The 67,574-nt window shown below is 46.8% G+C and overlaps 18 protein-coding genes across 18 annotated transcripts; 13 read left to right on the forward strand and 5 right to left on the reverse strand.

The window, feature by feature from the left end:
• Positions 1-20: 20 nt before the first annotated feature.
• On the forward strand, positions 21-601 carry BT62DRAFT_1014023 (uncharacterized protein; the record flags this gene model as incomplete). The annotated part of the gene is made up of 4 exons (XM_043178143.1): positions 21-31; positions 101-110; positions 167-467; positions 519-601. The coding sequence occupies 4 exons, from the start codon at positions 21-23 to the stop codon at positions 599-601; spliced, it is 405 nt and encodes a 134-aa protein (XP_043032850.1).
• Positions 602-1,019: 418 nt separating this feature from the next.
• Positions 1,020-2,141, forward strand: BT62DRAFT_1081624 (uncharacterized protein; the record flags this gene model as incomplete). Its single annotated transcript, XM_043179684.1, has 5 exons — positions 1,020-1,165; positions 1,217-1,342; positions 1,391-1,444; positions 1,488-1,569; positions 1,611-2,141. 5 exons carry the CDS (start codon positions 1,020-1,022, stop codon positions 2,043-2,045), a joined length of 843 nt encoding a protein of 280 aa, XP_043032851.1. The 3' UTR covers positions 2,046-2,141.
• Positions 2,142-4,344: 2,203 nt separating this feature from the next.
• On the forward strand, positions 4,345-5,131 carry BT62DRAFT_1014025 (uncharacterized protein; the record flags this gene model as incomplete). The annotated part of the gene is made up of 4 exons (XM_043178144.1): positions 4,345-4,436; positions 4,494-4,595; positions 4,655-4,996; positions 5,053-5,131. 4 exons carry the CDS (start codon positions 4,345-4,347, stop codon positions 5,129-5,131), a joined length of 615 nt encoding a protein of 204 aa, XP_043032852.1.
• A 291-nt stretch (positions 5,132-5,422) lies between these two features.
• BT62DRAFT_1014026 (uncharacterized protein) lies at positions 5,423-5,749 on the reverse strand (the record flags this gene model as incomplete). The annotated part of the gene is made up of 1 exon (XM_043178145.1): positions 5,423-5,749. The coding sequence occupies one exon, from the start codon at positions 5,747-5,749 to the stop codon at positions 5,423-5,425; it is 327 nt and encodes a 108-aa protein (XP_043032853.1).
• Positions 5,750-6,964: 1,215 nt separating this feature from the next.
• On the forward strand, positions 6,965-7,449 carry BT62DRAFT_1058082 (uncharacterized protein; the record flags this gene model as incomplete). Its single annotated transcript, XM_043178588.1, has 2 exons — positions 6,965-7,147; positions 7,201-7,449. Coding segments are annotated over 2 exons (432 nt in total), but the record flags the coding sequence as incomplete, so codon positions are not given.
• Positions 7,450-10,188: 2,739 nt separating this feature from the next.
• Positions 10,189-11,042, forward strand: BT62DRAFT_939049 (uncharacterized protein). The gene has a single exon (XM_043187645.1). It carries the CDS (start codon positions 10,229-10,231, stop codon positions 11,036-11,038), a length of 810 nt encoding a protein of 269 aa, XP_043032855.1. The 5' UTR covers positions 10,189-10,228; the 3' UTR covers positions 11,039-11,042.
• Positions 11,043-18,690: 7,648 nt separating this feature from the next.
• BT62DRAFT_739404 (uncharacterized protein) lies at positions 18,691-19,283 on the forward strand. Its single transcript, XM_043182103.1, has 2 exons — positions 18,691-19,033; positions 19,089-19,283. The coding sequence occupies exons 1-2, from the start codon at positions 18,758-18,760 to the stop codon at positions 19,224-19,226; spliced, it is 414 nt and encodes a 137-aa protein (XP_043032856.1). The 5' UTR covers positions 18,691-18,757; the 3' UTR covers positions 19,227-19,283.
• An 891-nt stretch (positions 19,284-20,174) lies between these two features.
• Positions 20,175-21,674, reverse strand: BT62DRAFT_976911 (enoyl-CoA hydratase; the record flags this gene model as incomplete). The annotated part of the gene is made up of 7 exons (XM_043189251.1): positions 20,175-20,565; positions 20,617-20,640; positions 20,689-20,890; positions 20,948-21,015; positions 21,077-21,111; positions 21,167-21,462; positions 21,508-21,674. The coding sequence occupies 7 exons, from the start codon at positions 21,672-21,674 to the stop codon at positions 20,518-20,520; spliced, it is 840 nt and encodes a 279-aa protein (XP_043032857.1). The 3' UTR covers positions 20,175-20,517.
• A 3,100-nt stretch (positions 21,675-24,774) lies between these two features.
• Positions 24,775-25,602, reverse strand: BT62DRAFT_1014033 (uncharacterized protein; the record flags this gene model as incomplete). Its single annotated transcript, XM_043178146.1, has 4 exons — positions 24,775-24,848; positions 24,900-25,034; positions 25,237-25,370; positions 25,469-25,602. 4 exons carry the CDS (start codon positions 25,600-25,602, stop codon positions 24,775-24,777), a joined length of 477 nt encoding a protein of 158 aa, XP_043032858.1.
• An 86-nt stretch (positions 25,603-25,688) lies between these two features.
• BT62DRAFT_1014034 (uncharacterized protein) lies at positions 25,689-26,512 on the forward strand (the record flags this gene model as incomplete). Its single annotated transcript, XM_043178147.1, has 4 exons — positions 25,689-25,823; positions 25,879-26,111; positions 26,161-26,250; positions 26,308-26,512. The coding sequence occupies 4 exons, from the start codon at positions 25,689-25,691 to the stop codon at positions 26,510-26,512; spliced, it is 663 nt and encodes a 220-aa protein (XP_043032859.1).
• A 107-nt stretch (positions 26,513-26,619) lies between these two features.
• BT62DRAFT_983444 (uncharacterized protein) lies at positions 26,620-28,239 on the reverse strand (the record flags this gene model as incomplete). The annotated part of the gene is made up of 11 exons (XM_043189784.1): positions 26,620-26,892; positions 26,943-27,101; positions 27,156-27,250; positions 27,308-27,377; positions 27,429-27,496; positions 27,541-27,621; positions 27,680-27,764; positions 27,817-27,843; positions 27,892-27,946; positions 28,000-28,018; positions 28,068-28,239. 11 exons carry the CDS (start codon positions 28,237-28,239, stop codon positions 26,620-26,622), a joined length of 1,104 nt encoding a protein of 367 aa, XP_043032860.1.
• A 4,539-nt stretch (positions 28,240-32,778) lies between these two features.
• On the forward strand, positions 32,779-33,149 carry BT62DRAFT_739775 (uncharacterized protein). The gene has a single exon (XM_043182104.1). The coding sequence runs from the start codon at positions 32,874-32,876 to the stop codon at positions 33,069-33,071; it is 198 nt and encodes a 65-aa protein (XP_043032861.1). The 5' UTR covers positions 32,779-32,873; the 3' UTR covers positions 33,072-33,149.
• BT62DRAFT_1014037 (uncharacterized protein) lies at positions 33,116-34,711 on the forward strand (the record flags this gene model as incomplete). The annotated part of the gene is made up of 6 exons (XM_043178148.1): positions 33,116-33,211; positions 33,509-33,617; positions 33,853-34,033; positions 34,081-34,222; positions 34,294-34,370; positions 34,429-34,711. 6 exons carry the CDS (start codon positions 33,116-33,118, stop codon positions 34,709-34,711), a joined length of 888 nt encoding a protein of 295 aa, XP_043032862.1.
• Positions 34,712-34,775: 64 nt separating this feature from the next.
• BT62DRAFT_1014038 (uncharacterized protein) lies at positions 34,776-35,439 on the forward strand (the record flags this gene model as incomplete). The annotated part of the gene is made up of 2 exons (XM_043178149.1): positions 34,776-35,177; positions 35,236-35,439. The coding sequence occupies 2 exons, from the start codon at positions 34,776-34,778 to the stop codon at positions 35,437-35,439; spliced, it is 606 nt and encodes a 201-aa protein (XP_043032863.1).
• A 2,272-nt stretch (positions 35,440-37,711) lies between these two features.
• Positions 37,712-38,245, forward strand: BT62DRAFT_1014040 (uncharacterized protein; the record flags this gene model as incomplete). Its single annotated transcript, XM_043178150.1, has 2 exons — positions 37,712-37,824; positions 37,876-38,245. 2 exons carry the CDS (start codon positions 37,712-37,714, stop codon positions 38,243-38,245), a joined length of 483 nt encoding a protein of 160 aa, XP_043032864.1.
• A 2,897-nt stretch (positions 38,246-41,142) lies between these two features.
• Positions 41,143-42,760, forward strand: BT62DRAFT_1081636 (uncharacterized protein). Its single transcript, XM_043179685.1, has 4 exons — positions 41,143-41,706; positions 41,759-42,010; positions 42,064-42,332; positions 42,393-42,760. Exons 1-4 carry the CDS (start codon positions 41,215-41,217, stop codon positions 42,553-42,555), a joined length of 1,176 nt encoding a protein of 391 aa, XP_043032865.1. The 5' UTR covers positions 41,143-41,214; the 3' UTR covers positions 42,556-42,760.
• A 146-nt stretch (positions 42,761-42,906) lies between these two features.
• BT62DRAFT_1081637 (uncharacterized protein) lies at positions 42,907-44,439 on the reverse strand (the record flags this gene model as incomplete). The annotated part of the gene is made up of 6 exons (XM_043179686.1): positions 42,907-43,041; positions 43,104-43,113; positions 43,164-43,588; positions 43,642-43,669; positions 43,721-43,773; positions 43,825-44,439. 6 exons carry the CDS (start codon positions 44,437-44,439, stop codon positions 42,907-42,909), a joined length of 1,266 nt encoding a protein of 421 aa, XP_043032866.1.
• An 882-nt stretch (positions 44,440-45,321) lies between these two features.
• BT62DRAFT_998327 (uncharacterized protein) lies at positions 45,322-47,182 on the forward strand (the record flags this gene model as incomplete). The annotated part of the gene is made up of 18 exons (XM_043190717.1): positions 45,322-45,329; positions 45,432-45,536; positions 45,594-45,634; positions 45,664-45,731; positions 45,785-45,839; positions 45,890-45,947; positions 45,996-46,005; positions 46,058-46,075; positions 46,132-46,157; positions 46,222-46,247; positions 46,297-46,331; positions 46,382-46,406; positions 46,464-46,475; positions 46,528-46,543; positions 46,597-46,636; positions 46,837-46,861; positions 47,031-47,084; positions 47,140-47,182. Coding segments are annotated over 18 exons (663 nt in total), but the record flags the coding sequence as incomplete, so codon positions are not given.
• Between the last annotated feature and the right edge of the window lie 20,392 nt (positions 47,183-67,574).

The raw sequence follows: 67,574 nt of genomic DNA on the forward strand, positions 1-67,574 counted from the left end.
CGCGTATAAGGGGGTCGTACATGGGGAGAAGGTACGTGACACTGCTCTTCATTATCTTCCGTTTCCTGATGTGTTCCATGCGTGGCTTGTGCTCTTCTAGGTCAATAATGGTTTGGCAATCGATCCGTGGTCATTACAGACACCAGAGTCAGCGTATCCGCAATAGAGCACTCGCAGTAAATACGATCAGATGCAGCAATGGGACGATAGGAACAATATGCTGGCCTATAGAATGGGGCTGAGAAGCGCCAGCCATCGGTCACATTCCGTGCTCGCTGCATGGATTGTAATCCTTGTATTTGACGTCGTGGCGACAAGATGCATTCTCTCGTGGCTGCCCAAAATGGTTGCGCTGATGTATTGTCCGTGTGACGCCATCTATCCTTCGAGTTCGTCGTGGAATTTCGGGCCTGCAGCTCTGACGTGGTCCCTTGATGGCGATTTGAAGGACAGCGTTTGTAGCAAAGGTATGACAGCCGCTTGATGGACTTTTTCGTCATTCTGAGATTCTTTGTCAGGCGCGTTGCTCGAATCGACGATAATACAAGGACTCACTCTACATACGAGGACACAAACACCGATTGGGATGCAGTTCGGATAACCCGATATTGGATCTAAGTTTCGACCCGTTCACGTTCTGTGTGCAATTTTCCGTTCGGTACACAGAAAACTGGAAGGAAGAAAACTGATATCGATTATAGATCATTTTGATGTCATTCCCAGCCCCACAGCCATGACACCATGAAACAAGATCCCGGCGGAGAGCACCTGGACGCTGATGGTGAACATCGTGGCACACTGATCGCGCAGAGGCCTCTGAAAATGATCCCTTCCCTTGGAATCTGAATCGGGACAATTTGCAATAAACACTATTTGGTCACGAGATAGAGATCGGCCCACAGCAGCATGAACTTTATCCTGCTCGTCGACGATGTGCTGATTTGCACCATCGCGTTTCTCTCTGTTCCAGATATTCTGCGACTTCATTAGGTAAGGCTTTCTTTGGCCTTAATTCCTGGATGCTGAATTTTCAGAAGTGTAAACGGTTCGACGCACTGACAAGGCTACTAATCATATGGACCAACGCCCACAAGCTCGACATTCTGTCCAATGACTATCCTTTCCCCCTCGATGTTATCGATCTTGAACAGCGCACGCGACACGCGTACCGACTCGCGTCATGATGGCTCCTTGACTGTTCTCTGTCACCCACAAGCAAGGTGATGTTGGTGGACTCACCTGTATCAGAGATCAAATTCATCTCAGGGCGGCAGCACAAATGGCTGCTGACCGCATCCAAGGGGACACGGTCAGTCCTGATGATCTGGGACATCGTGGAGGCGTACAAGTGCTCGAAATGATCCCCACACCGGAACGACGTTGGATTCAGGGATGTGACAGTTAACGATAACCCAGATTCTGAAGCCAGTGTCATGGTGTCATTGTGAGCACCTGTTAATATGCTAAACGACCACTAATTTCTATAGATCGCAGATAATTGTGCTCCTGCACTTGGACGATGATGGAACATTTCATGAAATCTACTTCATCAACATCAACCTCCGCCTTGTCACCCTCACTGGTGACATCTTAGCGCTAACTGATCCCAGCTCCACTACGCTCATCTACAACTGGAAGACCGGCGAGCGCACACACCTCGACACGCCGCGCACCCGTTGCCTCCAAATCATTTAACCCCGCCCACGGACCTCGTCCTGCATGCCCAGTCCATCGCTCTCTACGTCCTTCCATCACCCACGCTTGTCTCCAAATATTCCTTTGGCTGGGTCGACGGTGCCAGTGCAACCCCCACCTCCATCCCTATCCGCAATAACATAACCCTCTGGGATAACAGCATGAATCCTTCCAGCACTACTCCCTATCATCCTTCCCGCCAATGCTCACCAGTAAAACATCCTCCTTCCATCGATCTACTCGATGTTCGGACATCATCCTCGGCAAGCGGGCCACTCCCATCACCGCAATCGGGAGGAGCAGAACAGTTACGAGACCCTCGTGGCTGCTGTCTTCCCCAGTCCGCTTAACCACACCGAGAATGCCCGTGTTCGCACGATCTGCTAGAATAATTTTGATAATTGGATGGCGTTGGATTATGACGAGGACCTTGGAAGGATCGCGCTTGTAACGTGGTCTGGGAAGATTACCATTGTTGACATGTAGCCGAAATATATCTCCATGAGTACTATCATGTCTGCTACACGATTGTCTTTTTCTACTGTGCATCCCTTGTCAGTCTTTATTCAGAGTACTCTATATGTTGATTCTATTCGCTCTATGACAGCCCATTGTACAATGGCTAGATCGTATTCCTCTACATCTGGATTTAGAAGAACTGATGAGGCACTTGCGGATTAGCTTCGGAACCTATGTTTCTTCGTCATTCATCTTGTAAGGCAGGTATCGGTCAGTTCCTGTTTGCAAAGGTATTATTTTGGGATGGTAACTGTTGGAAATCCTCGGTGTTGCGCAGGGTAGACTCCAGGCTGGTAAGGCCAGAAGGTATGAATTTGTTATTCTACAGCTCCTACAGAGCTTGTATTTGTACTCTCCAGGCTTGTATCTAGAATTTACTACAACTTTCTCTTTCTCTCGAGCTTACTCATCAGCTCTCGGCATGATGCCGGATTGCCCTTTCTAGAACTTTCCAGCAAAATCCAACAGTAACTATATGAGGAGCGTTATGATTTGGGTATGAATATGGAAATCGGAGATGTACACATTCACCGGGACCGATTCAGCGAACCATGATTAAGATTCAGTGTGAGCCAAGTCGATCCCAGTCGATTGTTCATCGTTGAGAGTGGAGGCCGCGAGCAAGCACAGTGCAAAAGAATAAACCAAGAAATAGTCTGGGAAGGAATGCGACCGCATCGTCGAATTCATTTTTCAGGGCCTTTAATTTCAGTGGTTTGCCTTGCGCGACATAGAATATGCAACAATGGACTGTTTTATTCTCGCTATAAGAATACAACTAACCTCTTTCTTTTTGTGGTAGGACTTTGTTGGCATGTCTTAACATTCATCCATACCCTCAGCATCGTCGCTCAGACCGGCCTTAGATGCTGGCACTTCTCAAATGGTACAAATTTATTACCTTTAATCTCATGATTTCGTCCGGCGGATAATCACTCATCCATTGAATCTGGGCGGGTTTTGCCCTGGTTTCCCTACTGTCCTTCTTGTTAGGCTTTCGCTGATGTGTTTCCCAAGACTTGGGGTCAGAGCACTTTATTTCTTTTAATAAAAAAAAAGGTATGATCCCAAGCATCTTCTCCGACGTTGTTCCTCAACGCCAGCTGCCAAAGCAATGGTTTACATACCCATACTATATCGACTTACAGGCCCATGCCTTTTCTACATATAGGACTTCTTTTACCAAAGTCTTCAATCAATCCATCAGACACTAGTAATTCATTTCAGTGCGACGGAAGGCAGGTCTTTCTATCGACGAAGGAAATTTACCGGTCGCGTGACAAAAACATCATCAGGGACTGGAGAACCCCCCGGTGGTGTTGTAACCTTCTGTTGTGTCACCAATGTTCGTGAACGAGATCGGTTTGTACACAACGGCGGTACCTTCGAATCAATCAGGTAACAGGATACAATTTAGAGGTGAAATATCGACGTGCTTACCCTTTCCGTCGACAATCTCAGGACTACCACGCTTACATCCCCTGCTCATACAACTACAGCAACGTGGCTGCTCTCACTACAATTCAGTCCTTCGCTCAAGACACGCACACACCAAATATAGCCCGAGATATTGCAACCCGCTTTAATTATGACCAAAGAACACAGGTTTTGGATCGCCATGCGAAACCAAACCAACTCATCATTGACAGATGCATCTATAGGAAATTGAACCCTCAAACTGGCGTGGCCCCGACAGCCACTAGACGTCATCCGATTATGGTTAGAGCTCCACCCAGCTATTCCTTCACATGGTAATTTTTTGCCTGACATAAATGGATCTCTTAATATTTGAAGGATTTTTTACAAGATGGACCCAATTACAATCACATATAGGTATCGTGCGGGAGCAGGAAGATTGACTATAAAACATTTCATTTTTGGCCTATAAAACGATGTCTCCTGTAGGAAAGACCTCTCCCTCCTGATTTTTTTTTCCTTCTAGAGTGAATGAGGGATTCAAAGACCAAAACTCTCCTGAAATTCTTGTGTTTCTTCCTTGCTGACTTTTGGATCATTATCTTCAGCGGAAAGCGGACCGAATTCCTTTGCTGGGAAGTATTGTTACCGAATGAGTATCACACCTTATTATTTAACGCATGGATCTCCTACCTTTCCACTTCCGTAACGAAAATGACAGGTATATCACAGATCTACAATGAATTTCTGTGGGGAATCGAACCGCCGACCGGACCACCTCGACCATTCGGACGTTATCCTTCCACGTTTCAACCTTCTTTCACATGAAACATCTAGTTCATCTGAATGACGACGTTTCCTAGGAGCAGAAGCCTCTCCCCTGCCCTACGTTGCGTCTTGGAATTTCAGACCATCGAAAACCTTATTTTCGACATCTGCCCCAAAATGGAAACATCGTTTCCCCAGTCAGCCTCACAATACATTCCACCACACATACAGCCGCACTGACCCGTCCGGCTTCCAGCAGCACCTCTTCGTCGCCGAACTGTCCCACCGTTCACCACTCTCCCGAAAAGTCCACTATAACCATCGATGCTGAAAAACAAGTCAACCCATGGGATAGCTACGAAGAGGATGAAATGCCCGAAGAGACTCAGCCGCACCTCGTACGCAACCTACGGTTACAGGCCTTCTCTATTTACCGCCGCCTATTCTCAGTCGCGTTCTTAACGGACATGGGTATCTTCATTTCGTACGCAATCCGCAGCTATCAGACTGCACTGGTCGCGGTGGCGAATATCTTTTTCGCTATTCTCATGAGGCATGAACGCGTTATAAACTCAATTGCATGCTCTGTTCCTCAGTCGTGAGTTCTCTTTGCCTGGTGATCTTTGTAGTTCACTGATGCGTTTTCTTACCGAGGTGGCCGTTCTTCATTCGTCCGACTGCTGCGAGAGTGTGTCATAATGGAGGCAACCATTCGGGAGCTGCTGCTGTTTGAGGGACATTTTTGCTGATATTTTTGGCCACCCAAGCGACTAGGGAACTTGTTCACAGCAAGCGGGTACATTTCCCCTCAAAGTGTATGTCTGCGTGATTCTAAACCATCGATACACTTCCAGACTTCAGTGGCTTGTCAACTTTTTGACTCCGGGAAAGGCCTGTGGAGAACAATGTCCAACATTGTCTTCTTCTCCAGATGCTCCTGTGTGAGCACTGTGCTATATGTATACATGATATCCAACTCGGTTATTTGTTCCGGTAACTGCAGCCACGCGAGTTCAGCGTCGTTTTACCACCAGTTGTTGTTCACCGATGTCTGCGAGACGTTGGGGAATAAATTTTGAAGTACTGGCATAAGATCGTGGATATCTGACCATGCTGGGTGCGCTTTGGGATGGAGGTGGATATCGACTTCGAGGACGAAGGAGATGGACCGGCAGAACTTCGACGGCGAAAATGAAGCGTCGACGGACCGGAAGGCTATGGTGTCTCGTTGTAGGGTACGGCCGATGATGTGGTTAAGGTGGAAATGAGTGAAGATGTGTATGTCAGTGCAGTACACATGAGTAAATTCCCAAGCAAACGATTTGCTGACGAGAAGGGATGATGTTGCCATCCGGAGACGTTCGACGGGTGTAAGAGGAAAGGCCCATGCTTCCTCGATCGTCTGGGCAGGTATTTTTGCAGGCAGTACATTTGCCACTGTTCAACAGCAGTTGTAGAGATGATTTATGTGATTACAGGCATCGTTGTCCCTGCATTTTATATCTGATGATGCTCCACATTTTCATGATCCACCCTGGCCTTGGTGGTGAGAGTTCTGTCTCATCGATCATCCTGGGTAGAGTGTCCCCACTGGATGAAATTCTGCAAGCTTAGAATATCACACATCTTCTGTGACATCCTTAGAAATGGTTAGTTCAATAACAGTAGGATATATATTAATCTCCTTTTCACCAAGAAGTCACAGCTCCAAAATTTGCTGACTGACTGGAAATGCACTGTATGAAACTTGATGTCTAGGAAAATGGTTTCAGATGGCTCCCGGAACATTAGAAAGGGGGATGGAGGTAAAGGCCGAAGTTAGACTGTAATTGGTGGCTGTGTCTTACGAGGGATTTCATTGAATCTGCCTTCATTTAGTGTCTTTACACCCATTTAAATTATTTATGAGCTCTCAGCTTCCTTGGTGTCACCAAATGATTCACTAGGACTAATTTCCCTTTGCAGAGCATCCATTTAATTATAAGTGGCTAGGTCAAAATAGAATTTATTTATCTGCAAATTATCACTCTATGTACTTAAAATAAATAATATTTTGGAGGAAACGGCGGAAGATTCGGGGATCGCGAGATGGTTTCCATTTTGAGGAGTTTACACCACACAGTTTTAGCTTACATCATCATCACGGAGGGCGAATTTGAGACAAGTCTCAGACGGCAATGGATATATAATGGAGCTCTTTGGCCTCTCTTCAGTCCCTCACTGAACATCTCTCTACACTACACAGTGAAGTCACTCAGCTCATTTTTGATCTTTTGAATCATTTATCAGTCTGTCCCTTAGTTTCTTTATGATTGTCTCATACTAACCATCTTATTTTCCCTCTCTTCATTCAATGCTTTCTGCTGAAGTTGTTGAGGATTACATTCACTTTGCTAGGAGCTACATGGAGGAGGCTCAGAGCTCTGTTGACCAGGACCCTACTATCTCCCCAACCACTGCTACATCAACCTTCTCCTCTCTGGACCTTGGCAGTGATACCATGTGCAGCACTACTTCCTACACTTCTGATGTGCATGCTGTCTCCAAGGAAGAGGCTGAATTCTACTATGCAGGCCTTCATTCTGGGCCCACATTGCTTTACCGCACAGGCAAAAAGTGGTTCCCACCCAGAGGACCTGAAGCCTATCACTGTTTGAAAGAGCTGCGCCCAGTCTACAACCATCTGATTATAACAGTCTGGAACAATGACTTGGGCTGGAAGGTTGTTAAAGTTTTAGATGCTCATACAGTCAGTTAATAGATATTTATCATATTATAGAATTTGCTAATTAGGATTTTTAGATCCACTTTACAACAATAGATGTTGTTCGTTTCAAGATGGCCCAGTTCAATGAACTATCTGAGGATGAAAAAGATGCTGATGAAGAAACAGTACAGGCTAAGAAACCAGTTATTGGTCCTGTCACTATTTGGATTGGTGTCATCTCTGAGTCTACCTCTGCCACAGCTGCCCATGATGCAGCTCAGGACATTCTAGCCCTTCTCAAGGACTATCAGATCACTGATGTTGATGTTGACTTCTGTGAGTCCTTCTATACATGTGAGGCTAGTCCTCAGCTTCTTGAACCTGTCAGTGATCTGGACTCACTTGTCAATGGATGTTACAATTTTTTCAATTTATTTTATCTTTTATCTTATCTTATCAGAGCATCTATCTAATCACAGGCACTTACAGATAGGCATGGGATGATTATACAATCACAATAAGCCACACTATTATTCTGTAAACAGTGATAGTGTCTCAATGGTAGACAATACCTCATTGTTCCACCCCCAACAACCAGAGGTGACAAGGACTATAGCACAGAGATGCACAATTAATAGGACTATATTTATCAAAAGGCAAAATGTATATAAGTAGCTTAGCTCTTGCTGTAGATACCCAGCTTCAAGCTAAAGTTTATTCTATATCATCTTCTCTTGACCCTAACTTGTCTAAATGTCTTGGAATACATTGGCTATATAACACATATAGTGAACTGATGTGACTGTATGAAGACAATACAGCATCAGTTTATCACATGTTTAAGTCATGTGCACTTTGGGTCTAACAATGTCATTAGTCCTCTCACTTCCACTCTTGGCCTGTTAGACCTGCTCAACACATGACTAGAACACATGATAAACTAATGCTGCATTGAGTTTGTATAGTCACATTAGAGTCCACTATTATGTGTTCAACTTGGTGCAAACCAGGCATTCACAGAACAAGCTTGAGAGAGATAAGTGGTATGAATAAACTTTAGCTTGAAGCTGGAGTATTACAGCAAGAGCTATCATACTTATATACTTGTCTGTAATAATAAATACAGTTCCTGTACTATTATGGCTCTCTGCATTGTGACACTATGGTGTCTGATTGTCAGATATGAAACAAATGGATGTTGTCTGTTGTTAAGGCATCTTTGATATTATTGTCATGGTTTACCTATTGTGTCCATCTCCATCATATGGCAATTATCCCACAATCCTAAGTGCTTAATGATAAGCTAGGTGCCAGATAAGATAAATAAACATAAAAAATCATAACAATTGTCTAAGCATCTTGATATCAATAATGACATCAAAGACCATTTTTTTCTGTGACTTCTTTTCTTTCTTCTATGCTCCTTTATCTATTGCTTGTTTGTTAGTGCAGATGAATGCTTTGACTGCTGGTGGATTGCTGTTTAGGTTTATCTTTATTTTTCATCTTGTCTTTTCATACTTGATGTCTAAGGCTTGGACTAGTGGACTTGTCATTTCAGTTTGTCTCATTTCTTTACTCTCTCTCCTCATGCAATTGATGGCCTTCATGTTCAGATTCCATATGACTTGACATAGTTTACTGGACTATCAGACATGCTTGCCAATTTTGAGTGGTATTTAGTAGGCATTGACACATCTTTACTGTAGCTTCTTATTCTTCAGACCCTTACAACTTCACCACATACTATTTATTCTCCTCTCCACTCATCTATACCCATTGTTCATCTATCCTTCTCTGTCTATCCCCAGTTGTGTTGTGTACCCCCCCCCCCCTATATACCCCATTCCCACTCATCTTATATCTCCTCTTACATGTTGAATGAACATTGTTGACTTTGTTGTTTAAATCACACATGATAAAACAAAGTTCAATATGTGGGTAAGGTTGACTTAGGCACTTATTAGTGCTCTAGTGCTGAGTGGGGCTTAGCTTTATTCTTGTTGATGACTTTGCCATTGTGACTTGCTTATTTTCTTTTTTATATACTAGATGAATTTTCCATTTTACATTTTCATGCATGCATTTGCTTGTGTTGATTTGTGTTTTATTGATGATCATTTGTGTTCTTACCAATGCATTCATGACATCAAAAGTACATGTTAGTATATATGATTGCAGAGGAAATATTCACATCAGAAAGTTTTCAATCTCTAAAAACTCTTACAACTGTTATGAACAGACTAAAGTGCTGATTTAACTGTTTGAGACCTAATAATGATAAATTTCCTGCCCAACAGGTCTCCCTAGCCACTCCAATAGCATAGTTCCACAATAATTGTGTTAGAATATTAATGGAACCCCCAATGCAAGGCCAGAAATGTGAATGCATGTTAATGATGCTAAAGTCTTTGCTGAAGTTGACTGAAAAGGTACCATCTATTCTGACAGACCCAGGCTAGAAACAGCTGGTGAGCTTGTTGGATATGTGAAGACAGTTGTCCTCCTCTGGTATAACATGTGCTTTCACAATTGCCTGTTCAGTAGCAGGCAAATAAGAATTGCCATCAGATGGAAAAGTCAGTATGCAAAAAAGCCTTTGCATGTCTCTTAGGAGTATGTGGTTCATATTTCCCATTTCTTTTGAATTTCACACGTTTCAGGCCCCTTGACGGCCATGTGAAGGATCGGATGCATAGCAAAGGTATGACAGCCTCTCGATGCTCTCATTCTGAGATTCTTTGTCAGGCGCGTTGCTCGAATCGACGATAATACAGGGACTCACTCTGCTTACGAGCACACAGAAACACCGATTGGATTGCAATTCGGATATTCCGACATTGGATCCAAGTTTCGGCCCTCTTGCAACGGGTTCACGCTGTGTGTTCGATATTCCGTTCACTTATAATGCTTGACTTCTAACGCGTATAATTCTGTGTAGTTATGTCTACAGGGTCTCTGTGTAACGAATGTCTCTTCTTTTATCTCCCTGAAGCCAACGCGTATGATCATGTTGATGCGACTCGGATTACCGAAGCGATCATGCGGCAACGGGGCCATCAACACATGCTCACCCTGCGTAAGCGCCAGGCAGTCTTCTCTTCTTCCTTCACTGCGTCCACGATGGTTTCTCAAGACTTCGCAGCCAGATGTCATCCGACCTTCAATACTCCAGGCGCCGACGCCGTTCTATCTTCGCTAGACGATACTTTATACCGACTGCCATCATTCGTCTTGCGAAGGTCGACCGCGTTCTTCGCTTCGAGCTCCTTCACTTTCGGACGAGACAGCGAGCCGATCCCCATCCATGAACACGATGTTGTCTTGGAGCGACTGCTACGTATTATCAGCGGGCTCGAGATCCCGCCTTGGCGCAAATTTGATGACCTCGAGGGTGTGCTCAGCCTAGCTGATGCCTGGGGAGCCAGAAGTGCGGTGGACATTATACGCGCATCTATCACTGCCCCCGTGTTCCTGAGAGAACCACTCCGGGTGTATGCGATAGCAACTAGATTTGGGTGGGAGGAGGAAGCGGAGCTCGCGTCGAAACATACTCTATCCTTGTCTCTCCACGAGGAGCAGTACCAGGAGGCGCTGCAGCGGATCCCGACGCGGTCGTTGGTCAAGTTGTTCAAGCTGCACCGGAAGCGGAGGGATGAGTTTCAGATGGGTATGGCATGGGACGCGAGTTGTAAGGGGTGTGGTGAGTCTGTCGACGGGTCGGCGTGGACGGCGCTTGTGTGGAAGATGTTCTGGGAAATGGATGCGAAGTCGTCGGGGGATAGGCTTTGTTCGTTGGAGGTTGAGGAGTGGCCGGAAATGCTGGCATGTTCGGAGGTGAAATGTGCTGGATGTGGAATGGCGGTATATGATAGATTGGAGGTGATGGAGAGGGTGAGGAAGTGTTTGGCTGATTTGCCGGATACGATATAGACGGGTTCGGTTCGAGAGATTCATTCATCATTTTTAGTTTTCCCTGAGGTATTCTTGCACAGCATACTCGTGAGGGAGTACCGCAGAAACTCCTAATGTTACCATGGATATACTCGGTGCGCATCATTTTTCGTTGCAGTCTCCAAGACTGAGAATCATGCATAGCCATCCATCAACATATCATTGTATACATTTAGCAAAGGTGAGTATATTATGATGTCTCTGTACGCCCCGCTGATGGACAGCATCTAGTATAACCTAATATTACATATAACCTACCAAACGTCCAGTCCTATATGGCATTGGCTCGATATCCTGCATGATGCATAAGGCCGTGCTCGCCGCAAGAATACCAGATACAATGCTGGTTCTAAGAAATATCCGAAGAACCGCAAGATGTCGTACAGGCCAATTAGAAATGACGTTTGACTGGACAATATCTTTGACCTTGGTATTCTTCATAGCTCCTGGCGCGTTCCAAGGCGACAGCTGCTCTTTATTTCATGTACCCTTCTCTCTCTTTCAAATAAATGTGTAATGACCGACTTGTCCCCTTGTCTTTCCACATGCAAGATGGTTCGATGCGCCTGTCACCCTAGTTGGCGTTGTCTTCTTAGGATAGCTGTTCCTCATGTTGAAAAATGATCAAACTTTTCCGCTACATGCTTGAACTCTGCTTCTGTGATACTGGTTAGTCAGCATTTCCGAGGCGCTCTGCCTTCCCTCTATCCACCATGGGTATTGGCCTCGGCAGAGGGCTTGGAAGCAACGCTGAATGAGGTTTGTTCCGCCTAATGTAGCGATTAGTTCCCCCAGTGAAGGTTTTATCATAGCGAGCGCCGTAACTTGTATCTACCACGGACACCGGTGTTGAGCGATCCATGAACAATGCATGCCAGGAGAGCATAGATCACCTGTAACGCCCCAATATAGCAGCGTTAACACGCGTTTTCCTTTTTCTTGAACACCGTTCAGATGAGGCAATGTCAGGTGACTAGGACACTTTTTCATATTGTCGACTCGACACGAATTCTTTGTGTTGTGACATCTAGGTCTTCACCCTAGTGCTTGTCGAGAAACTCGAAGCTTCATCCACCTGTGAATTATGCAGCTGTTCGGCTGTGGTAACGTCTTGGTAGAATGACCCCAGCAAAAGGCTGCAAGCAAATATTCATTTCCTTGACCTTTAAGGTACATCTAGTTATATTAGATGCATTCACGATGTAATTGTTAACATATGGTTTTCCAGTTTGCAATCCACGTATCACGATCGCGTTCGAGGTCCGATTACCCGCCGATGGCATGTGGAGGAGTTTCAAATGTAAAGCCTTTCTCTCAGAGTGTGGATTATCCAGCGTCTAGTACCTACTAAATCGTAATCGCAGAAGTCTGAGTGCACCAGCGGCAGGTTATTCCGCAAAGGGCATGTCAAATCGTTGCTGTAGCCGTTCTGGGTTATTTCTTGAACTTCATGTACTGAATCAGTTCGGGCAGGTTGGCTTCCTACACGCAGAACGCCCGCCGTAGTTCTTGATACGTGGAAGCAACGGCGGCTCGGATTGGAAGCGGAATGAAGGTTGGTATGGCATGGCATGAAATGCCGTGCGGATTCAGCCGCGATCGTAGAAACACGTGATCTCCCCCTCCCCCTCTGCTTTTGCTCCGCCAGCAGCAGCGAGCGTAGATACGGAACGCCTCGTTCGTGGATCTCCCGCCTTTGTACAAATAAAGCTGTTTCTTTCTCTACCCACCCACCCCCACCAATAAGAGCAAACCGAAATGGACACACAGACAGCAAAGTAGTCCAAAGAACTCTCGCAGCCGAGACGAAAGGAGACAGATACGGTAAAAGGTTGTCGTTTCAGCACAGGTTCGCCTCACCACTGGGATTCCGTACGATCTTCAGGAATTCTCTCCTCACACAGTTCGTGTTGTTAGAGTCTCCATTGTGCTAGCCCGTTATCAGATTACCACACCGCACGTACACGCTACAATCCTCCTCTCGCTAATGTAACAAGATCACTGTCAACTTATACCGCTATGAATTCTTCATTTCAATTTATCTATAAGTTTCTTCATGGTCTTCACAGGATAAAGAGCCACCATACTGATGCCTTGTACGGTATGGACGAGACGACGATGCGTCGTCCCAAAATTAATGTACTCCTACGACCCAAGGGCAGGAACTAGTTCGCCTTGGTTCATTTAAATAGTCTCGTTCATCGCTTCAATGTCTGACTGCAGATGCATACAATGTCGCGGCGCGTTTCCAAATTGCTAAATACCAAGAATGGAATTTGCATTGAAAAGCAAGTAAAGAGAACAGACAAACAAAGCCACTGTGAATTGGACTTGAAATGGTTCTTTTCGCTATGGTTGTGAGACATATGTGCATCAGATCTTCTTTCGTGGCCTATAATAGAGGACAGATCGTCCATGCTTCCTATCGATAAAGTCCAAGAATACGCGCAGCGACTTTACTGGCAAGATATATTGAATATATGACTGCCTGGAGATAGTCTCTCAGCGTGTACAATCCACAAGCGACTGGCTGTATTAAGTGTAGTTACGAGTAAGCGCATACAGTTCAACCGTCGCGGATGATATCCAGGATCCTTTTCCTCAGTCGGTTTCTACATACAGCGTGCAAAGTCGAAGTGCTAGTAATACGAAACTCCTCGGACTTGCGGTGATAACCAGGTACGGTAAGATCGTCATCGAGAAAATCAAACCGTACTCGTCTCGCAGAAATCCCTCACACTTACGCGGGAGAAGCTGCGCTTTTCTTGGAGTGCATGTGGCCAATAATCATCAGAGAAGCAGAATACAAATAACCCGTTTGCGGCATGAACGCCCGCGACGTAAGTCCGTAGATTAGACCGCTTCAATAGTAGAGCCTCTGGCCATATGGTTGGGACCGGGTCCACAGGATAAGCATTCGTTCCGAATCATGATAGAAGGTCCACATTCGAGCACTTTTCCTAACCATTGAATAGAGCGGGGAAAGACATCTGATGAGTCAATAAATACAGGAGAAATGCATGGTGCCATCTGGCTTAAGGATTATAACGCCACCGATGTACTTCATTATGAATCTTTGGGAAAAGGTGCGACTTAGCTATCCTTCATTTGCAAAAGAGTGCATCATACTGATTCTCTTTGCCTGGTTGCCAGCCTTATGCCGTTGAGCTAAAAATAACAATCAGCAGTCATGCAGTTTGACTACGCAGATATTCTATAATACTTATCCTTCAATGCGCGGCGGCAGCGCGCCCTTTAATGCGTCAAATATCGTCTTTCTAGTTAGATATAAGATGTCCGTGTCCACAGAAATAACATACACCGTTCCTGATCAGGACCTTGCGCCGATTGCCAGTGCCAGTGCCGAAAAGCCTCTCCTGTAAGGACCGAAAATCACAGGTTACACAGATAGGAGAGTCTGGCACTCCTGGTAAGAAAATATTTCGGTTCAATCAGAAACTGACGAAATGGGTGGATAACAAAAGAAAATTTGTCGAGGCATCTTGAACAGCGTCCACTGTCGAGAAACAAATCTGTTTCAATCCGTAAGCTTCCAGGAAAACTTGAACCTCAAAGGTAATCACGACGCATTTTTTTGTGGAGAATGCCTGATAAAAATTCTATCTATATTCCAATCTTTCTCCCTTGCATTCCGACTCGGCAGAGTGGTCAGTGCCACCAACAGTGTCCGTCGAAAGTGTCAGTGACTCTGGACTCTCTTAGCGGCTGTGCATGTCACATTATGGCCAACCTGTCCGGACTCCGCAAATCGCAGCACGTCATGTCTTCTTCCACTGATTCGATTCTACTCACTGATTCTTGGTGACTATTTTCTGCTACCAAGATACTACCTGTCACTCACTGAAAATGGTCTAGAGAGATCTGGGCATGGCACGGCTTTCCTAGGCTGACACTTAACTGACACCAATGGAAAGAGTCCGAGCCTGAGGAACAATTTCGCCGTCTGCCGACCCCCATTCGCTTCTATGTATTACAATCGAGTTGAGCTGCAGGATATTTCTTTATGCAAGCCTTTATCCAAGAAATATCATCTCGTAAAACTATCTGACGGATAAATCAGAATTTATTGTAGTGTCTGTATCCTCACTCTACTCACCCTCATCCCCTCCCATGTACAAGGGGTATATGGATATATTTTCGTCTGGCTAACCATTTTAGCCTATTAGAATGCTAAATTTGTGCGGCCGGATGTTTCTTTTTAAAATTACACATCACGAACCTGTTCTCTAGACTCTGTCAGTCCTGAATTCTCTCCGTTGGGAGCGTTCGCACGGTCCGGTTCCTCCGAGATCACGTGTTACATTGCCGTAGATTCCCGCTTGTCCGTAGTTATAACCGAGACTATCACTATCCATTGCCGATTCCCTCTCTTGGACCTAGCGATACGGTTCCACCGTCTTTACGTTTTATTAGTATATCGAATGGACTATATCAACATTTATTACGTGTTAATCCGGATTCCTCATTCGATTGCGGAAGGCCGAAGATGACTATCAATGTCACATCGTCAAGTATCATTGATGTCTCACCCACGATGCCGAAATGTAGGTGGCAGTAGGCGTATACTTCTCCCACAAAACGGCTTGATATCCCTGAGACTGTCACTGCCACCGTAAATCCCTATCCTCTCCGCATCTTTCGCACTTGTCAAACCACAGCGCCCAAAGCGTTATCCCTGCAGGCCCGACCCCTTCTGATGCAAAGCACTAGTCTCTCTCGGATGTTCGCTAATTCCCTCCCAGAATACAGTACTCATATATTTTACTAATGCATTTACGGCCTCTATTGCTCGTTCCACATGACTGGGCTCTCATATAAAACATTTTTATATACGGAATGTCTTCGGAACTTCCGACACTTCGGTGACTTCCTGAGGGAAGTGAAAGGCGAATGTGCCCTCCCCTTGGGCACTCAATTACAGAATTGTATCCTTCAAGCGGTTCCGAGAAGATCTAGCTGACTCTATGATCCACGGTCCACATTATGCCCGCGGAAAGATCACATACTAGATCTCGTTCGAATTTAAAAATTTCACGGATTGTAAATTCTGGTCTACGAGTAAGGAACATTCATCCAACGGTAGATTCGGCTCCTGCCCCGATGATCTTGATTTCTGATATTCATCCTTCTCCCAGCCTCTGGCGAAGTTCACATCAAACTTTTTTTTGCACGGCCCATTTTCTTGGATCTTGTTGATATCAATATGGTCACCCGTGGGTGGGTCATTGGACCTCGGGTTGGACAGCCAAAATAAACGCACACCGAAGGCAGGATCGGAGACCTGGAGGAGGATAGAAGGAACAGGGAGCCAGGGGTTCAGTTTAGTGTCACGTCGATGTTCGTTGTTTGAAAAGGGCCTATCTCGAGAGAGCCCAGACAGGAAGTCGTATTCAGTATTTGTAAATAAAATTTGGCTGACTTTCTGCGAACAATGAATAGAAAGGTATGTGTATTTGTGAGGGCTATATGCCACATCTTGCTAAAGTCAATCATTCACCCGGGATGCTACAGGCACCGGACCCATGCTATAAAAGATAGAAGTCAAGGTCTGGATCATCAGAATACGTTATGTCTCAGACTTGGCTGGGGGGAGAAGGATTGGCCGAGAGAAACTCCACTCCATACTAGTTTTCCATGCTCTATTCAGGAACGATAAATTTGTTGAAAAACAATTGTAGGTTAATACTACAGCTCGTGGTCCTCGAATTGTCTAGAAGACCTCCGGGATAAGCATATCTGTGTGAAGTTAGCTGTTTGTGGAATGTGACGGCGTTGGAAAGCGTAAACCTATCCCACTTGCCTTGGGACCTTGGTTCGCTTCCAGTGAATGTGCGATTATGTATGACGGACGCATATGTCGGGGGAAATTCGTGAGGTCAACAACGTCATTCCAGGCACAGTAGAGACAGTTAAACCTAAAATCCTTCACAGAATTTTCTCGACGTTGGAGCCTCCGCACCAAACTGCCTCAGCACGGAACAGTAGTCAGTGAAGTTAGGCAAATTGGACGTTGAAGAATAATAATAGAATTTATCTCTAACACCCGGTCCAGATTTAACCGCGGATATAATTACAAAAGGAAAGCACAAATCCCGGACCAATTTTCCAGCTTAAGAATGGGAATAAGTATCAGGGCATACCTTGGAGAAAAAAGGATGAGCTGCATAGCTCACAACCAGAGTGCAACGTATTTGAATATTATGATCCATCCTCTCGAAGCAAGAACAGCCTTGGCTGTGTTCCGTATCGTGTTCACCTGATTCGCCTTGTGTTCTCATCAATGTTATGGCCGGAAAACAGCATGTCTTGAAGGTTTCTATGCTGAACCGGGCGGAGGCATTTGTTCCGATTACTGATCTCACCATATTGACCTTGACCTTGTCATCTTGGCGGCAACTTGGTCGTAAACTGTCCAAACATATGAAAGGTTTCTAGTGAACACGAGTTTCAATTTTGTGCTCGATTGCTGCGCGGTTACCTTGGAACGTGTTTCAGAGCGACCAAGATCGACCAGTACGGAAAAACAAGAACTATCAGCACAAGTTAAATAAGACCTATATTTGATAGAAGAAAGCTAAGAAAAGGCTCTTAAGACCTTGCTAAAGTAAAGGCTGGGACTTACGGAGATAAGAGCAAGTTACCTGAGCCAAATATTCTTCGAAGTATTGTGTCCGAGAAGTTGCAAGGGAAGTTCTTCGACGAGCCAGACTGCTCGATAATCTTGCCATGTTTGATAAAATCCTCAGCGGCTCGGAGAAGAAATTCCGAGTTACGTAAGGATTCCCTCCAAAGAGCAGAGTTTGGCAACATAAATCAAATAGCTGGTCGTCCAACGGTGCCCTCTGATTATCTCGGAAAGGTCGCGCAGGCGACGTTAAGTTGAAAAATAGAGTAGCGGTGTGGCAGTCCAGCAGAACTTTATGTGAGATATAGCACAAAAAATTCTTCATGGTCGGAATCATCACTGACACCGTTACTCAACGTTCAATACATATCTTCACATCCTGCTGCGCCGCTGTCATGACTATGCTCCTTTCTGTGGAGATCCTCAGCTGACCTCCCAAGCCCGACGCCACCAGCCCCCCGTAGACGAGGCCTTTCAGATTTCTTTACTAGGCGCCGGAATGTCCTTTTGAATTTCTAAGCAAACCAGGCAACTAGACGCGATGCTGGATGGGAAATATAGACAAGTGCTCTGCAGGTCCCTCAGACGGCGCTTTTTACCAAGTATTCAAAAATCACAACCGCTACTTCGCCCACTTTCCAGCCCCTTCCTTCTGCTGACAATACCGTGATTTGTCCAAGCTGCGCACTTGAAAACATTCTTCGATAATACATGATTGGTAGATATTCTTGTTCTGAAGGCGCACAAGAATCCATTTGTTTATCTATTCTTGTCATTATTACATCAAGGACCGCTTCCCCAATCTCGTGCTTCGTCCAATTCGAATTTCATAGGCTACCCGAAGGCGGTTCGACTCAGACCTCCGAGTCTAATCAAACTGCGCAAACTGTTCACCGGCCTCATCTGAGGGAAGTCGTCCGGGAACGGTCTAGTAACAAATCCGGCTTTCCCCTTCAATTCATCTTACTTCTTAACCCGTTTTAGGCATCAGCATAGAGATCCCGAAACTTTTCTTCCCGGTATATGGCCCGTCAGCTGAGTATGTCCTAAAAATGTGCGTCACTGGAAATGATAAAAGGGCAAGGGACGTTTCCTCAGTCAAGTTCCCAACTCGTACTTACGCCCTCTCGCCCTCTACTACTAATCTATGTGCACATCATCATCATCCTCTATCCCAGTCCCGGGACACGAATCTTCGTATACGAGACTGTCCTCGAGTACATTGGAGCCGACCGGTAGAACCAACGAGCCCCAGTGCTGTCATTGTGGGTGGAGGGGCTCTCACGCTCCAGGATGCCCTTTCAAGTCATGAGTTGAATCCCAATTCCGTGCGCTCTTCTATCTTCTTCTTTAACCTCGCTTATCGCCACCCCTCGTCATCAGACACCTCACTACGTTTTGACAAGAATCGCTATATTTCTTTTCTGTTATCACTATCTTCTTTTATCCTGTTGTACACTTGTTTTCGCACGCTATTTCCGTCCCTGCCCTTCTTCTGTCGTTATTTATTCCATATCTTAGAGTTGTAATAACGTCAATTTTGTCCTGCTGCGAACTAATAGTACAACTGTATTGAGCCCGAGATCGTACCTGTTTATTTCATTTTGAGTTCTTCTATTCGTCAAACACTACTTGGAACACACGAAGAAAACTCCCTGTGAGCATTTTCCCACAGGCCGCTATTCAGTTCAAGTTCGATTTATCTCCGAAGAAGAAATGTCCTTGATCTGTGGTTCGCCTCCCAACTCGGCACTCGGAGCAAGAACCTAACCAGAGAATACCGGCGAGTTGCCCTCAGCTCCGCAATCGCCATGGCCATAATCGAGCCAGCCTTCACCTACCCTTCGACGCACTCTGGGCGTTACCTACTGGGCTACTAATTACCGCGACAATCCGTTCTACCAGTACATCCACATGACAGATTCTCGAGGTTATTGAGCCCTTTTGAATTCAAACGCTACTCTAACTAAAACATTCGCAGTCGGACTCCCTACACGATAACCGATTCCCACACTACTCATTATGCTACTAATTACTGGCCCAATCACGCCACCAGATTACGAGGTGTTTGGGTCCTTTCGGATTTGGATTCTACTCTAACAAACGAAAAGCCAATTCCCACACTTACTGTCCCTCAACCCTTTTGTCGTCAGTGTTTTTTTTCGGGCCGGGAGCAGAAATATAGGAGCCAGATACTCCAGTCTCGTTCTAAAAATGAAATGCCGTGCACAGTTGATTCCAGGTGGAATGGGTTTCAGGGTCGTCCTCAAACCTGGCGTACAGCAACTTCTATAATTATTATTCCACCAGACTGACCGAATTTGTATTCGCGGAGACAGCCCGCATCTAAATATACGTTCGTGATGAGAATAGGAAACGCAGCAGAAATAGTTTTTCAGAACAACGACATCCCTCGAGATCAATTATTCTCAAGGGCAATATATACTCAAGATTAAAGTGACACTGTCAGTCGTATCTACGCCATGAAGGAAATACCATATTGTGCTTTGCACCACCAGTGCCATGGAGGAGGCCTACGGAGTATATGATAACTATAACTGAGGCGAGGATAATTGATAGCAAGAGCGAAATACAGCAGAAATAGTCTTCCACAGTGACGATCTTACAGGGCAATTTTCATATATCCCCCATGGTGATATCGGCGCTTTGCGCGGATTCCTGCGCAGTGAAATCCAAGTCCGTAACAGAAGAAACAATAAAGGATAGAATCAATTCAGTCTCCGTAAGGGAGTCGTCCTCGAACTGAGATGTCAATAATAATCAGAACCCGAGTCCCATACAGCGCACATGCCTACAGCTTCGCATTCACGCTAGGGTTCTGCCATACCGGGAGCCGTTTCTATTGTTCGATATGTCAGCATCACTAGGTCAAGAAAGATACAAAGCTCACTTCAATAAACGCCCTCAAGCCCTCCTGGTACAAGGTCAGCTAGACATGGATAGAAATGAAAGACGAAATTGCCTTCAAGTTTTCTCCGCCAATGAAAAGCCCACTACTCTCTGAACTCCATGCTGCATTCAACACGGAGCGATTGCTGCCTTCAGCGAGAATGAGCGCTCTCTTCGTAGCTTGTACCGAATCGGGAGAGCATCTCTCGACTAGTTCCTTGGCATATCCGAGGGCTGTCGGCAAGACAGAAGATGGAGGCGTTAAGGTATTGATACTAATCACAGACAACATCAGAGAAAAAAATAATTGATAAGCCCGAACAGTGACTCACAAACCGAACCTCTCATAACCTTCCTTTGCCGTAATCGTCTTACCAAGGAGCAGCATCTCACTAGCTCGCTAAGAAAATGACGGACATTGAGCGCGAACCTCCACTAATGTGAAGCGATCAAGTAAATACCTGATGTCCAGCAATCTGTGTTAACCGAGGTATACCTGAAAATACAATGAAGATCAATGAAGCCAATCAACCCTGGTCGACGCAACGCACCTCCTTGAAGAGCCCCTACACCCCTCCTCACCTCCGGCAAAGCAAACTTTGCATTCTCATCTGCGACGACAAGGTCGCAATTTAACAAAATCTCCATCCCCCCACCGTATGCACCGCCATTAACAGCAGCAATGATAGGTTTGGCAGTGAGTCTTCTAGAGATACTCGCAAATCCAAACTTATTCGCACTGATATCCGCCTGATCGGTCGACGGAGCAGAGACAAGACGGCTATCCCACCCCTTCAGATCCGCCCCAGCACAGAACATGCGTCCAGCCCCTGTCAAAACCAGAACCCTAAATTGACGTCAGAACGGAACCAAAACTGAGGAGAGGACAGACCACAGCTTGGTCTCGCGCTCAAACCAATCGAGTACGGTGCGCAGCTCATCCGCGAGCTCCACGGTGACCGAATTGAGGGCATCGGGACGGTTCAGGGTAAGCAGGAGGACGTGGGGGGAGGGGAAGCCGAGGACGAGCTCTGATGAATGAGGGGGTTGCGAGGGCATGGTGGGGAAAACGGATAATGGATGATCACACTTTCTGATCGGTTGATCGGACATCGGACCGGGGTACCGAGCACAGGATGACTCGGACCCTTTTTGGTAACAACTTGGTAATTGAGCAGCAAACTCATAAGGCACTCCAGAACGTAGGAATTTTTTATCTTAACTAGGGAGTGCATTATTCCACCCCAGCTCCCTGGTTACTACCCGTGAATTTTTTGTTTTACTAAGCCTTATCGCATAATCAGAGATTCCCTCTCCTCTGTCTTGCGTTCCAAGATGACCTCGTGAGTTAAATATTCAGTTTTTATGCTAAAGTCCGATCCAGCGTGCCCTGTATTCGACGAAGAAAGTAAGGCTACTTGACAGCTGATGCGAAGCTGAGTAAGTCGACGAAAAAGAACAATCAGAATGAAAGCGACTGTCTCATACATACAGAAACATTGGAGCATCGAGGAGGACCCCGAGTATGTGATGTCGACCTGACGCGATACAAGACCGGCAGGCATTACACCCGCAGCCGGCGGAAGTCGTCAGTCCCAAAGCCGGCCGCAGGGACAGGAAGGCTGGCAGATAAAACGACCTTCCGTCTCAATCAAGAGTGGTGTTGAAAATCATATACCAGAAAGGGTCATACTTAGAGACGGATCGGCGAAGAATATAATTCACATCTTATAACCTGTTATTCCGATGCAATGGCCGAGATCCATTCGTCGTCCAGAGAAATCATAGAGATATACCTTTATTGGTCGTCCAAAAGTGCCGGTGGTCAATGGAGAAAGAGCCTGTATATGCGTGGAACAAATAATCTCACGAGTACGCTGGCAGTCGTATCATCAGATGCTTGAGAAGAGCTCGTCGTGATGTGAATTGATGTTTCCCTGCTAGCAATACCTCAGAGGCATCCCAATAAATCGGATACGGATGCTATAAGCACTTTGAGTACAGATACTATGTTCGTGGCACCGTTTCGGTGGGGTGGAGTTGTTCTCATAACTGCAGCTCTTCCTCGATAGTGCTGGGAATGTTGAATAGAGGGCTTGGCGAAGGGGAGTGGAATTCATTTCATTGTGGGGATAGAAGAATAGCACTTAGGTTGATAACGGATTTGTACTCTGCACCGGGCGAATCTGAGAATAGGGAATAGGGACGCGGGATAGGAATTCCTACCCATGAAACTGAAGTGCCGTCAATGACTGGAGGTAGGTTTCACAATACGGAGTTGACTATCCGAGGTCAGAATACCAAGGGAGACAAATTTGGACGACCGGTCCTCAGTCACATTCAGATCTGTCCTTGGAAAGCGGGAGATCAGGTCGGAGTCGAGAGGTTGTGGATTTGTATTCATACCTTTTTATGGGAGCGTACTGGAGTCGTAATTTCCACCTGTTGGGACAGAGATATCAACTAAATTACATCCGGGAAGATTCGTGATGAAAGGTCTTTCGCGGTCAAAATGGAATCAATATTGAGAGCTATGAGAAAGAAAGAGAAATGAAAGGATGATATTGTGAATGAGACTCAGTATTACAATGGACATAGACGGGACTTCGTTCCCAGACGAGTCTTCCTGATGTCGCCTTCGTCAAACAGACCCGAGTATACAAAGAATCCGTGAAGATTATCTACTCCATAATGCATGCTATTGGTTAAATCGATACAAACAGAAGGGAACACTCACAAGGACCACTATAATAATAACGTTCGGTGATAAAAAGTGAGCAACGAACGATTCTTGTACGTTCCGGTCTATACACGAGGATGAGAAGCATGCTACTCAACCAAGGCCCTGATTTCAAGAGATCAGGGTCACACATGCAGGCTGTGGTTTACAAACTCACTGCTCTGAGAAGAAACTCATGAAGCACCATAAGGACCAGAGATTCGCCAGCGAAAATTAACACATTCCATATCCTCGTTCGTTCAAGCGCTGAGAGTAACTATGCTGGAGCGTATGTAAATAACGAGCAGCCGAATTCCTTTGGAAAAGAATATCATCTGCACGAAATATCTAATTGCATGTCATGTGTTCGTTACTACAGAGACATTAGCAATGCTTACTGTTGGGCCTGAATCAGTTTCCAATCCTCTTCACCGAAGGTAAGTATGAACTTACGGCGTCGGGAAGTATCCGTGAGAAGAGTTTGCTGACAGCGGGAGCGTACGTGGGAGAAGGCGGATGCGGATTCAGATCGTAGCACGTGTCTGTTTAGGGGCAGGTAGACATAGAGCGCACGTCTCCGCAGCTAGACGACACAATCAATCCATTCCACCTACCATAGTCTGTGAGGCGTTCCAACAGTTGGATCCATCTCTGGATGTCGGGACTTCAGCCAAATTCCGTTCGAGAGAAATCCTAGACAAGAAACCCATTGCGCAGATCTCCAGTACCTATCCGTCCGCGTTCACGAGAGACGGAAGCGCTTACTTTCCAGTATCGTACTTTGCGGAACTCTGGTCCAAGGTGTGACGTTACATCGTTAGCGATGAAATTCGTGGTTGTCAAAGGAATATCCAACATCGGAACCATCAGTGTACCCACTGAGACTGCCATACAACCATGAACCGAGCGCTGAACTCACACGTGTCAAATCTAGGCTTCTGTTGGTTGTTTTCTGATCGTGTGAAGTGGTAGTGGTAACAGGTACAACTGTATATTTTAGCACATCATCAAGGATCTAGGATCAAGGACAGGGCGATCAGGGATGGGGTGAATCAAGTTAGCCAGGGAAACGGAGGACCACGACCACGCTACCGATCGTCATAGAATTTACACAGAGTCGAGAAAGGCCTGTGCGATTGAAAGGTCTTGCGTCGAGGTGTCGAACACATAGGTGGCACTCTTGGACCCAGGTGATAGATCAAGGGCTGGACTCTGCAAAGAGCGACATTAGGAGCGAAAAGTCAGCGAATTGCTCCGTGGCACGCGCGCGTGAACTCCGCTAAAACCAAACAAAAAAACGCTCACAGAAACGAGAACAACTGCCGCAGGCTTTCCCCGCACTTGGTCATTTGAAGCCAAGTCCGAGTCGGAATCGTCCATTCTCGTATGATTGGTGACATTCGCGGGAAAGAATCACACCGAAGGGCTTTATACCTGGTTTTAGAAGTGAATTGAAGAGGGACATGAACTTGAAGATAAGTGAAGATCGGGAGCAGAGCCTTTATCCCACAATGCTGGGAGATGACCATCAGCAAGGGTAAACGGCTAGAAATCAAGGAACGTACAAAGGGGCTGCTTGCACCGAGAGGAAAGCATCATAACTGCATCTACGCGAGGTTCGCGGGATACTGCCTGAAGAAGGACGGACCATGCGGCTCCTGGGGTGCCGGTTTTCATGTTAGCCCTCCTAAGCTCCATAGCTGCAGGCTTTACATATCAGATAATCAGTTCAACATACAGATAAAGCCCAATGGTCTCATCAAAGAGACTCGCGGTTGGCAACATTTGAAAAGAATGTAGATTATCCCTGTACCTCCTATAGTCGGAGAAGGACACAGACATAGCCTTCTTACTGGAGCTCGAGCTTCAAACCCAGAGGTAGGGTAGGGATCATTCACTGACACGGCCCAGTGACAACGAGATCAAAGAGCGGGTTCTCGAGCCTCCGTGATGGCAACCACCGCAGCATCTGTGATTCAGAAGAGGACAGCTTTTTGGTCTGTACATCGAAGAAACCATTAGTGAAACCGGTGATGCTGATCGTCCGCGCCCCAGATCACGGAGAGACTAAAACGGTCTTTGAGTGCTGAAAGAAAGGACATTGAATAAGATCAGGCAAGACCAGGGGACATACGTAGCGGAGACCTTCTGGGAGACCCATAGTTTTGGCACTGATCCGGAAGACTGGAGAGCGAAGCCTGTCATCGCCCCTTCCTTAACTCTGAGGAGCAATAAAGCCTGGACGGGATAGTAAGGGCGTGTCGGCATATATCCTAGCTAAGCCTAGTGTTCGACTAGACAGTTGCGACTTGCTTATAAGGAGTTCCGGAAAACCCCACCCTTAGGGTCGACCGATGAACCAAAGCCCCGCAGCTGATGAATTACAGTCGTCCGCGCCATCTTCTCACTACACCAAAACATCTGTGCCAAGGCCCTACCTCCAAACCAAAAGACATTCATACAGCAAGCCGAGACCAGCACCCTACTTGGTTCGATTTTAGGACTCAGAAGAAGGGACCGTCGCCGAGAAATCACAACAGTCAGGGACGACGAGAACTGAACAAAAAACAGAAAAACCACATACGATCAAAACGCGAAGAAGGAGACGGAAAGAACGAATTAACATATCAAACTTGCTGCGCCAAGAAGTCATTCATTTTCCGAAGAGAGGGGGGTGGGGGGAACTGTTTCCTGAATGTCATAAAAGGAGTTAGCACAGCATCATCCCAAACGAAGAACAACACCCAAGGGACCATCGCCACGGACGAACTTCCCAAGTCAGAAAGTGAAAAGGGAACGAACATGGGATAAATTTTAAACAATTAGACGCCAATTAAAGAAAACCGTACAACCCGCGTTCAAGAAGTTCTTCGTTGCCGTCAGTTGCCATGCCAAACAGAAGCAGATCGATCTCAAGTGAAAGAGAGCTGTATTAGTATATCATTTGCGGTTCGTCGTTTTTCGGTTCTACAGAAAGTTGAACCGGTGCGGTGGACTTCGGATGAAGATTATGAAAGGGACCATCGCTGAGAAGCCTCGAAGTCAGAAAAAACACACAGATTTGAGAGGGACGGATCTAAAGAAACAAAGAGATTACGAAGGCCATGCCATGTTCAAGACGTTCTCTTGTACCGTACAAATCCTGAAAAGCCGTTCGCTCCGCCATCCGCAAGACTGAACCGCCACCAAAAGACCGTCTATAATATTGTAGAATAATGGTCCAAACACAATCCTAATAATAAAATCATTAAGTCCAAAACCCTTAATCTTTCCTTCATCATTACGCTAGAGCATAGCCAAGCCGCCCACGATGGCAACAGCGATGCCTATCCGGGGCTGCCAGCGTGCGACAACTCCTTCATTTGTCGTGCTACCCGAACTAGTAGTCGCCGAGCCGATAGGCAAGGACGCAGTCGAAGCGCTACCACTAGAACTACTACGCGTGGTTGTCTCCAGGTTCGAGGAATGTCCGCTAGCGCCCGATCCAGAACTCTTTGCACCCGTTCCGGTACTAGTCGGACTTGAACTGATCGACGTTCCGGTGATAGTCGTCCCGGACTGCGCAAGTCAGCATGGTGGGAATAGATAGCAGTATCAAGGGGACCTACGCTCGTTGCAGTCGTGGTGGCGGATACACCAGTCAGAATCGCGCTGCCACCTCCAATCGCAGAAACAGTCGTACATTGCGAAGATAACGGTATGGAGTGAGCGGCGGGTGTAGAGGCGTCACCCTGGTGGAACGTCGAGGTACCGTACACACCCATAGGCTTGTCATGGCGTCAACAAAGGGGGGTCAAAAAGGATTAGCGTGAAAGCCATACCTGTCCACTATCACCCTGACACGACTCGAACTCCCCGGCGTCATAGTTGCCAGGCATGTTCCATTCGCATCCCATCACGTCGTAGATATGTTGACCTACACCCAGAAGACGGTCAGTGTTTCAGAGGAAAGAGTAGCTCGTTCTATACTCACACCAGGTAGGCGCCATGCTCCCAGCGGGATTGCAAGCCCGGAAACAAAACTGGTCCGCCGACATGAAGTTCTACGACAGATTGAGATATGGACGTTCTCGAAGACATAGATTTTTACTGACCGTCCACTCGAAAACTTGTTCAAGCTTACCAAAGGCGGTAGAGAAGACCAAACCTCCAATGGGGTTCCCTGAAATCCATTAATCTCAGCTTCGGGCAGCCAGAAGCTCTTACCATTCCCATCGGCACCATGAGGGTCAAGCTCTCCCCCTGCATCGCCAGAGGGGATATTAAGCTTCGTCAAATCTCCCGATCCTGCGAAATATTCGGTTTCAGAAAAGATTCCTATCAGATTGTCAGGGATACTACCTACCCGTAACTTGAATAAAATCGGGCGTCTGAACGAAATGCGCTCCTGTGATGGCACCGCTAGGAATAATACGGGTACCATAGCCGTCCTGCAGTTCGTTGAACAAAGGCGAGTAGACCAAGAGGTAAGAAGAAATAGACCTTCAGGCACCATGAGACTTCGATGCGCTGTGTGGGGTATTAGCCATTCCAAGGAAGATAGCGAGTTTGACGAACCTCTGTATCCCCAATAGTAGACTCTGCGCCTGCCGTAGGAGGTGCCCATAGGCAGCTGTGTCAGAGCCGGTAAGCATGAGAGATCCGCTACCAAAGGGCGAGACGTACAAATCATCGACGCCATTAACTCAACAAGAATCAGACTCGAGCTCGCCCAGACAAAATGGTGAACGCACTATAAACATTCTGGCACATCGAATTCTGACTGGACGTCGTCCCGCATTTGTTGGTCCCACTCTGGCCTTGTTCTGATGTGTCGGGTGCGGTATCAGGTAGATAGGTCGCGCTATATTGCGCGCTTACGGTAGAGAGCGTGGTGATGAAAAGAGCGAAGGCGGGGGTATACATCTTGATGGTGGAAGAAAGAAAGGAGGAATAGGAACGACACGCGACATCCGTTGGGAATTGTTTGGAGTCTAAATATAGAACACCTGTCAGGAGCATTGGATTATCAACTGAAAATACGGTGTTGGGTAGCCGTACCGTATGACTATGTGCAGAGACATAACCATCGATGAATGTAGGAGCGGGAGCTTTTGCGTATTGTGACGCCATGCGCAGTAGCGAAAATCAGGGGAAATTCAAAGTCTGGGGAGCAGAGTAAGCATAGACGACACCGACAGATAGGGAGAAATACTGACATATGTTCAAGAAAGACTGAAACCATCCGTGTAGGAGCCTCTGAGCTTCAATTCGTGCAGGGAGTCTTCGTCGCCTCAATGTATCGAGAGTTTTCTTGTTGAGTTGAGAACTTGTTGCAAGATGGCTCGCCGAAGTGAAGCATCTTTACAGAGACGCAGAACTAGAACTGCCTCAAACGTAGTGCAGCTAACTGGAAACAAGCGTGTCATGATATAGCTTTCGAGAAGTCATGTACACCCACTTGCCACCCAGTCCAAAAAGCAGAATTTGAATGTGAGAACCTGCCATCGGCCGGTGGACCACTAGAATCACGAGGATCCCACTACAGATGCCAGTTTAATGGCTGCACAGGAGGAGACTCACCAATGATAGCCCTGGCTTCCCAGAGGAGCATTTCCATGTGGCGCAGACGTGCGAGCTGAGGACTTAGATATCGATTTGTCGAACGCCGACATAGCCTAGAAGTAATTGTCAACTGTTCTACTTGCATAATACGTCTTCTCCGCCTACCACGAACGACCAAGCAGCGGAATCTCATGATGAGGATAACAGATCCGTCAACGTACTACATAACCATCAGACGGGACCCAGAGCAAAATGACAGAACGTACCCCGAGGCCGAAATGAACTGGATCAAATATCATCATCGGTGGTCCAAATAACGTATACCGAGAAGCACGTATGTGATCTGAACATTACTCGTGTTCTCCTTGCTTGCAGTGGCAAGTCCGCCGAGGACGATAAAAGGAAGGCTGAAGGGATTCCGACGCGCCAACGCGGGTCTGCATCGTGTAGACGGCGTGAAATTACGAAATTGAGGCCAAGCGCCAGAGTTTACATTAGTCAGGTGCGGGATGTTCAATTCAACACTACGACATCCCAAATTTTTTTTTAACAGTATCAGGCGACGAGAATATCAAGGGACACAAAGGCCACGCACCAGAGCCATTCCCCACCAACGGACGCCGCGTTCCTCTGATTACAACAGATCCATGCACAACGGAAATCAAGCTGGATCTCACGTTCCTTCAGCACGAGGATGGCATACGACTGCACAAAGAGGAATGGATGAGCAACCGTACTGATCGTTGGGAGCCAAGGTACGTCATGTTTCCTGCACGCTGCTACACCACATCAATCGAATCGGATCCAAATACTTCGGCTACACGAAATTTTTCACGCCATTCAGACCACAATCGCGGTCGAGAAACGAGGAGGAGATATGCATCGGTGTGGTCCAGTAGAAAGAATTGATGTTGCACTTGTTTGGTGTTCGGCTGCTGCTTATCGGACCGAACGAACCGGTGCTCGTTCTTACTTGTTTCTTACTGATTTCTTTGCGCCCGATTGTTCTTTCTGTCTAGACTCTCGAATCCAGATGAGTCTGGCTTTTTTTCAATGGATGCAAATAGATATTCGTTTCACTGTTGCACTTGATTCAGAAATATATGGGCACTCCACGTTGCTTTATTCTTTTCTTAAACTTCTATAAACATTCTCAATATTTAACTTGACGGTCGAACGCATCGGGTCGTAGTTTTGGGCGTTCAAGCTTCTTCTACTTTACCGTATCATCGGATTTCGGCGCTCTCTACCACCTGAGCAAACTGATCCTTCCTTGCCTGGAACCTATAAATTCTGATAGAATTATTGGCTGGATTGATATTGACCATTTATTTCTTGTATAGCGCCACACCCGTATTAATATACTCTGAACTGTCTTCAGAAACCCTACCGATAAGTACAACTCGGACCATTTCCCACCTGGAGCAACTGTGACGCCCTTGGAATGGGTAGACTATCCGGGACGAATGCTATTATGACAAAACTAGCCATTAGGCTTGGACCCTCCGCCGTGATGAGTCATCCTTGATTGTCTGCAACTGATAATCGATAAAGGCTTGATAGTACAAAATAGCCCTATGAATCTTCCTCTCACGGCCGGTTCTCTTTTCTTCCGATCGGAGCTGACATTTTGCTATAACATATCAATGGGATTATGGCGGCCACCTTTAGAAATGAACCGAAATTTCTCTATTCTTGTGTTGAATCCACTTCTGTCTATCCGACGTCAATACCATCCGTCGGCATGCTTTCCAATATGAATTTTGCCTCTAAAGGCGAAGGTGGCGATTCTCGTCCTCACCCAAGGAACCGTTCTACGGCGAGTAAGATCTTTCTATAATGATCTGAATCGCCGCTGACCATATTCCATGCCGGTCTCTTTTCATTTCGGTCAAATCGAACTTCCAGTTTATCGTAAAGAGGTGTTTTGTGGCCGAAGAATCATGCTGAAGAATTAACACCGAAAACTCGACGGTAATTGCGTTACCATTTGACGATGTATCATAATTCTACTGCTAATTACTATGAGAGAGACCTTTTTTCAATTGAACCATAAAAATATCATCGCCAGCTTTAGGACTTTGCGATCACGTTTAAGATTCGCGCTTCCACCGGGACGTGATCAAGCCGTGATATATAGATTTTATGTGGTTCTTCCAGCAAGTTCGGGGTTTTCATCACAGGGAGGACGTCATTAGTGCGGTACCGGCGACTCACATTTTATGGAACAAACAAGGCATAGCGATGAGATTTTATGCGAGTGGTTAATAACCAAAGACTAGCCTGGTCTTTGACAGTTATCTCTCTAGGGAAATTCGATACGCCGAGCGCGAGATGACTTTTTTTTCCAAGCCCGATATCCGAAGATCATTAACATTTGTCACCCAATGGTCATCGATTAAGATCAAATGGGACGTTACGACATCGGAGGTATGACCTCATGGAATATACAGATCCCGGGACAAGGCACAGATTACCATGACGAACAAACGCAGTTGAACATTTAGCTAGCTACAATTAAATTGTACAGAGCGCACCGACCAGCGTAAGATATGCGGAATAAATACGCGAGACGAATGACAGAGAGATAAACGCGGTAAAATATGTATGTAGGATAGCGGCTGCATAGTGGAGGAAAAGCAATTATAACAATGATGGAATGTAACCGAAGCACAGGAAGATGAGCTCGTGTGATGTGGTCTTGAGATCTAACGACGAGGCTCGTAAGCGACGGCAAAGGAGAAAAAAGAAGAGAAGGACGACGCACAGAAGTCTGATCCCATTCTTTATCCGAAAGGGCAGCCTGGGGCGTGGGCGCCTCTCCAACCGCAATGGCAGCACTGGGGCTCGCTGACTCCGCGACTCATATTAGACAGCGGTGAGCCCAAAGGTACGTCTGGGACTGGGGTGGAGGATTCAAGTCCGGAATGGCAGCAATCCGGTACTGCGGACGACGATGGGAGGCACATAATACTATGCTGAGGACGACGATGAGGACGAAGTATGGGTTGAAATACGAGGTTGGGGCTCGATGAGTGAGGAGTGACTGATGTTCGAAATCGCCTGCTTTTTATCCAGCCCCCGCGGTGGCGCTCGTCCTGAAAATATGGTATTCAGCTGACAGAGTATATATCGGGACGTCATCAAGATCCCTGACCTGCTGATGCCTTTGGGATTACAGCCGGATAAGACGAAGCTAAACCATTCCGGGTCAAGGCCGGCGACCAGTTCGAGTCGAGTCGCGAGGTACAAGATTCGCTTAGGTGACCCTGACCTAATATAGACGTATAGGTCCTTGTTCGCGGCTCTTCCAATGTCATATTATCTAAGAATTTTGCCCTGGGCAGACGATGAACAGGTCCTCCAAGGATGAATGGGGCGGATGGACTTGGCACATTAATAAGGAATCCTCAAAGGGCTTTTCTTAGTATGTGAACATCCTGACTTGGTGGCGTTGCCGCGTAAGGGTATCGGCAGTCAGCTGAGATTTTCTCCCAAGTACATACGGACGTACGGGAAAAGAAAGCAGTCATGGGAAGCAGTGAAATAACAAGTAGCAGGAGCTCGCAGCAATGGTGCCGTAGCAATAATCGACGTTGCGTCATCCAACGCTGAATATCACTTTTTAGCGCAACATCACATCACGTGCCTGCGAAGAGCTGTGACTTCCCCTTTAGGGCGTGTACTGCCACACCGCCACTCAATTTCGAGCCACTTCGCGTTCTCGACATCTCCTAGCGTTATGTCCGAGAGAAAGTACCCCTTGATACATATAAAACTATCCGAAGCGCAGTTCTCCGCATAGACTTGAAAAAAAAATCTCCGCATTCAGTATTCCTAGCAGCTGGGAATTTTACCACCTCATGATTACTTGGGATTGGCGAAGGCAGTGTCTGTATTGCTTCCTGGACCCCCCCTGAACTGACAACCCTTCCTTGGTTATTCTCTCAGCATCTCGGAAAGCATTCCGTCAAATAATCGGCCTCAATTAACTCATGTTGATCACTCTCTTATCTCCGTACTTCTATTCTGATACGGGTTTCAAGGTCATGGCTCAGGTTCTCTACCCTGAGCATCATCACGAACTAAGCGCCTTAATTGTGTTCCTTCTGGCAAGTAGCCTTCAACTTTTTTTTTTCGGACATTTGACACGACATCAACGATGCCAAAATGACGCTGTACCTTCTAAATGAAACGTCGTGCGACACCGTGAAGGATCATAGAGAGTTCTTGGCGCATGAGAAATCGTCTAGACCGTCTAGACGTGTCTTTCGGTGGAACTGAAGTCCGGAAAGTGTTGCTCAGCATCGAGGCAGTACCTTGGCGTCTTATGGTAAGCAGATGCATTCCTAGCTACTTACTGAAAGCTTGCGGTGATGCAGTACATTTATCCCATATAATATTAATCCGGTTAAGTCGTACGACGTAGAAGCGCCACGACTCCATGGTAAACAGTCCAAATTTCTCAAATGCCAAACTAAGCTCAGCCAATCAGTATAACTCTTGCTGCGCGCGCCATTCAAAGAAGCGCTCGCTTCTACCGTCACACAGCTGAGGGGGGGGGGGGGGGGGTAACAATGCGGAAAGTAACCGGTAACCCGGTGTTCACCTGCTCCTTCTGGCTGCTAAGTTCATCTTGTTTCCCAAATTTGTGGATGTCCGGTCCGATTTCTCTCTGTCTCGACCTCTCGGGGCGGTCGACGCAAATCGTAATAATCGAGCAAGTGGATTCTCTGTCAGTACGTCATTCCGTGCTGACACGATAGGCTGCGTCTATGTCAGACCCTATCATTTACTTTGCATTCAGTGTATAAGGGATGGTGACATATCCATTGACTCGCTTCGAACGAACCCCGTACGGCTTGTGGTATCTTTCCGGCTGCCGGTGATATCTGCCCCGGTTATTTTGTAATATTCAGATAAGTGGCCCATTTAAATTTAGATATAGCTAGGCGCAGCTGACGGATTCCTGAGCTTCTCAAGCCTCGCGGTTTGTGGTGCATGACGCATGCACAATGAAACGTTCAGAAACGTGGCTGCGCTTCCTCGTCGTAGCCGCTCACCCTCTCATCCGGAGATGCATGATATCGTCTAAACGTAACATGTATCCACGGTTCGATGAATCCCTGGGAGGTACCTATCATTTGTGTAAATGGTAATCATCAAGTAAGTTCGTCATTGTTCCGTACTGACGTGTACCAGGATAACGCTATCCTTGTCATCATTAGGATTATTCAATTATGTAGCTTTCGAGAAAGCCGTCGTTATTAAGGAACATAGTATCTTCAATATCAACCCGAAGGCAGCTTTTCAAACTTCTGGAATGATGCCGCAACCATGCCTGGTCCTTTTCGGCTGAGCGGAACACCGATTTTCTCTAACATTGTATGACGTCCTTCGTTCCGTCATATCAAGAGAATCGCAGTTTGGCTGAACGCCAAAGGGACCGGGCAGGGTGTTACCTTCCAATATCCTATCGGACTCGGGGGGGGGTTTGAAGTATCCACCTACAGTCATCTTTGTCCTCGGAACCACAAATGCCTATCCCAGGTGTCTTCTAGACCAGTCGATGGACCGCGAACGGCGGACTACACCATTCTCCCCCAGTCACGCACATAGCAACCACCAAGCCTGTCATCATTGTCTATCGCTCCTAAACCAAGCGCGACAGTGGATTCTTTCTATCGCCCTGAAGCCTAGCCTGTGGGCTATTGAATCGGGTTTCGCCATACCACCAAGGCGTTTCCCACTCCCCAAGTCAACTCCGACATGGCATGCGCTTCTAACCTTCTCTCTATTGCCCAACTGTCGAGTCTCGACCCACTCGATTTGAATTTCTCTGGTGGTGGGGCAAACCTCGGTGCCTTTGCGGATCCCAATGAATTGACTTTTTCACAATGCGTGTGGCGGGTAGCAGCACACACTTCAATATCAATCATGGTGTGGCGGAACGCGTACCTTGCCATTCATTATGCACGTCTCTCCTTCACGGCAAATCATCGCCACCGATGCAGATCGTCCAGAGTTCTTTTTCCCTTGACAAATTCTTCGGCTTCCTTTTTGTCTGGGCTCTCGAGATAGGCTCTTTGACATTGCATTGCAATGCGGCGGGTGCACGGTGGCGTCGGATAAGAATCTCTCTGCTGGAGCAAACCGAACCGTTCCGCCCCTCCTGTTCCTCGGTCATCAATGATTTACACTCTGAACGGTCTGGACTCGAGGTCGGCGCATTCACGCACAATCCGAGGTCCGTTCACCCACTAAAAGAGAATTGCTACCTCACCTTATCTTGGATCCATGTAATTTTTGACTCGGGCGGTATATAAAACCTGTGGCGGGTGCCGAGGTCCGAAACAGCCGAGCGGAGTCTCTTGTTGCGAATGGGAAGAAAACGTGGTGTGGGCGTGTGGATTGAAAGAAAAACGGCCAAAGCCAGAGGCAATCGGCGGCCGTAGGACAGGGTACACACCCCTGGGTCAAGTGGTCAAACCGCTGACTAAGAAAAATTTGTACTTCCCAAGGTTTAAAGTCGACAAGGGTGATTTCGAAAGAAATCTGTGATAAGGGGCGGATGCAACTTTACCGGAAATCACCCCGTGTTTAGAGTTTCCACGAGGGGGAGGGGGCGCGTTCACCTCATTTCTGTGCTCCACGAATGCCCCATTGCTGTGGTAAGAGGTTCCGCGTGTGTTCCGCAGGAAGGGCATTGGTTCCTGTCATGTGGAAAGGTGTAAGAAAAGCCGCAGCCTTTGAAAACCAATTGCGAGCCCGAGAAGGTAGATAGCGAGCTTTCGCATCAGAAGACTTCGTCCCGCGTGGAGACAGCAGGGAGGGCTCCAGCGGTGTGGGGTAACTTGGATAAGGAGGAATATTTTTCGTGGTGGGATTATCGGAAAAATAATGCCGTATGCGGTGGGAGAAATATACGCCTACCATCGCCAACAATCCGGCAGAGGGACTAGACGGTTGTGTTGTTATCATCTTTGGCCTGCCCCAATAATGGATTATGACTGAACATCACGTAAAATCCCAACGCAGTTCCACTTATCTAGTAAGTTACGCGGGTTCTATACACCAGTACTTCGCTAAACACCGAGAGATCCCAGAATACTGCAGACGGTCGCGGACAAGGAATGCGTTTTTGATATATGTCCCTGTCAAGGGCTGCATGAATATGGTGCTCTCCTAGGTTATTTTTTTTTTAGATCGGCAGCTGAACGTGAACCTGGATCGTGAAGACTCTGCAGGGTTAGTAAGAAGACAGGGTAAGGAACATTTGCGCTTTCCAAAAATACGACTTATTCATGGAGAAACATAAGACCTTTTGTAATGAGGGTGCCCGAAATAAGCAACTGATGGAAGTAGTATTTAGCTTGAAGTTGAAAGTTACAAGCTGCTTCGCAGCGCCGTCAATCAATGGCTGTCAGTCGAGGGCCCCCGCACTTTAGGCCTAGGCAGAAGAGCTGTACAACAAAAATTGATGAGAACCGTCGTTTAGTTGTACTAGAAGCCCAATCGAAAAATTCGGAGTCAGGATAAGGGACAAAAGGAAAAAGTTCATGCACAGCCACATCCCGCTTAACTCCATCAGAATTGTGCCGATCTTGTGTGATTTCCATTGCACTATACGTATACAGCTGTTCTTGCTAGCTCAAGGTTCTGCGTACGGAAGTAAAAAGTGTATAGTCCCCAGTAGAAAAAAGCTACGCGCAAGATTAATACTTTCCATCCTAAAACTCCAGAGCTAGCTAGTCTGAGTCGGATTTGCTCCTGCAATTAGTTTCTTTATTAATCAGCCGGCGCAAACATTATATGTTCTGAAGGAGCCTTTGTATCAAGCGTTCGTTGTCGGATCTGGTGAAAGCTAGGTATGTCGGATTCGATCCCTCGTTTTAGGGATGATACTTTCCTTATCATCACCGGCGCGGAAGAGTGTCTATAAAATGGGGTTTAGGTATAGTGAAATGACCACTCACGCTCGGGCCCAGTCACTGATCTTAGGGCTAGGTTGCGTCTCTGCGAACTAAGCGTGAACGGAGACCCTGCACTCACGCAAGAGAGATAAGGTCCAGCCAAGGTGTCTGAGGCATTTCTGCGGGACGAGTGGGGGACTGGGGTATGTGAAATTTCCCTTGGACGATCAGTCACATCCCCTGGATCTCGTCAGCTGAAGAGTCGATATTTGGAGGTAACTCGGATTTGTAAATGTTGCGCAGCACTTGTACGCATGCATTTCGAAGCCGTCGTGGACTGGTTGGAAGAAAGGGGAAGGATAAACGTTTTACCAGCGGTCTGAAAAACAATCAAATCAAAGCACGCGAGCTCAGAAAGATAGAGTGGGGGAATGGGGTTTCGTGAATTTCGTCACTCCGTGCACATCTTAACTAGGCAACCAAGTTTTGTGCCCAAAAGCGCCAACGCCTGTATCCTTCAGTAGGACTTTCTCTTGTCACGGTTCCAGTTTGCTGGAGGATGTCGGTGTGGTGTTTGGTTTTCTCTGAAGAAACTATACTGTCTCGAGGTATGGGAATCTCAGATGAACGATTAATGTGCGCGTCTGATGGATAAAAATGAACGGTCGCTCGTTGCCTTCAACAATCCTTGAAGTCTTGAAAGGCTGCCAGTTGGTGAAACCAATGTGCACCCTATCTATATCGAGAGAAAATTTTCAATACGCACCGCAGAGCGCTTGATTATGGTCGATGGACGGACAGAAAGCAAGCGTCCATCGCAGGTCGTCGACCGAAAGGCTGAAGTTGTACCTGTTTGGCAAGCAGCTACATAGGGTCCTCGGGAGTAGCCGGAATTTCCTTCCCTTCTACTTACATCCAGAATGCATTCAACATTTGAAAAAGTCGCGGTTCCCAAAATACCTAGAATAATGTATGTCTTTATTGACAACCAACCCCCCCCCCCCTCCCCCAAATTCACATTGTTCAATCTACGGTACTATTGTAAAAGCTTCCGTTGTAAGCGAACTTCGCGACACTGCAATAGGTTTTCCTCTGGCGAAGCCCTCATATTGTATCCATTCGGTCACCTGAGAAGTTATACCCGCAAGTACGGACACCGATGTACCAAAGCTGGGGATTATAATTCCTTATACGAGAAAAGTCGGCTGAACATGTCATCATTGTCTCGTGTCAACTCCTCGTCGTCCGCTCCACTCGGTCCCTGGTCGCATATTTCTGGTCACAGGTATCTCTTCATGAACTATCGTACGACTTCGTGTTACAAAGGACCCTGTTCCATGAGCGATAGCGCTCCGGTCGAGCCACTCATTCCCACTTCCATCTCTGTGGTGACTGATGCTCTGGTCAGACTACACACGTATACACTTGAAAAGAATTCCGAATACTCTCTGTAGCGCAAACCAGATAACGACCTGATAAAAAAGAACCGGCGTATCAATTGAATCCATACTGAGTCTTATGATCTCAAATTTCAATTTCCCGCTCCTCGTTGCACTGTGATGTATCACGTATGATCATCTGTTCGCGAGCCATCCAGTGATATCTATCTTTGAAAAAAGAACGAACGTGCTATATTCCTGAATGCCCTAGGCTCCATCCGTCGCTTTTACCGACTTCCCATGCCGCAGGGGGTAGTTGGATACAGTTTCAAATCAGTGGTCCATCGCTGAACTTGGAGCCACCCTCAGGTTTGGAATCGATGCGTGACTTCCCCTTCCCCATAACATTTCCCCGCATCCTACTGATATGATGTGGCGCCTCTTCTTTCTCTGATTCCAAGCACAATGCCGGATGTCGTGCTCTCAATCATCGCTGACAGTGCGCATTTTCTTCATCTCGTCTTTCATTTCGGCTGTTTTTCATTTCTTGGTACTCACAATGTCTAAATATCCCGGTATGAAGGCGCCCGGTGATTGAATTCCTTCGACTCCAACTGGCTGTGCGTCGTAGAGAGCTCTGTGCAGCAAGGCGGACCCCGAGTTTCATAGTAAGTGGAGGATCAGAATTCGATTTTTCACTTCCTGATCCAGTGTGTGCAGCATATTGGTTTGCCGAACACGTCGCGAGAAAATTGTGTGGCGTCAAACTCATAAAGAATTTGTCTTTCTGCCCCAAAGCTAGGCAAATATCATTCCCCGACACAATTTGAATGCGCCACAAGTGTCATGATCAGGATCACCTTCGAGCGCATTTGCTTATTCCTTCCGACAACTGTTCCCGCTTACACCTAGGACGGACGTCGAGGATGACCTAAGCCGAATCAGGCTTCATCACTTCATTGTACCTGTACCTGGTGATCAAAAGATTTTCTGAATGACGCTGAAGGCTGTGAGCAGTGTGCATTTTGGTTAACGGGCGGTCCGAGTTCCGATTACAAGCTAGCACCTTGACAAGGTAAGCATCTCCCTAGTCTAGGTAACACAAAATAAACGGCGGTACGTACCACAACGGCTCGGATCATAACCCGCATAAGAACGATCTGCTACATCGCGTGTAAACGCTGAGTTAGATTTACTGAGGCCGAGGAACAAGAGAGTAAGGCTGATTGGTACATGTCCATGGAGGAAACAGGTGGCGCTGTGCAGGCGCTGACCATGGTTGTCACAATCTGTGGAAATTTTTCACGGAATAGACGCGCAACCTCACTCTCGCAGTCAGGGTCAATAGCCTTGTCAGCGCGAAGGGACACGTCAGTACCAACAATAAAAGACAGGCCGTAATGGCCACTTTAAAATTCATACTCCGTGAAACTCTGTCCAGATCTCCGAATGGAATGAAAGGGTCTCAATCTGTGAGCCATCATCCAGATCCTAGGCCGATTTCTAACCGGGAATTAGGGGGATGTAAAGGGCCTATTCAGAATTGGAGCAGGTGGTGCATAATGAAATTAAAACGCCGGTAAGCGAAGGGTGACTTCGCTCTACTCTGGATTCACCGGTGAATGGGTATTATATTGTAGAATTGAGACTTATAAATACCTTGTGCATTATCACATCGTGGAATTGCAAAGACGGAGGGACGTCTCTTGCGACCGATGCGGTTAGCAACCGTGAATGACAAGGGTCGTAGCTCTCGCGATTTGCGAATCTCCGACAACAGACAAGTTCATCAGAACCCACGGCCCGAGGTCCCTGAGGGATAGCATTTTAGAAAAAAAAACGGCATAGGAAGTGGAAGAGATTGACTCTGGAGTTAGAAGGATGTGTGAAAAGAAGACGGGTTGGGAAAACGCCCACTGGAACCTATAGGTCAGCACCTGAATGGCGAAGGAGACGGATATACTTATTGAATAGATCTATTTATTGGTAGCGAATGACGGCTGGAGACTAAGAGAACAAAGATCTTCGGCCAGCCGTACCACTTTTGTACGGTACTGAATAAAGATACTTGAATAAGAAAGCCGGTATTGAAATAACAGAATGTGTATCATTACCTATATTGTGACCGGACTCAGATGACCCCTTGCCAAGATCAATCCATCGTCCGCAAAATCAACAATCTGGCATCAGAACCCACGGTTCCAGTGGACATCAGGGAGATCATAGAAAGAAAGTGACACATAGGAACTGGAATTGATTACGTCTGAGTCAGTCATGGTGACCCGGCGATTTTCGGGGTTCGAGGGAGGTGAGAAAGAAGATAGATGGAAGACGGGAACGCCTACTGGCACCTACATTTCGGCATCGGGATGTGACGGTCATGAGTATCGGACGTGTCGATGTCCTAGGATGAAGGAAATGAACTAAGATGGGAAAATCTTAGGCCAGCCGCAATAATAGTGTTTTACGATGCTGGATAAAGAGAATTGAGTAGATAAGTCGGGTTTCAATAAGGTACCGGGTGTATGTCGTCACCGGTAGTACGACTGCAACTGGGATCACGGTTTCGTATCCGCATAAAGACTAGTGGGTAGTCCGCGATTTCAAAGAAAGGATGATACTTCCTATGAAAGGTTAGAGGAAGCGGGCTTACGGTTGTTCAGGTCATCGGAAAAGGGTTGATAAATGGTCACTTGGAAGAATCTCAATCAGAAGTATATTAGCAGTGCCCATTGAATGGAGAAATTTTTAGGTTACTAGATTTTCCGAGGTGGTAGTCATGAGACGCCGAATAAAATCGGCGTTTTTTGAATGATGGTGGCAGTATAAGGTTACCTCGCAGTGACAATCAAGGTGTCATGTCACAGTGACCTACAAAAATTCAGTAAGAGACAATATGCAAGTGAGAAAAATTCCTCTGTTGCGAGGGTTCAAACGCAATTCAAATGTTCAAAGCAAAGGAGGGAGGTCGCGGATCACGTACTAATTTGGTCGCGATTGTGGCGTGAGAAAACATTTTGCTTTCTCGCCCACATACCCATGCCATGCTGATGCGGACCGGCCTTTATTTTGTCCTTCGTCGTTCATGTGCACGAATATTCCGTGGTATCTCTACAGAGGCTCTTCACTACGCCGAGCGCGTCCTTCATGTAGAAAATCTTCCTGTGGGATACAACGTTTCGACCATACTCGACACCATCAAGGCTGGTACGCAGATTGAAAAGATACGGCCCCAGAAAACACGGATTTCTGTCTATTTTTACGACCAGAACTGTGCTAGTCGATGCTTAAAAGCAAACGGGGGTAGTCCCTTGTCATTAAAAGTCGCTTACGCCGAGGGGAGAATACCAAGCTCTGTTGTCGCCTCCCTCGGGCGCTACCATGCTTCTCGTATTCTCACAATAGACCATGTCCCACGGGAGTTCGATGTGCAGGATCTGAAGAAACCCGTTCGTGACAGAATGGAATCCTTCGATTACGACGAAGCCAAAGCTCAGCTCGAGATCAGTTTCCTGGATACGTCTACGGCATTCAATGTGTGTCCGTTTTCGGTTATTACTTTCCCCCACTGAAGATGATGTCATGTAGATCCGAAATGTCCTTCATGAAAACTGGAAGTTCGAAAAATCTCTATTCGATTACATTCACGACGACAAACACAGTTTCTTCCCAGACTGGTATAGGACAGAAGAAAACGATGCTGTGGGACCGTTGAAGCGAAGTGTCGAGCTTCGGTGCATAACATCCCCTACGACTGCAGAGACCTGCCAGGCGTGGACGAACCGGTTTGACGAACTCTCGCCCACTTTAGTCTCGGCATCGCTCGTGCCGAAAAGAGAGGCAAGTCGAGCATCTGTAGTTCTCTACCGCGCGATTTAATATCAAGCTACTAGATCATGTATCTTGCCTTCGCTACGGAAGCGGGGGCAGACCAGTTTGTGAAGATGTTCCAGATTAAATCTGCGAAGACGGGAGTCGAGATGGAACTGCTTGCGAGGGATCATACCATACATCCTAGTCTGATCACCGCCCTCAGCTTAGGTGCCAGCCGTTCGCTTGTCTTTACGTTGAACCAGGAGCAGTATCAAATCTTGCAGAAGAAGGATTGTCGGAGACTCTTCTCGAAAATGGGTCGGACTTCGCGGGTTTCTGTCCAGTTCCCGTAAGTGGCCTTTACCTCTTCCGGAGACGAACCTACTGCTAACGCAGAAACTGATGATAGTCCGGAAGCCTTGAAGGGAGAGTTGATTGTCCAGTTCGACCACATATTTTCAGCAATGGGTGCCATACATCGATTGATGGTCCCAGGTGTGCTACCGGATTTGAAAGGCAGCCACGTCAACTTCAGAGGGGCCCATCAGTTGAAATATCTTGTAGTCCAATGAGCAAATAAATGGACTATTTTAACCGTCTGCTTCCTCTCATTCTGTCTATCTAGAGATATCATCTCGTCAGTCCAAATCAGACGAAGCCCATCGCCCAAATCTGAGAGCTATTGAAATTTGCTCTTCTTCCGTGTTGATACGCAAAAGGGTTACAGCTACAGCTACAGCTACATGACAACCGCTCACACCGTCTCGCAGAGTGAAGGGGGTAGTGTATTTTAGCTCGTCAGAAATGAATCCGTAAAAGTTTTTATTTTAGCAGAGCTTTTCTCGGTCATGAAAAGATCGCCATTAGAACGGTAGGAAAAAATTTCTCCCTATGAGACAATGGAACTAAGGTACATTTCCATTTTATTGCGCTTGAGAGGAGATCGAGCATCCAACGTGTCGCTTACTTGTAGGCGGAGCACCATTATTAATAAGTTCAATCCCGAGAATAAACGCAGGCAAGTGATTCCCCACGAGTCGACGGGAGGAAGCAGCTCGCTTGAAAGTCAGTAGCACAAACTCGTCTTGTCAGTCTCCGTCCTCGAGTGGGTCTTGCGTACGAACAGTGTGCTATTGATCCGATGAGGTTATATAACATCCGACGCAGTGAAGACTTCTACACGTCTCCTTGCCACCACTCGCCCTTCCATGACCCCAGAATAATACTAAATGGCATATTCAGTCCGATCTCCATGAACCGAACTCGAGCCATCGGATCGAACCACCCAGGAAATGTCAACACAAACCATGTCAATACCCATATGTATCCTACCAGACGCGCCCATATCCTTGGTTCTCCGCTATGACCAAGCTTCCGAGCAAGCATCATGACAACTGTCTCAAACATGATAGCGAACGGCTGAATAGCGAAGAAGAACAAGCTTCCGCCAACGTTCCAGCGTTTGAACATCGTAAAATCCGCGACCATATGGAGGAAGATCGACATGGCGAAGGAGGTATAAAGCTGTATCAGGGACGATGCCACTGTGCCGGGAGGATAATGGAAAACCTGTCGCGCAAGATATTTCCCATGAGACGAAGCGAACTAATAATCTCCGGTGAGCACGTTTCCTCCATTTCGTTGACTAGAGATCTCACCCGATTTACGAACTGGTGCCAGGTGCGTCTGAAACACATCAGTTACACTGAAAAGCGAAGCAACATCTGAATCTCTCACCCCCAGAACCGTCTCAGTGTATACGCGTCGAACGAAGACCCAAACGGGTCAACCTAGTCTCGAGGTATCGACAGTCCCAAAAGCACAGATATAATGCTCAATACTCCATGCAGTATCCGCATCTGGGCCTGTGATGTCCATACCCAGGCTAAGAGATCCACGTAGCGCAGGAGCCAAGGCCTATCAGCCATCGATATCCCATCGCTCAGAAACGCAGGATTGTCGCGGTTATAAATGGACATCGCGTCAAGCAGGAATACATTCATGCCCACAACCAATAAGCGCCATCGAATGAATACCAATCGCGTACGCTCAGGTGACGCCGGCGCACAGAGCCGATTTGGCGCGTGTGTCCAGCCGACCCCACGAAGGCTAGACCACAGTCTGATCCCCCATCGGAATTTCTCGGGGAGAGGAGCAGAATCCACTGCGTCCTTGTGACCTTTCAGCCGTAGCTCCTTCTGAGGTTCGGTGAGGAGGATGTAGTCGGATCCCAGTAGAATGGATCCACCGTAGACGGATCCGAGAAAATAGTCAGCGACGGGGTGGTGTGTAGTTGTGAAGGCGAGATAGGTGTTCCCGACGACGATTATTACCCAGAAGATCCACCGATATGGACTTGGGCGGACTATTAATGATGTGGCCAGAGAAACAAGGGTGGTGGAGGCAAATATTAGGGATGAGAAGGGGGGATAACCTTCTGCTAGTGTATATCCCATTATCGACAAATGAGAAGGGGCAGCTTGAGAAAGTTATGGTGATTCGCTGCCTTGATTATCTCGAGACAAACAGAAAGCGGAAGGTTAGCGAAAGATACGGAGAACTCGGCGAAATTGGGTATACCCGCCCTGCCGGCGGCCTAGCCCATTCTTACGATTCACGTGCCGCTAATTTCAGAGATACCAAGCCCCGTTTAGAACAGAGCCCTAATTTGATCCTGATATACATCACGTACAATAATGCTCTACTTTCTGAAGATAAGCCATAAATTGGCAACAAATGGAGAATATCTGTAAGATATTCAGCGAATGGTAAATTACAAGAAGAAACCTTTTCTTGTTCTCGTCAGAGAGAGTGGCCGCGGGAGCAGACATTGATAATGATATCCACGAGGCTTATTCGCTGCCGAATACGGACGAAAAGTGACCCTGCAAGCTGTCACCACATAGTGAACCACCATCTCGAGCCAAGTCTGGTATAGGCCTTTCAGTTGCATAAGGTGGAATAATCTTGGCTGTGCAGGGCTGACAAAGGAATGTATTCATTTTTGTACTAGGATCGGAGGTTCCGGATTTTGTATTCTCTTGTATCCTCCAGTCGAGCAATCCTGAAATGATGGCGCCGTGTACGTATTGTCCCTGTTGTTCTCTTTCCTATTGTAGCCTCCCTCAATAAATGAAACGTATCCCGTCATGTTAATTAATGCTGTCAATTAATGCTGCGCAACCACCACAAGGGTACGGATGTTTAGCAAACGTATCCTTTGACCCTACTTGACGACAACTAGATAGGAAATTCCTATCACTTTAGAAAATTTGACACCAGGATCCCACCATATCAGCCCATGATATTATAGCAAAACAAACAGATATTAAACTACCATGTCCCTGTAAATGCCAGAGTTTCTTGGTTCCGCCTACGGTAACATGTTATATACCGATCACTCGCTCTTCACTCTTTTTTCACCATGGCGCTTGATGGTACTCTGCAGCTCGACAATACACGAGTTCTTTCTTTTTGCTCAACCTGACCCGATGCTTGTGATCGTGATATACAGTGTCGGCGCGTTTGAAATAGCGGTGACTATTGCTTCTTTGTACGTTCAGAAACCCATTTGAGTGCACTATCTCATATGTCAATTTTCTTTGGTTAGACTCTTTGGCGGCGAGCCCGCCCTTCGTCTTTTCTCATTAAGTAGCCAACACTCTGGCCGATTTTTACAGTGCTCTGGGTACAGTTCTGGAAATACGCCAATGGATATCAAAGAGATCCGTGGTATATCAAAGCAATAGTAATATTTGTTTTCTGGATTCAGAAATGTCTCGCTGATCTTCGACTTTCCAGGTGGCGACTGTGTTTTCCGGTAATCTGTTTCATCAGGTGTGCCTCAACCACTCGCGTGCGTATCACGTTCATATCTTGCTGCGTAAGGGCTAAATGGCCGCTCAGTATACACATACACAGTAACGCATTGGGGAGATGTAGATGTGCTACTTTCTATACCATGGTGCGTAGGCATGACATTGGTTCGAAAGTCTCTTACATTCTACTGCAGGAGTTTCCTCGTGCGTTAGGGCTCTCCATACGCTACGTTTTGTACTGAGAAACGAGTTGCAGGGTCTTGTTACAGCTAGTGTAAGACTCCTTTTCAATGTTTCATGTAGAATTCTCCTTCTAATGCTGGCGCCCAGGGATGCGTAGCCTTTGTAGTGCAATCGTTAGTCTCCCTTTTGGACCTAATTTGATTCTGACACGAAACTCTAATACTTATGGTGATCTAGGTTCTACGTCTACAGAATTTGGAAACGTGGGATCTATTTCTCCTTCCATGACACGGTCTCATAAACGGAGTACAGTGAGCAACGGAAGCTATCTTCTAATCTTCCCTTTGGTGCGTCCTTATCTTCGTACATTGCTTGTGAGAGGCCTAACAGATTCAAGGCGGCAATATCAATGGCAGAGTTCAGTACGTCAAAATCACATCGGTTCTTCTGATAGCACTCATCAGCGTCGTGTCTCGTAGTTGTCAACATGTGTGAGTTGCTCATTCTCAGAATTTATTCCGTTTTATCGACAATGCCCTTTAGATGCTGTTGATGCAGGGTAAGTACTATATCTAATGCAGAACATTGTTTTGACCTTTAGATCATTTGTAGCCGAAGAATTACCGTGTACACAGAGCAAGTGAAGATAAAGGTGGGATCTTTTCTCCAACGCATTGTCGCTGCGTTTACCATTACTCTGTCAGCCGTACTATTAACATAAAATGCACCGGGTGCCGTCAAGGATTGTCTCCTCGCTGGAGTAATGATGCTCTTTCTTTTCAAGAGCCGAACGAGATTCAAAAAGTACTGTTCATTTGAAAAATATCTTGAGGCTGGGCTAATTGCTTTCAGGACAAATACCATGATTACTCGTCTGGTCCGTTTTTCATTCGTGTTCCTTATATCCATCTTAAAAGTATTCTCCAAAGATGATGTATTGTGTCAACACCGGTAAGACTGGGCCGTTCTTTTCTTGAATTCAACCCTTCTAAGCTCCTGCCATCGTAGGAATATTTACGAGGTGAATACACTTCTTATATGTCCAGGCTTCGCTTGCATCTTGATAATGCAGCATGGCAGCACTGCTGACAATTATCACAGTGAGTCATGCCCATACTAGTGTCTGCTATTCGCCTCAATTATTTAAACGACCAGCTGTCCATTTGGGACAGGACTATGATCGACCACCCATTCTACTGTGAGCCCACCCGTTTTTCGACACGTGGTATTTCATCTAATCATAATATTCTCCTAGCTGCCCTTCCGAGGTGTAGTCCCTTTCGATACTATCCTTAATCCCTACATGAACGTCATCCCTCAGTATACGGCGCCTCGCTGTTTGGACTCCTCAACGCTCGCAACGATATCCGAAATGGTACCCCGAATAGCTACCCTTCCGATGAGTTCAACGAGATCCCGCTTTCTCTGGCCCAATGAACACACACAGCGGCGGCACCTATTCCAAACATATCTACGGATTCTGTATAGTACTTTTGTCTTATCTCTTGTGCCCCGACTGACGATGATTGAGGTGGACACCAAGCCGAGCCATGTCATGGTTTGTGTATCGAGAGAGACTGGTGGTGATACGGTTCGTGCTGCTTTGCGCTTGTGAAATTCTTCTAACTCCTGGAACGTAGGAACGGTCATTGGATAAAGGGAACGACTTCGAGTCCGTGCGAAGTACTCAAGGTAATGAAGCCTAACCCTTAACTTTGATAGTCACTGTATTTCCTGCTTGACATATAAGTCGATGGCGTTGACTATTCCATATACTGTCTATACCTCTTGTGGGACATCTAGGTTCAGTTATATTAAACGTTCTGAAGGGACTTATGGCAGTCTACTCTCTTCAAAGGAAGCTCAAAGTTCGTGGAGAAGACGTAGCCGCATCATTTCAGAAATGGAACACAGTGTAAGATATAAGGATAAACCGACTACTGTATGTTTCCTTGTGTCCTTTCCATAAATTGAAATAATTCAGCTATAGAATGAGGGCACAACGCCAAAGAAGTTCTTTGCAGTCAGGATTCATATTCTTAGCGGACAAGTTTTCGGGAGAATATAGAAATTGTCCAGTTCAGCATTGGACGAGATTCAGGTCACATAGATGATATAGTTTACTAGGTCCATGAGGTTACTTACATAAAAGATATACGATTCGGACTCAGAGTCAGAAGCTTTGTTGAGTCTTGACATGATTCCGATTTGAACGTCAGGAAAGACGGCTGCGTTCGTAATAAGAATTTATTGCTGATTTGAATGAATGATATTCATCCCATAGAGATAATTAGACGATATTCAACAGGTAGAGAAGCATCCATTGGATGTACATCGAACAGCATCCTTTAATTGCGGTTTTCTGGAATCGGGCTCTGTTCTCACGAAGTCTGCAAGAAATATCCGGCTCAATCGCAGCACCTGATACAGATAAAGAAACTAACCGGTGTGAATCGAGTTTGACGTAAACACCCTAACACTTACGACCGCTCTCTTTCGAATATTTATTCTGTAGGTTCGTATCAATACAAAGAGAGAGCAGAACAAATGTTGTCCTCATCCTGTCAAAGAGATACATTATCGGCTGTCTAGGAGAGACTAGCTGGATATACATTCGTCCCACATTGCTCAATTCATCAGTGAATTAGGCTTCGAGTTGCTCCCGCATCACCATACGTTTGAGCGCCAGGGCAAACACAAAAGGAGGAAAAACCATGAATCAGAATGGAAGGTCGGGTGATATGTGGCTGCGAGGTCGTGCAACGCCATAGTGGAGGTAATGAAGGAAGAAAGCGACGACGGCTATGCAGAGTGAGCGCGTGTTGATGGTCCCGTTACCGTACGATCGTTCTGGCAATCTGAGTCGCATTAACGAGAGACATGCTTGACGTTCCTACCGCCCGACAAAGAATCTCGGAATCATGAAAAAAGTGCATCGAGGAGCTGCCACACTTCTGCTCTGAACACTGTACACGATCCTTTAAGGTGCCAGGGTGGAGCAAGCCCTGAAGGATTGGAATTCCATAAAGAAGAGATTGTGAACTCGAAGGATGGGCGGCGTCGCGTGGAGAAACCTCAATGGTTTTATGTGCAACGGATTTTGTCGCTATGATGTGTGCTTCAAGGATAATCGATAACAGTCCATATAGAGGGCGCGGAATGTCAGCGATGATTTTCTCAGTCTTATCCAGTATGCTTGTATGTCATTGCTCTAGCCGAGCTGCTGCACGCTACCAGTGGTCCATGGTGGATATCATGACTCCGGTGACGGTGATGACTATGATTCTACTGCTAGAAACCCATTCTTGAGTTAAACGAGGGCAATATACGCCATAAAATACACTAAGAAACTGAAGATAATGAACAGAAGCGCCACGTACCTTTTCGCCATCAAGTACACTCTTATATGCGCCCTAAGACTACCACAGACGACTCCAAACATTGGTTGCTCGACTATTTCTTGAGTGCGGATTGTAATAGAAACCGCTGTCATATTCTCCGCCTCTCAAGACGTCATGCATGGGGAGTTCCAACGTCGGTGTTGATGTCCATACAGGGTCTCTGCCGTGATTCGGCAGTGTTTACGCGGCTTTCTAACCATCATGGTGCGTTTGTTTCTTTTATTCCCTGATCTGTTACTTACGAATAGCTTCAGAACGACAATTTTGATATAGTATTTATAGTATCGCATCTAGTACTTGTTTTCCCCCCTCTGTCGTCAATGACATGAGTTTTTCCCCTTACTTTACAAGACCCAAAACAGAAACTTAATATCGAATTCGACGCCAATTTCCGTCATGCTTAGAACGGCCAAAAGAGAGCCAAGGAAGAACGAAAAATTAGACAGCGAGGTAAAAGACAATATGCAAGCGAGGAAATACGACGCATCTGTTGGGAGTAGAAGTGGAGGGAATGATGTACCACGGAATATGGTCGTGATTGTGGCAGCGAAGGCTTTCGTCGCGGCAATTTTTTGAGAGTCAGAAGAAAGAAAAATCAATTAAATGTGAACACGAGCCAAATTCATTTCTTGTGGCATGACCACGGGTCGTTGATTTTACGAAGGGACCATGAAACCACTGGAAATACGTTGGAAGAGCCAAGATTTTCAAGTTACCGTCCATTAAAGTATCGAAGATTCCGTATCACCGTCCCTAAAGCGAGGATGAGTCAGAATTCAAAACGCCGAAATTTCATATGTGTTCAACTAAATCGGGTTATAGTTACCTATATTCCTCTAAGTTACCAGACAGAAAGCGCCAACCATCCTTATGCTGTCACCACTGTTCAAAAAAAGCCGTTTTTTTTGGCGTATGATGACTGCAGTCTCGGAAAACACAATCTTTTGAAAAAGTTTCGACTGTATGGGTATTCTTTTTGACAACTCACCACAAGATCATTTACTGTGGCTCTAGCGGTGACATGAATAATTGTAAGCGCATTGTCTCTGTAGCCGTTCTTGGGCCGTTTTTTTGGTTATAGACTAGTCTTCATGTGGATATCAAGGTATCGTCCGAATCGGGCTCATATTACCGGTACAGATGTATATCCCGTTACCTCTGGTCTTATTTCAATCCCTTTATTCAGCGAGCGCAGTAGGTGGCGGGTGGCGGAAGACGCGTATCAATTTAGTCCCTGTCTCCGTACCAATTAAAAATAGGGTTCATGTCTGTCCCCTAGGCCCTATACCATCTCGGTGCCGAAATGTAGGTGCCTGTAGGTGTCTTTTTGTCTTCAATATATCTTCTTTTGCGCATCCACCAGGTGAACAATAACTGCAGTGATTCAATTAGTTCCAGTTCCTTTGCAGGTGTTAATAATTGATCTCTGTGCCAGTCCTTGGACCGTATGTTCGCTTGTAGTCGGAGATTGGCAAAATGCGAGAGTCATGTCCCTTGTCGTTGCCACATTCGACGTCTCTGGATATGCGTCGTTCAAGCTATTTATGTGTTGGTGTTCTTTGCGAAAAATGCCTATTCACCAGTGAATTCAGTGCAGAGTTTATTTCCCCCTGCCTTACCGGGTTGATGATTTCATTATACTGCTATTCCGATACTACTGAATAGGGGGTAAACCCCAGTTGGAAATCAGAATGTATCACAGATTTAGCTGTTTCGTTTCTTTCGGAGATCCACACAGGGAAGACCAACGTCGGTGAATTAGGGCGCCGTTTTATTTGTCGAAACATTGACAGTCACTCACCCTGACTGTATGAGCTAGTCATGCCAGATGATCAACGATAACTTAGGGATCGGCATAGCCGAAATGAAAGATGGAATGACAAATGACAAGCTCAAAGCGGTTACAGCGGGGATTCATGAAAAAAGAGGTGATAAAGAGAAGTCCCCGCATCTGTGGGATACTGGGAAAAATGTTTTGGGGAAGGGGCCGCCACACACCGCGCCCGAGACCGAATGTCTGCTGCCCCAGGTTGAACTCCCTTTTGACGGGCCTGGCGGCATGTAAATGTCACCGTCGGAACATAAGTTGGCAGAAGTGATTTGTCTCAGCTGAGCATTATTGGAAGATAGAGCACCCGAATTCTAGCATGGGTACAATGGGCCTTTGTTATGGATTTCTGCATTGGTATAATTCCCGGAAATGTCTGGAAGTCTCCAGTCGCTTGAAGTCCTTTCTTTTCCTTTTCATCCCTTTCTGTACTTTTTCTTACTCAGCCTAATAAACTCATTATAACTCATGACTTCATGAACTTGTTCAACCTTCTAGTAACATCCATTTGTATATAAATGTAGCTACAAAACATGTACTAGGTATTACCTGTCTTGAACCCTACACTTTGTGTGACCTCAAGCTATGGAAACTAAGCTTTGTGCTAATTGGAACCCCTCATAGGGTCTGAGAGATGAGTAGTTGCATTGATAGTCTAATCTAGCTATGAGCAGGAAAACTATATCTATCCTGCCCTAAACAGTCATGTGCTACAGCCTGAATCCACCTTTGCCTTCTCCCACCTATGCTCCCATGTACCCCCCTACTGCAAGGTGATGCTCTGGTGCCTCTCTGCAACTATAGCACCAATGAATGGACCTTCTGCCTCTCCTCCTTCTGTCTCACCTTCACCATCTTCCTCTAGCACAATCATCCTATTGTTCTCTCTGCCAACTAAGTGTTAAGCCCAAATTCCATGTGACTAATAACATATGATAAACTATTGCTACCTCACACTTTGGGTAAAATGATAGAGTCCACATTAGAGTTGTGTTGTCAAGGCATTTGCAAGTTGCTCAAGATAAGATGGTGAAGAATAAACTTTAGCTCAAAGCTGGGGTTACTACAGTGAGAGCTATGCTACTTAAATACTAAATTGTTATCATTCTAAGAATATAACTACCTAATTGTCCATTTTGTTGCTGTGTAGCACTTTGTCCAGTGTTGCTAAGATACCTACAAAAGAATATTGTCTGCTGTTGAGCTGTTCCTGCTGTTCCTGCTGTTACTGCTGTGCAATGACAAAAGAGATGCATCTGTCATTGTGCTGCTGTGAGGCTCTCAACAGTGCAGTAGGACTTGGGTGGTGCTGCTGACTAAGCACTCCCACAATCCTAAGTGCTCAGGTCTAGGCACTCTGACTAAGTGGAAATAGAGGTCAATCCTGAATAAATCAAGAGAAAAGAAAAGAAAATAGGAAAAATCATAACACTAAGTCTTCATTATCTGTTAAGCCCAGGCGTCACATGGTCAGATACACGTGATAAACAGATGTTCCTTCGCACTTCGAGGAATCACCTGAGTTCACTTATGTGTGCTTCCGAGTGGTGTGACTCAAGGTCAGAAGTAGACTCGAGGTAGAATGGTATGAATAAACTTTAGCTCGAAGCTGGGGGTTACCAGCAGGAGCCGTGCTACTTAAATACTACTAGGTCGTTCCTAAATATATACGGCTACTTATTATGTGTTGTCGTGTCCTTTGTGCCCATTGTCCTAGGGCGTCGCTATCATACATAAAAGGCTTCTTGTGTAGTCGAGCGCTGTCTCCACGTCGAAGAACAATGGCGGATTTGGCCAAGCTTTGTCCCCACGGTCCTAAGTGCTTGCCTTAGCGCCGTGACTAAGCATGAATAGGGGTTGAAAAAGAAAGAAAGAAGTAAAAATCGTAACATTACCCCCTCGTTAAGACCATCGTCCCGATGGCTTAATTAAGGGACAGTTCATAATCGTGTATGGCTGTGTCCGCATTCATGTATTTTTCGTTCACCCACTGGTTAGATTCCGGGCCATAGCCCTTCCAGCTGACCAGGTAATCCACCATTGTGGTTTGTCCGCCTCCTTTTGCTTTTACTTTTCGTAGTTTGTGGTTTAGAACTTGATCGATTTCGTAGTGTTCTTCGTCATCAATCAAATCCGGAGGCGGGGGAGGTGGTTGTTCCTGATTTGGAAATGCTGGCGCGATATAGGGGTGTAACAGTGTTTCGTTGAAGACATCATGGATTTTCCAGGTCTGTGGCAGGCGCAATTTGTACGCGCTTGACCCAACGGCTTTTATAACGGGGAAGGGGCCCGTTCGTTTGTCGTCAAGCTTCTTCTTTGGGCGCGGTAGGTGAAGGTTTGTCGTATCCAACCATACTTTGTCGTTAGGTTGGTATTTGTGACCTGGGCGCCGGTGTTTGTCGTAGTTCTTTTTCATTGTTGCTGCCGCCTTTTCCAGTGCTGCCTTTGTTTCGTTGTGGATTTTTTCCATATCAGCCGCGAAATCGGACGATGCAGGGGTAGTCGTCCGGAGTCGATTTGTCTGGGTGACGTAAGGGTGTCGACCGTGGTTTATGAAGAATGGGGTTTTCCCCGTTGCGGAATGTACACGGTTATTATGTTGGAATGCTGCCAATGCAAGCCATTCGGTCCAATCGTCTTGTCGGTAATTGATGAAAAGTCGTAAATACTTTTCAATTTCCTGGTTAACGCGCTCTGTTTGCCCGTCAGTTTGAGGATGATAGGCCGTAGATGCGTTTTGTCTGATGTTCAGGATGCGGTACAGGTCGGTAACGAATTTTGAAACAAATTGGGGACCCCTGTCTGAGATAATAACTTGGGGCATCCCATGTTTGGCGTATACTTCGTCCCGTAGGATCTTGGCCCATCCTTCGGAGTTTAGTTCAGTGGAACACGCAATCGGTATGATTGCTTTCGAGAATCGGTCAACAATGACGAGAATGGCGTCATACCCGTTACATTCGGGTAACCCGGTGATCATGTCGACGGAGATGTGTGTCCATGGTGCGGAAGGTATCTCGTTTGGGTGTAGAGGTGCCGCTCAGGCTTGTGTGGAGGTCTTTCCTCGTTGGCAAGTTTCGCAGGCCTTTACATATGCCGTTATGTCATTACCCATTTTCGGCCACCAATATTCTCGTAAAACGAGTTCTTTTGTTTTGGCGACGCCTGGGTGTTCTGCCGTTACATGATCGTGACAGGTGGCGATGATCTCGCCGCGGAGCTGTCAGTCGCGAGGGATATAGATGCGCCCGTCGTAATAGATTAGGCCGTCCTTTTTTGTCATTCCCCGCTCGTGGTTAAGGGAGGGGGCCACTCGTTGGTCCCACTTGTGATTGTCTCGCATGGCGCTTTTGATCCGTTCGTGTAATTCCTCCTCTGTTGGCATTATCATGGCTCGGAAGTGTTCCGGCCTCAGTAGTGTCACGCCCTCGTTATCACCTCCCCCCTGATCATGATCTGATCGTCTACTCAGTAAATCAGCCTTCTTGTTCGCCGTTCCCGCTTTGTGATGCAGGGTGTATTGATATTGGCTGAGTTCTGTCACCCAGCAGGCTTGTCGTCGGTTGAGCTTCTGGGGTTGTCGGAAATATCGCAGATTTTGGTGATCTGTCCAGATTTCGAATATTTCCTCGGCCCCTATGAGGTAGTGTCGCCATTCTTCCAAGGCGAGCATGATGGCGAGCAACTCCTTGTCGTAAATTTCATAGTTGCGCTCCATAGTGGTCAAGGCCTTGGAGAGGAAGGCTACGGGTCGCCATTTCCCTTCCTGTTCCTGAGAGAGGACGGCTCCTATTGCTCCCTCACTCGAGTCGGCTTCTACCCTGAATTTTCCTTCTTGAGTTGGAATGGCTAATATGACGTCCTCCGCCAGTCGTCATTTGAGGTCATCAAAGGCGGCTTGTTGGGAAAGTCCCCACCTCCAGGGAGCATTACCCGTTAATTGTGTCATCGGACGGACGATCTTGCTGTAATCGCGGATGAATCGTCGGTAAAAGTTTGTAAACCCGAGGAATGATTGTAATTCCTTCTTCTTTTTGGGTTCGGGCCATTCAGTGACCCCTGCTACTTTTACCGGGTCCATGCGGATGCTCCCTTCGCTGATGATGACTCCAAGGTATTCTGTTTCTAATACTTCGAATTCACATTTCTCCGCTTTGAGGAATAGTTTGTGTTTCCTCATCAGGGATAGTACCTCCCGTACCAGTTTTCGATGTTCCTCCCTTGTTTTGGACATGATCAAGATGTCGTCGAGATAAATTGTTACCTTCCCGGTGGAGATGAGGCTTTTAAAGATATCGTTCATCATCCACTGGAAAGTGGCAGGGGAATTTGTGAGCCCGAAGAACATGACCGTCGGTTCAAACAGTCCCCGATTGGTACGGAATGCGGCCTTCCATTCATCCCCCTCTTTGATGCGGACGTTATTATATCCCCACCGCACATCGAGTTTTGTGTAGTATCTGGCCCCTCGGAGTTTGTCCATTAGCTCCGAAATCAAGGGCAATGGGTATCGATTTTTGATGGTCATTTCGTTGAGCTTTCGATAGTCTTGGACTGGTCGAAGTTTTCCATCCTTCTTCTTGACAAAGAAGAAAGGAGAAGCCATGGGGGACTTCGAGGGACGGATCCTACCGCTCGATAAGTTTTCATCTAGGAACTTATCGAGTTCCTGCTGTTCGTAATGGCCGAGGGGGTAGGTCTTGCAATCTAGATTGGCGCTAGCGTTCGGCACCAGTTCGATTGCATGATCCCAGGGTTTTGGAGCGGGCAGCTCGTCAAAGCTTTCCTTTTCGAAGAGATCCTTGTAGTCTCGTGCCCACTCAGGTACCATTTCTTCGAATGTTTTTTCGCCCTTCCCTTCGTTTGCTTTAGCGGCCAAATCGTTGGCATGGTGAACAGCACGTATGTGGATTTCCTTCTGGAGGTCTATGGCGAGTATGGTTTCGCCATCCTCCATCTCCTCGTCCCAGCGGTCCTCCGGATCTTCATCTGGCAATTCAAATGGAATTTTCCTGCATCGGCACCTGGCAAAGGTGATCCGACCAGTTTTCCAATTGATCAGTGGGTTATGGCGGATTAGCCAATCATGGCCGAGGAAGAGTTCTTTAGTTCCGAGATCTGTTACGGCCAGATCAAGGCGTTCAGAGTGGTCCCCTATAGTTAATCTGAGTTCGACGAACTCAGTGATGGAACCGGCTTGATTCTTCGTTCCGTCAGCATTGTACACCGGTATTGGGGCCGCTGTTGCCCTGGTCGGGAGCTGATGCTTGTCGACGAAAGCCCGATTAATTGAGCTCCCTGTACAGCCACTATCGATGAGGGCGGTTATTTGATAGGTGGCCCGAGAGGTTAGTGTCTCGATTTGTCCCTTTGTGGTCAGGTCACGTCCGGGGGTTTTGGTTCGTAGGATGTATTTTTTGGGTCCCCGGAGTTCGTCTAGCCATTCGAGGGCTTGACATCGTTCAGCTTTTCTGATCCCTTCAATCAGTTCGTCCACTACTTCTTCAGTCCTCGCCCGATGAATCCAGTTTCGAAGTACGGCCTTTGCCGCTGCTTCGTCCCTAGCATCCTTGATGGCTCTCCACGTCCATTCGGTGTCAAATGGTTTGAGCCATGTGGCGGGACTCTCTGTCCCTGTTCGGCCCGTGGGCGTTTGAGTTTCTTTTTGCGATTCAATGGTGCGTCTTGTAAGTAACTGGGGTATATTCGAATGCGTAGGGGACGACATAGATGTAGCTACAGAGGTACTATTAGTCCGACTAGCGGCTGTTACTGACACACCATTAAGTCCTTTGGCCAGCTCAGTGGAATCGCTCACTGACTGGCCCCGTCTTTTACCTCTTCGACCTTGGTTTCCTTTCCAAGGTCCTCTTCTTCCTTCTGAAGTTCGGCGATCTGCGCCCGTATGTCTTCTCACGTTCGCTTCTTCCTTGGGCAATCCTTCGCCATGTGCCCCTTTTGTCCACAATTGAAGCACTTCCCTTCCTTCTTCATGCGGTCAATGTCCATTGGCTTCCCGGTTCCGGTGTAAGTCGTGCCGGTTCCAGTCTTCTGCGCGCTGTACGAGGGGGTGCTGCTCGAGGAGCCCGAGTTCTTTCCAGCAGTTTGCCCCGGCTTGTTCGGGGTTGGCGGGGTCGGCTTCTTGGGGTATTCCTGCAACGTCGTTGCCTCCGCTTTCTGCCTTTGTCGCTCCTTGTACATCTCGATGATCCTTTCTTTCCACTCGTCATACCCTACCGGCATCAACATTTTGACGCCCATAGCAGAGATCATCGTTAGGTACGAGGAGGGGACTCCTCGCTTGAGCGCCTCTACCATCCTTCCGTCGTTTGCAGTGTCCTCCCTGATCCCCGCGAGCTTCGCGAGGCGTTCCAATTCGTCGAAGTAGTCTGTAGCCGCTTTATCTCCCATCTTGTACTCCTTGATCTTCTGTTTGTGTACCTCTTGTACTGCGGGGTCAATGAATTTGTCGTTCAGCATTCGTTTGAATACCGGCCACGAGGGATATCGGTAATGCTCCCTAGTGGTGGATCGGAAGTTCGGAGAGATCAAGATCCACCACGTTTTGGCTTTATCCTCCAGATAGGAGGTGGCGAAAGTGACTTTGTTCATGTCGGTCCCGATATATCCGATATAGACTTCGAAGTATTGCTCGCAATCAACAAGGAACCGATCAATATCATCAGAAGCCCCCTTGAAGGGGCGAGGCTTCCGAAGGAGGTCAGGGTGGCATTGTAGGACGTTGGCATTCTGTGGGAGAGCGCCCATCGGGTTTGGCCATTCGCTGAACGGTGGTTGCTTCCATTCCGCAGGTGGTCCAGGGAAGGAATGTAGAGAGTTATCGTCGGCAACTGGGCTACCCTTTGGTTCGATAGCCCGGACGATTACTCCGTCTCGTACTGTGAATCCGAGGCGGACCGCTTCGGGGTCATCCCGAACGGGATCCTTCCCGCTCGACTCTGCTTGATCCAGGGGAGGCTGTCCGCCGAGGAGTCGGCTTCCGCCGCGGGTCCAGGGGTTTTGGGTTTGGACGGCCTGCCATGCCGGCCGACTTCTGCTTCGGGTGAGCCGCGATGCTGTGCTTCGGATCGATGGGTTGTCTTCGGCCCGGCTCCGAATAGAGGGGGCAATGTAAATGGCCCTCTTTGGTGGGACGGGGGGGGTACGCGGCATTGGTGCCAGTATCTTCGGCTTGTTAGCTGGTTGATATGGGGGTATCGGCACGAGCGGGTCTTCTGGATGCCGTCGTCCGTATTCTTTCCATGCGTACTCCGTCGCGGCATACTGTAAAACTTTTTCTTTTTCAGTCCCTTCCGCATACCTATACTCGAGTCCTAAGGGCGTCGCTCGCCAGTGCGCGTCCTGCCATAGATAATTCCTGCCCTGTTCGTACAAGTCCTGGTACTCCCTGTTCCTTGCTCTTTCAATCTCTTCCCGCAATGCTTCTTCATCTGTGTCTTCTCCTGCGCGCTCCAGTCGTCAGCGGTATGGGTCATCACTGTCCTCGTCGTCCTCGTCGTCGCCCTCGTCCCCGCTGTCCTCTTCCCCGAGGAGGGAACTGACGGGCTGGTCGAAGATGGACAGCACGACTGGTCGAAGGGTCATCGGGGATCCTTCCGTTGATTTGGGTGCTTGGTCCATCCCCTCGGTCACTGGTTCGAGCGATGGGAGGACTCCTGAGTCGGCTGTAGCGCGTTCCGCCGCACGCTCTCGTCTCCTCCAATTCTCGGCTATAGACGCCGAAGAGTTGCTGGAACTCGGGATTGAGGAACTGCCGAGCGACCCTGCTACCCAGGAATCGCTGGAGGGCCCTGTCGGAGATGTGGGCATTGTCGGGTACTCGGAGTCCATAGGCCCCGAGGACGGAGTCGGCGTCGGAGGAGATAGTATCGGTGCGGGCGGGATATTCGAGGATAACGGGGCGGGGCCTTCCGTCGTTTCCTCGCCTGATTGCCTCGTTCCAGCTGACGATGCTGGTGGGTCCCGTCCATGGGTCGTCGTCTGAGTCGGGCTCTCTGAAGGGGGATCCCGCATCGGTACGGAGCTCATACTCCCTAGGGGAAGCGGATCCCATTCTTTCGACCTCCTCCATTCTTCTTTGTTCTCTTCCCTGCCGGTCGTATTCTGCGGCCTCGTACTGCTCTCGGGCCTCTTCTCGAACATAGTCGGCGAGCTCCTCCTGGGTTCGCCTGATTTCTTCCTCTCGGTTCTGATTCTGCTGCTGCTGCCGTACGGCTTCATCGTAGTCAAAGGGAACGGCAAGGTCCCAATCTGGGAAGATTCGGTGTATGATTCTTCTCGTTGCAGCCCTTCCCCTTTCGCTGGCGGTCTCGTTTTCAGGCTCACTCCCGACATGGAGGTGTCGGTAGGGATCTCCTGCGGCCGAGATAGCGATGTCCACGTTGTCGTAGTCAGGGTGGATGTCTCTTCCTTGTGGATTGTCGACCCCCAGCCTGCTGACGGACGGACTGGGCTCGGAACTCGGCTCGGTGGGGGTTTCGGGGGGGTTCTGGGGGGTGTGGGGACCTTCGCGGGGTCCCGTAGCCATCCGAGCGGCATCAAGGGAGTCCCGAGCACGGTTTCTAATCCCTGAGGGAATTGGGGAGGCGGGATGCTCGGGGGAGTTGGCCGGAGTGACATAGTTGGAGACCTCGGCGGGCTCCTGAGCGACGTTCGTCGTCCACGGGTTCCAGAACCCTGTGAGAGTAGGGTGGCGGTTTCTGCCATGTCATCTGGGGAATTCGGGTCCTTCTTCCTCATGAAGGCTCCTCTGATCTGGGTCGCTATTCCCGGCTTCTGGTATGGGTCCCCCTTGCGGGAAGAAGGACGTTCTGGCGGAGGGGGGGATGTCATGGAAGGGGAGATCGGGGGTTACGTTTCGTAGTATTTGTTGAATCTGCTGGAACGCTTGATAGTGCCTGACTATCCAAGCTGCTACTGATTGTCGTCCGCGGCAGAGGGTGATGATAGCTAGAAGACCGAGCAATGTTCCGATGATGGAAGCTATGAGCTCGAAGAAGTCGTGATTCAGGTCTGCGGTAGTCACTGGAGGCATTCGGTTTCTCAGCACAATTGGGCTTGAGAAAGGGAACGAGGAAGCTTCGAGCTAATTGTTAAGCCCAGGCGTCACGTGGTCAGATACACGTGATAAACAGATGTTCCTTCGCACTTCGAGGAATCACCTGAGTTCACTTATGTGTGCTTCCGAGTGGTGTGACTCAAGGTCAGAAGTAGACTCGAGGTAGAATGGTATGAATAAACTTTAGCTCGAAGCTGGGGGTTACCAGCAGGAGCCGTGCTACTTAAATACTACTCGGTCGTTCCTAAATATATACGGCTACTTATTATGTGTTGTCGTGTCCTTTGTGCCCATTGTCCTAGGGCGTCGCTATCGTACATAAAAGGCTTCTTGTGTAGTCGAGCGCTGTCTCCACATCGAAGAACAATGGCGGATTTGGCCAAGCTTTGTCCCCACGGTCCTAAGCGCTTGCCTTAGTGCTGTGACTAAGCATGAATAGGGGTTGAAAAAGAAAGAAAGAAGTAAAAATCGTAACATTATCAGCTTTCATGCCATACTCATTGATCTCTTCCCATGTGCTCTCTCCTGGTGGAAATACTGCTGCTCTGCTCTCTGACCTTGCTCTCCACCCCTTCTCATACTGCTCAAGCAAAGAACCCACTGCTAGAACAAACCTTCAAAGCCTCCTTGCATGAAACCTCCCTTTGAGGGGTACACCAGCCACCATTGCCACTGTGTACAAGTTTAGCACACAGCCTGTTATCCTCAGTGCACCTGGCCATCTCAGTAAGAGCTTCTTCTTGTTTGCATTGTCTTGTCCAACCACATGTTAAACACCTGTATAAGCTCTCTCTCCTTAAACACCATCTGTTCAGGTTTTGAGCTGACAACCCTCTTATTGAACATCTGTTTCCATTTCTCTCTGACTTACTGCTTTGGCATACCTATTGAGATGCTGCTGCCTAGTATATGCCATCTGTGTCTTGATGTCATCTTTCATTGACTTGACAACCATGGCAGCCATTTCAGATAGCTTTGAATTGATAATTGTACTGAAGAAGAGCTTGTTTGGTGTGTGATTGAGGTGCTGTAGTATGTGTGTATTCAGTATGTAGATTGTTCTGTCAAAATGGTCTGGCCAGTGGTGTGGCAAATCTTCCCAAATCTTAATCTCCCTCCAACCCTCCTTCTCTAAGTCCAGTGCACAAAGATGAGCCAGGATAGCCAAAAGGATCCTATTTGATCCCTCAATGAGTCCATTGACCCATGGTGAGTAAGTGGCAACAATGCACAATTTGCAACCAATGCTCATACACATTTCATGGACCTCCTCATTATCAAATGGAGAACTGCCATCTGACATAAATGCATCCATCCTATAGTGAGTATGATGTGAAGAGGAGGTGGAGTGCTGCCTTCATTATTCTGGCTGATCCATGAGTCTTGTATTTGAAGCTGAAAAATCACTGACTGTGTATATCCAGGTACAGTCCAACCTCATAGAATCCACCCTTTTCTTTTGGTATTGACAGATAGTCTCTGACTAACAATTCAAAAGGCTGTCACCATGTGATAGATTCCAATAGTGAGTGGAGGTGAGTTCTGCTGAATGCCTTGTATCTCCCACAGTTCAGGATGACCTCATTGATGATTTAGTCCAACCCTGAACATTGATATTTGTCTATCAGTGCTACCTTCATTGTGTCTCATCTTTGATGGCCTCCCATCTTGTGCTGCAGCTCTGCCCTTGACCTCATCTCCTTTGGGCTGAGGCATTCCACTCCTGTCTGTGCTTGCTTAGGGTTACTGCCATCTATGTGCCACAGCCACCTGTCATCTATCATGTGCTCTGCTGCATGATGTACTGCCTGTCAGTTATTCTTCTCACTATCTGATAGCACTGTAAACAAATCTAAGGCCTCAATGATCTTTCTGTATACTGGTACATCTGCAAACTGTTCAAAAAGGTGCTCTGTACCTTCAGAGATGTCCTAGAGGGCCACCTCTGCACTATAAACATTGAAAATTAGTTCATCAGCACTGAACCAGTCTGAGCTGATGCACAGTGCACTTCCATCTGTTGCTAAATATGGGTGATCCATCCCATTCCTGCTAAGTGCATCACAGATGAGGTTTGTGCTATCAGGTATGTGTCAGACATTAATGATATTGAAGCTCAAAATATATTTCAGCCACTATGCATGGGTTGATGACAGGTTACTGTTCATCATCAAATCTCTGAGAGCCAAGCAGTCAGTTTCAATCTTGACAGAGAACCTATAGACCACATTGGAGAACTTTTCAAGTGCAAATTTCAAGGCAGTGATATGCAGGCTACATGTCCAGTCCTATAATTTGCATATTCTGCATAACACACTAGTGTTAGGCCCAAGTGTCACATGAACTAATACACATGATAAACAGGTGTCCCTTTGCACTTCGAGGGATCAGCTGAGTTCACTGGTATGTACCCATATCAGTATGTCATAAGGTCAATGGTAGACTTGAGGTAGAATGGTAGTTATAAACTTTAGCTTGAAGCTGGGGTTTGGCCAGCAAGGATGAGCTCCTTAAATACTGTACATAGTTTTGCTAATAATAATACATACTTATTGTGTGTTTCTCTGTTCTTTGTGCTCTTTGTGCTGGAGTGTCATTACTGTATATAAAAGGCTGATTGTGTGTTGTCGGGCAACATTGAAAGACAATGTCAAACTGGCTAGTTGTGATGACCAAGCCTTGTCCCATGGTCCTAAGCACCTGTCTTAGTGCCCTGACTAAGCATAAATAGGGGTTAAAGAAAAGAAAAATAAGAAAAATCATAACATTACCCCCTCCTTAAGACCATCATCCTGATGGCTTAATTAAGGGATAGTTCATAGTCATGTATGGCATCATTAGCATTCATATATTTTTCATTGACCCATTGATTGGATTCTGGGCTGTACCCCTTCCAGCTAACCAAGTAGTCAACTGTAGTTGTTGTCCCTCCTCCTTTTGCCTTGATTTTTCACAGTTTATGCTGCAGGACTTGGTCGATTTCATAGTGTTCCTTGTCATCAATTAGGTCTGGAGGAGGAGGCAGGGGTTTTTCTTGGTTAGAGAAGGCAGGGGCAATGTATGGCATCAGCAATGTTTCATTGAAGATGTCATGGATTTTCCAAGAGGGGGGTAGATGAAGTTTGTATGCACTTGTGCTGATTTTTGAGACTATCATAAATGGGCCAGTGTGCTTGTCTGCCAACTTGCATTTAGGGCAGGGTAAGTGAAGGTTGGTGGTATCCAACCAGACTTTGTTGTTTATGGCATAGGTGTGAGCCAGGTGGCAATGTTTGTCATACTGGTTTTTCATTGTAGTGGTGGTCTTTTTTAGGGCGTTCTTAGTTTCTGCATGGATTTTTGCCATTGTGGTGGCAAAATCCATTGATGCTGGGGTAGTGGTTTGGTGTTGTTTGGTCTGGGTGATGTGAGGGTGACATCCATAGTTGACAAAGAACAGTGTTTTCCCAGTTGCAGAGTGTACTTGATTATTGTGTTGAAAAGTGGCTAGGGCAAGCCATTCTACCCAATCATCCTGTCAATAATTGATGAAGAGTCAAAGATATTTTTTGATCTCTTGATTTGCCTGTTCTGTCTGCCCATCAGTCTGAGGGTGATATGTGGTAGATGCATTCCTCTTGATATTTAGAAGTTGGTACAAGTCATTGAGGAATTTGGATACAAATTGAGGTCCTTGGTCAGAGATGATGACTTGCAGCATGCCATACTTGGCATAAACTTCATCGTGGAGGATTTTTGCCCATTCCTCCAAGGTTAATTCAGTAGAACAGGCGATTGGGATGATGGCCTTCAAGAAGTGATCCACTATGATGATGATTGCATCATAGCTGTTGCAATCTGGAAGTCCAGTGATCATATCGATTGAAATGTGGGTCCATGGTGATGATGGTATTTCATTCAGGTGAAGTGGTGTGGCTCAGGCTTGAGTTGATGCCTTGCCATGTTGACAGACTTCATATGATTTTATGTACATGGTGATGTCATGTCACATTTTGGACCACCAGTATTCCCATAAGACTAGTTCCTTTGTCTTGGCTATCCCAGGGTGTCTGGCTGTGGCATAGTCATGGCAGGTGGATATGATTTCTCCATGCAGTGCATGGTCCCACAGAATGTAGATTCATCTGTCATAGCGGATTAGTCCTTCTTCCTTTGTCATCCTCCATTCATGGTTGAGAAATGGAGCTATGCATTGGTCCCATTTATGGTTGTCCCATGTTGCACTTTTAATGCATTCATAAATCTCCTCCTCTGTTGGCACTATCATAGCCCTAGAGTGTTTGGGTCATAATAGTGTCACCCCCTCATTGTCGGTTCCTCTCTGATCATGGTCTGCTCACCAACTCAGGAGATCGGCCTTCTTATTTGCCATGCCAGCTTTATGATGGAGTGTGTACTGATATTGGCTGAGTTCGGTGACCCATCTGGCCTGCCAATAGTTCAGTTTCTGTGGCTGTCAGAAATATTGTAGATTTTGATGATTGGTCCAGATTTCCAATACTTCCACCACCCCAATGAGATAATGTCACCATTCCTCCAAGGTGAGCATGATGGCAAGGAGCTCCTTGTCATAGATCTCATAGTTTCATTCAGTGATGGTAAGAGCCTTAGATAGGAATGCAACAGGTCACTATTTGTTGTCTTGTTCCTGGGACAGAATGGCCCCTATTGCTCCTTCTCTTGAGTCAGCCTTGACTCTAAACTTCTCTTCCTGTGTGAGAATGGCAAGCACTATCTATGTTTTCAGCCAACCATCTTTTTAGGTCATTGAAGGTGGTTTGTTGTGAGGGTCCCCATATCCAGGGGGCATTGCTGGTCAGTTGCATCATAGGATGGACGACCTTGCTGTAGTCTCAGATAAACCACTGGTAGAAGTTAGTGAAGCCAAGGAATGATTGTAACTCCTTCTTCTTAACTGGTTCCAGCTATTCAGCAACCCTGGCCACTTTGATAGGATCCATTTGGATGCTTCCCTCTGAGATGATTATTCTGAGGTACTCGGTCTCAAGCACCTCAAACTTGCACTTCTCTGCTTTAAGGAATAGTTTGTGCTTCCTCATGAGGGCCAGTACTTGTTGTACTAGTCTCCTATGTTCCTTCTTAGTTTTTTGACATGATTAGGATATCATCGAGGTATATGGTGATCTTTCCTGTGGTGATGAGGTCCTTGAATATGTTGTTCATCATCCATTGGAAGGTTGCAGGGGAGTTGGTGAGTCTGAAGAACATGACAATAGGCTCGAATAGCCCTCAGTTGGTTCTGAATGCTGCCTTCCATTCATCTCCCTCTTTTATACAGACATTGTTGTATCTCTATCAGACATCAAGTTTGGTGTAGTACTTGGCCCCTCAGAGTTTATCCATCAGTTCTGAGATTAACAGAGGAGAGTATCAGTTCTTGATCATCATCTCGTTTAGCTTTCAGTAGTCTTGGACTGGCCAAAGCTTGCCATCCTTCTTCTTGATGAAGAAGAATGGTGATGCTATGGGAGATTTGGAGGGTCTAATGCATCTGCTGGACAGGTTTTCATCTAGGAATTTATTGAGCTCTTGCTGTTTGTTATTACCCAATGGGTAGATCTTGCAGTCCAGGTTGGCATTTGCATTTGGGATTAGTTTGATAGTGTGATCCCAGGATTTTGGTTCTGATAACTTGTCAAAGCTCTCCTTCTTGAACAGGTCCTAGAAGTCTTGTGCCCACTCAGGCACCATTTCTTCAAAGGTTTTTTCCTTTTTCTGCTCATTGGCCTTGGTGGCCATATTATTGGTATGGTGCACTGTGCAGATGTGCAGTTCTCATTTGACATCAATTGTGAGTATTGTCTCTCTGTCCTCCATTTCCTCATTCCACTGGACCTCTGGATCCTTGTCAGGAAGTTTGAATGGAATTTTCCAACACTGGCATCTGGCAAATGTAATTCGTCCAGTTTTTCAATTGATCAACAGGTTATGATGTATGAGCCAGTCATGACCAAGAAAGACTTCTTTGGTTCCAAGATCAGTGACAGCCAAGTCAAGTCATTCAGAGTGATCCCTGATTGTGAGCCTGAGCTCTACAAATTCAGTGATTGAACCAGCTTGGTTTTTGGTCCTGTCAGTGTTATAAACCAGAATCAATGCCCAGTAGCCCAGGTTGGGAGATTGTGCTTGTTGATGAAAGCATGGTTGATGGAACTCCTGGTACATCCACTGTCAATTAGCACAGTTATAGTATAGGGGGTTCAGGAAGTTAGAGTTTTGATTTGGGCTTTTGTGAGCAGATCCTATCCCATTGTTTTAGACCAATAGATAAATTTTTGGGGTTCTCAGAGTTCATCAAGCCATTCCAGGGCTTGACACCATTCTGCCTTCTTTATTCCCTCTATTACTTCATTGACTACTTCTTCCATACAAGTTTTGTGGACCCAATTCCTAAGTATGGCTTTTGCCATTGCTTGATCTTTGGCATCTTTGATGGCTCTCCAGGTCCATTCGGTATTGAATGGTTTGAGCCAAGTATTGGGGCTCTCTGCCCTGATTTGGCCTGAAGGCATTTGAGGTTCTTTAGGCGATTCTTTGATGTGCAATTTATTTGGGAGGTGGGGTATATTTGAATGTGCTGATACAATAGATACAGGGGTAGCTACAGAGGATGTATCAGTCTGACTAGCAGCTGGTAATTGCACACCATAAAGGTTCTTGGCCAGTGCAGTGGAATCACTCACTGGTCAGCCTCATCTTTTACCTCCTTGACCTTTGTCTCCTTTCCTAACTCTTCATCTTCCTTTTGCAGTTCTGTGATCTGTGCTCAGATGTCTTCATGGGTCTGCTTCTTCTTTGGGCAATCCTTTGCCATATGGCTCTTTTGTCCACAGTTGAAACACTTCCCTTCCCTCTTCAGGCAGTCTACATCCATCAGTTTCCCAGATCCAGTGTAGGTCATACTGGTACCAGTCTTCTGGGTTCCATAGGCAGGGGCTGTTGCGGGTCCTGATGATTTTCTGGCAGTTTGCTCCAGCTTGCTCAGAGTTGGTGGTGTCAATTTTTTGGTATAGTCTTGCAATGTTGTTGACTCTGCTTTCTGTCTTTGTTGCTCTTTGTACATCTCAATGATTTGCTCCTTTCATTTATCATATCTGACTGGCATCAATGCTTTGATGCTGATTGCCAAAATCATTGTGATGTATGAAGAGGGGACCCCTCTCTTGAGGGCCTCAACCATTTGTCCAGTGTTTGCTATGTCATCCCAGATTCCAGCAAGCTTCGCAAGGCATTCCAGCTCATTGAAATAGTCTGTAGCTGC

Source organism: Guyanagaster necrorhizus (genome assembly GCF_019112545.1).
Source record: "Guyanagaster necrorhizus MCA 3950 unplaced genomic scaffold BT62scaffold_76, whole genome shotgun sequence".
In the NCBI taxonomy this organism is placed as follows: domain Eukaryota; kingdom Fungi; phylum Basidiomycota; class Agaricomycetes; order Agaricales; family Physalacriaceae; genus Guyanagaster; species Guyanagaster necrorhizus.

What these genes read in the sequence shown, in the direction of transcription:
- BT62DRAFT_739404 (XM_043182103.1), top strand. Translation starts at nt 18,758, where the DNA reads ATGTGCGTCACTGGAAATGATAAAAGGGCAAGGGACGTTTCCTCAGTC. An exon ending in ATGAGTTGAATCCCAATTCC is followed by an intron (nt 19,034 to 19,088) that starts GTGCGCTCTTCT and finishes CCTCGTCATCAG; the next exon opens with ACACCTCACTACGTTTTGAC.
- BT62DRAFT_1081636 (XM_043179685.1), top strand. Translation starts at nt 41,215, where the DNA reads ATGCTGATGCGGACCGGCCTTTATTTTGTCCTTCGTCGTTCATGTGCA. An exon ending in CGCTCGTGCCGAAAAGAGAG is followed by an intron (nt 42,011 to 42,063) that starts GCAAGTCGAGCA and finishes TCAAGCTACTAG; the next exon opens with ATCATGTATCTTGCCTTCGC. An exon ending in CGGGTTTCTGTCCAGTTCCC is followed by an intron (nt 42,333 to 42,392) that starts GTAAGTGGCCTT and finishes AACTGATGATAG; the next exon opens with TCCGGAAGCCTTGAAGGGAG.
- BT62DRAFT_739775 (XM_043182104.1), top strand. Translation starts at nt 32,874, where the DNA reads ATGTTGATCACTCTCTTATCTCCGTACTTCTATTCTGATACGGGTTTC.
- BT62DRAFT_939049 (XM_043187645.1), top strand. Translation starts at nt 10,229, where the DNA reads ATGGTTTCTCAAGACTTCGCAGCCAGATGTCATCCGACCTTCAATACT.